Source organism: Ursus americanus, unplaced genomic scaffold (genome assembly GCF_024610735.1).
Source record: "Ursus americanus isolate L20-20 unplaced genomic scaffold, mUrsAme1.1.p SCAF_76, whole genome shotgun sequence".
Classification (NCBI taxonomy): Eukaryota; Metazoa; Chordata; class Mammalia; order Carnivora; family Ursidae; genus Ursus; species Ursus americanus.
In genome coordinates this window covers 1,031,685-1,100,540 of record NW_028273658.1, presented here as the reverse complement: position 1 = coordinate 1,100,540, position 68,856 = coordinate 1,031,685, and positions in this window count along the sequence as shown.

Here is a 68,856-nt window from a genome sequence, read left to right as displayed (position 1 = left end):
TTGTTTCTTACACCTGGGTGTGTGGCATTTTGTTGAGCTGGCTACCCCCACTTGGGATAGGTGTTCCACAGCAAGCACCTATTGTTCGTCGGAAGTCGTTTTTGCCCCAGGGATCTCCGGCCTATGTTCGTTGGGGTTAAACTCCTGCTAGCAAAACCGCCGGGTTGAGGGAAGGGTTCAGACTGTGCCTGGGCCCTGTGGTCTCTTCCAGGTCAGTGTATGGCATTTCCTTCCCCTTGCCCCAGGCACCTGGGAGCATGTCTGCACGTGGAGAAAGACTTTCCCGTGGGAAGCCGGTTTTTGTCCAACGGGTCCCAGTGCTCTGCTCCTCTCTTTTCACTCCTGCTGCCAGATGCCCAGGGAGGATGGGAGGGCTTAGAACATGGCTGGGCACTGTGGTTTCTTACAGAGAAGTGGAGGGCATTTGCTTTACCTTGCCACAACCACTTGGGATAGGGTCTGCACCTCAGGAAAACTGTCTCCGTGGGAAGCCGGCTTTTTGCAAAGGGGTCTCAGGGCCGTGTGCCTCGGCTGACCCTCCGGCTCCCCAAAGCACAGGGACGAGGTGAGGGGCTTAGACCATGCCTGGGCAATGTTGTTTCTTACACCTGGGTGTGTGGCATTTTGTTGAGCTGGCTACCCCCACTTGGGATAGGTGTTCCACAGCAAGCACCTATTGTTCGTCGGAAGCCGTTTTTGCCCCAGGGGTCTCCGGGCTGTGTTCGTTGGGGTTGAACTCCTGCTAGCAAAACCGCCGGGTTGAGGGAAGGGTTCAGACTGTGCCTGGGCCCTGTGGTCTCTTCCAGGTCAGTGTATGGCATTTCCTTCCCCTTGCCCCAGGCACCTGGGAGCATGTCTGCACGTGGAGAAAGACTTTCCCGTGGGAAGCCGGTTTTTGTCCAACGGGTCCCAGTGCTCTGCTCCTCTCTTTTCACTCCTGCTGCCAGAAGCCCAGGGAGGATGGGAGGGCTTAGAACATGGCTGGGCACTGTGGTTTCTTCCAGAGAAGTGGAGGGCATTGGCTTTACCTTGCCACAACCACTTGGGATAGGGTCTGCACCTCAGGAAAACTGTCTCCGTGGGAAGCCGGCTTTTTGCAAAGGGGTCTCAGGGCCGTGTGCCTCGGCTGTCCCTCCGGCTCCCCAAAGCACAGGGACGAGGTGAGGGGCTTAGACCATGCCTGGGCAATGTTGTTTCTTACACCTGGGTGTGTGGCATTTTGTTGAGCTGGCTACCCCCACTTGGGATAGGTGTTCCACAGCAAGCACCTATTGTTCGTCGGAAGCCGTTTTTGCCCCAGGGGTCTCCGGGCTGTGTTCGTTGGGGTTGAACTCCTGCTAGCAAAACCGCCGGGTTGAGGGAAGGGTTCAGACTGTGCCTGGGCCCTGTGGTCTCTTCCAGGTCAGTGTATGGCATTTCCTTCCCCTTGCCACAGGCACCTGGGAGCATGTCTGCACGTGGAGAAAGACTTTCCCGTGGGAAGCCGGGTTTTGTCAAACGGGTCCCAGTGCTCTGCTCCTCTCTTTTCACTCCTGCTGCCAGAAGCCCAGGGAGGATGGGAGGGCTTAGAACATGGCTGGGCACTGGGGTTTCTTCCAGAGAAGTGGAGGGCATTTGCTTTACCTTGCCACAACCACTTGGGATAGGGTCTGCACCTCAGGAAACTGTCTCCGTGGGAAGCCGGCTTTTTGCACAGGGGTCTCAGGGCCGTGTGCCTCGGCTGTCCCTCCGGCTCCCCAAAGCACAGGGACGAGGTGAGGGGCTTAGACCATGCCTGGTCAATGTTGTTTCTTACACCTGGGTGTGTGGCATTTTGTTGAGCTGGCTACCCCCACTTGGGATAGGTGTTCCACAGCAAGCACCTATTGTTCGTCGGAAGCCGTTTTTGCCCCAGGGGTCAACGGGCTGTGTTCGTTGGGGTTGAACTCCTGCTAGCAAAACCGCCGGGTTGAGGGAAGGGTTCAGACTGTGCCTGGGCCCTGTGGTCTCTTCCAGGTCAGTGTATGCAATTTCCTTCCCCTTGCCCCAGGCACCTGGGAGCATGTCTGCAAGTGGAGAAAGACTTTCCAGTGGGAAGCCGGGTTTTGTCCAACGGGTCCCAGTGCTCTGCTCCTCTCTTTTCACTCCTGCTGCCAGAAGCCCAGGGAGGATGGGAGGGCTTAGAACATGGCTGGGCACTGGGGTTTCTTCCAGAGAAGTGGAGGGCATTTGCTTTACCTTGCCACAACCACTTGGGATAGGGTGTGCACCTCAGGAAAACTGTCTCCGTGGGAAGCCGGCTTTTTGCAAAGGGGTCTCAGGGCCGTGTGCCTCGGCTGTCCCTCCGGCTCCCCAAAGCACAGGGACGAGGTGAGGGGCTTAGACCATGCCTGGTCAATGTTGTTTCTTACACCTGGGTGTGTGGCATTTTGTTGAGCTGGCTACCCCCACTTGGGATAGGTGTTCCACAGCAAGCACCTATTGTTCGTCGGAAGCCGTTTTTGCCCCAGGGGTCTCCGGGCTGTGTTCGTTGGGGTTGAACTCCTGCTAGCAAAACCGCCGGGTTGAGGGAAGGGTTCAGATGTGCCTTGGCCATGTGGTCTCTTCCAGGTCAGTGTATGGCATTTCCTTCCCCTTGCCACAGGCACCTGGGAGCATGTCTGCACGTGGAGAAAGACTTTCCCGTGGGAAGCCGGTTTTTTTCAAACGGGTCCCAGTGCTCTGCTCCTCTCTTTTCACTCCTGCTGCCAGAAGCCCAGGGAGGATGGGAGGGCTTAGAACATGGCTGGGCACTGTGGTTTCTTCCAGAGAAGTGGAGGGCATTTGCTTTACCTTGCCACAACCACTTGGGATAGGGTCTGCACCTCAGGAAAACTGTCTCCGTGGGAAGCCGGCTTTTTGCAAAGGGGTCTCAGGACCGTGTGCTTCGGCAGTCCCTCCGGCTCCTCAAAGCACAGTGACGAAGTGAGGGGCTTAGACCGTGCCTGGGCAATGTTGTTTCTTACACCTGGGTGTGTGGCATTTTGTTGAGCTGGCTACCCCCACTTGGGATAGGTGTTCCACAGCAAGCACCTATTGTTCGTCGGAAGTCGTTTTTGCCCCAGGGATCTCCGGCCAAATTCGTTGGGGTTGAACTCCTGCTAGCAAAACCGCCGGGTTGAGGGAAGGGTTCAGACTGTGCCTGGGCCCTGTGGTCTCTTCCAGGTCAGTGTATGGCATTTCCTTCCCCTTGCCCCAGGCACCTGGGAGCATGTCTGCACGTGGAGAAAGACTTTCCCGTGGGAAGCCGGTTTTTGTCCAACGGGTCCCAGTGCTCTGCTCCTCTCTTTTCACTCCTGCTGCCAGATGCCCAGGGAGGATGGGAGGGCTTAGAACATGGCTGGGCACTGTGGTTTCTTACAGAGAAGTGGAGGGCATTTGCTTTACCTTGCCACAACCACTTGGGATAGGGTCTGCACCTCAGGAAAACTGTCTCCGTGGGAAGCCGGCTTTTTGCAAAGGGGTCTCAGGGCCGTGTGCCTCGGCTGACCCTCCGGCTCCCCAAAGCACAGGGACGAGGTGAGGGGCTTAGACCATGCCTGGGCAATGTTGTTTCTTACACCTGGGTGTGTGGCATTTTGTTGAGCTGGCTACCCCCACTTGGGATAGGTGTTCCACAGCAAGCACCTATTGTTCGTCGGAAGCCGTTTTTGCCCCAGGGGTCTCCGGGCTGTGTTCGTTGGGGTTGAACTCCTGCTAGCAAAACCGCCGGGTTGAGGGAAGGGTTCAGACTGTGCCTGGGCCCTGTGGTCTCTTCCAGGTCAGTGTATGGCATTTCCTTCCCCTTGCCCCAGGCACCTGGGAGCATGTCTGCACGTGGAGAAAGACTTTCCCGTGGGAAGCCGGTTTTTGTCCAACGGGTCCCAGTGCTCTGCTCCTCTCTTTTCACTCCTGCTGCCAGATGCCCAGGGAGGATGGGAGGGCTTAGAACATGGCTGGGCACTGTGGTTTCTTCCAGAGAAGTGGAGGGCATTTGCTTTACCTTGCCATAACCACTTGGGATAGGGTCTGCACCTCAGGAAAACTGTCTCCGTGGGAAGCCGGCTTTTTGCAAAGGGGTCTCAGGACCGTGTGCTTCGGCTGTCCCTCCGGCTCCTCAAAGCACAGTGACGAAGTGAGGGGCTTAGACCGTGCCTGGGCAATGTTGTTTCTTACACCTGGGTGTGTGGCATTTTGTTGAGCTGGCTACCCCCACTTGGGATAGGTGTTCCACAGCAAGCACCTATTGTTCGTCGGAAGTCGTTTTTGCCCCAGGGATCTCCGGCCTATGTTCGTTGGGGTTGAACTCCTGCTAGCAAAACCGCCGGGTTGAGGGAAGGGTTCAGACTGTGCCTGGGCCCTGTGGTCTCTTCCAGGTCAGTGTATGGCATTTCCTTCCCCTTGCCCCAGGCACCTGGGAGCATGTCTGCACGTGGAGAAAGACTTTCCCGTGGGAAGCCGGTTTTTGTCCAACGGGTCCCAGTGCTCTGCTCCTCTCTTTTCACTCCTGCTGCCAGATGCCCAGGGAGGATGGGAGGGCTTAGAACATGGCTGGGCACTGTGGTTTCTTACAGAGAAGTGGAGGGCATTTGCTTTACCTTGCCACAACCACTTGGGATAGGGTCTGCACCTCAGGAAAACTGTCTCCGTGGGAAGCCGGCTTTTTGCAAAGGGGTCTCAGGGCCGTGTGCCTCGGGTGTCCCTCCAGCTCCCCAAAGCACAGGGACGAGGTGAGGGGCTTAGACCATGCCTGGGCAATGTTGTTTCTTACACCTGGGTGTGTGGCATTTTGTTGAGCTGGCTACCCCCACTTGGGATAGGTGTTCCACAGCAAGCACCTATTGTTCGTCGGAAGCCGTTTTTGCCCCAGGGGTCTCCGGGCTGTGTTCGTTGGGGTTGAACTCCTGCTAGCAAAACCGCCGGGTTGAGGGAAGGGTTCAGACTGTGCCTGGGCCCTGTGGTCTCTTCCAGGTCAGTGTATGGCATTTCCTTCCCCTTGCCCCAGGCACCTGGGAGCATGTCTGCACGTGGAGAAAGACTTTCCCGTGGGAAGCCGGTTTTTGTCCAACGGGTCCCAGTGCTCTGCTCCTCTCTTTTCACTCCTGCTGCCAGAAGCCCAGGGAGGATGGGAGGGCTTAGAACATGGCTGGGCACTGTGGTTTCTTCCAGAGAAGTGGAGGGCATTTGCTTTACCTTGCCATAACTACTTGGGATAGGGTCTGCACCTCAGGAAAACTGTCTCCGTGGGAAGCCGGCTTTTTGCAAAGGGGTCTCAGGGCCGTGTGCCTCGGCTGTCCCTCCGGCTCCCCAAAGCACAGGGACGAGGTGAGGGGCTTAGACCATGCCTGGTCAATGTTGTTTCTTACACCTGGGTGTGTGGCATTTTGTTGAGCTGGCTACCCCCACTTGGGATAGGTGTTCCACAGCAAGCACCTATTGTTCGTCGGAAGCCTTTTTTGCCCAAGGGGTCTCCGGGCTGTGTTCGTTGGGGTTGAACTCCTGCTAGCAAAACCGCCGGGTTGAGGGAAGGGTTCAGACTGTGCCTGGGCCCTGTGGTCTCTTCCAGGTCAGTGTATGGCATTTCCTTCCCCTTGCCACAGGCACCTGGGAGCATGTCTGCACGTGGAGAAAGACTTTCCCGTGGGAAGCCGGGTTTTGTCAAACGGGTCCCAGTGCTCTGCTCCTCTCTTTTCACTCCTGCTGCCAGAAGCCCAGGGAGGATGGGAGGGCTTAGAACATGGCTGGGCACTGTGGTTTCTTCCAGAGAAGTGGAGGGCATTTGCTTTACCTTGCCACAACCACTTGGGATAGGGTCTGCACCTCAGGAAAACTGTCTCCGTGGGAAGCCGGCTTTTTGCACAGGGGTCTCAGGGCCGTGTGCCTCGGCTGTCCCTCCGGCTCCCCAAAGCACAGGGACGAGGTGAGGGGCTTAGACCATGCCTGGTCAATGTTGTTTCTTACACCTGGGTGTGTGGCATTTTGTTGAGCTGGCTACCCCCACTTGGGATAGGTGTTCCACAGCAAGCACCTATTGTTCGTCGGAAGCCGTTTTTGCCCCAGGGGTCTCCGGGCTGTATTCGTTGGGGTTGAACTCCTGCTAGCAAAACCGCCGGGTTGAGGGAAGGGTTCAGATGTGCCTTGGCCCTGTGGTCTCTTCCAGGTCAGTGTATGGCATTTCCTTCCCCTTGCCACAGGCACCTGGGAGCATGTCTGCACGTGGAGAAAGACTTTCCCGTGGGAAGCCGGGTTTTTTCAAACGGGTCCCAGTGCTCTGCTCCTCTCTTTTCACTCCTGCTGCCAGAAGCCCAGGGAGGATGGGAGGGCTTAGAACATGGCTGGGCACTGTGGTTTCTTCCAGAGAAGTGGAGGGCATTTGCTTTACCTTGCCACAACCACTTGGGATAGGGTCTGCACCTCAGGAAAACTGTCTCCGTGGGAAGCCGGCTTTTTGCAAAGGGGTCTCAGGGCCGTGTGCTTCGGCTGTCCCTCCGGCTCCCCAAAGCACAGTGACGAAGTGAGGGGCTTAGACCGTGCCTGGGCAATGTTGTTTCTTACACCTGGGTGTGTGGCATTTTGTTGAGCTGGCTACCCCCACTTGGGATAGGTGTTCCACAGCAAGCACGTATTGTTCGTCGGAAGTCGTTTTTGCCCCAGGGATCTCCGGCCTATGTTCGTTGGGGTTGAACTCCTGCTAGCAAAACCGCCGGGTTGAGGGAAGGGTTCAGACTGTGCCTGGGCCCTGTGGTCTCTTCCAGGTCAGTGTATGGCATTTCCTTCCCCTTGCCCCAGGCATCTGGGAGCATGTCTGCACGTGGAGAAAGACTTTCCCGTGGGAAGCCGGTTTTTGTCCAACGAGTCCCAGTGCTCTGCTCCTCTCTTTTCACTCCTGCTGCCAGAAGCCCAGGGAGGATGGGAGGGCTTAGAACATGGCTGGGCACTGTGGTTTCTTCCAGAGAAGTGGAGGGCATTTGCTTTACCTTGCCACAACCACTTGGGATAGGGTGTGCACCTCAGGAAAACTGTCTCCGTGGGAAGCCGGCTTTTTGCAAAGGGGTCTCAGGGCCGTGTGCCTCTGCTGTCCCTCTGGCTCCCCAAAGCACAGGGACGAGGTGAGGGGCTTAGACCATGCCTGGGCAATGTTTTTTCTTACACCTGGGTGTGTGGCATTTTGTTGAGCTGGCTACCCCCACTTGGGATAGGTGTTCCACAGCAAGCACCTATTGTTCGTCGGAAGCCGTTTTTGCCCCAGGGGTCTCCGGGCTGTGTTCGTTGGGGTTGAACTCCTGCTAGCAAAACCGCCGGGTTGAGGGAAGGGTTCAGACTGTGCCTGGGCCCTGTGGTCTCTTCCAGGTCAGTGTATGGCATTTTCTTCCCCTTGCCACAGGCACCTGGGAGCATGTCTGCACGTGGAGAAAGACTTTCCCGTCGGAAGCCGGTTTTTTTCAAACGGGTCCCAGTGCTCTGCTCCTCTCTTTTCACTCCTGCTGCCAGAAGCCCAGGGAGGATGGGAGGGCTTAAAACATGGCTGGGCACTGGGGTTTCTTCCAGAGAAGTGGAGGGCATTTGCTTTACCTTGCCACAACCACTTGGGATAGGGTCTGCACCTCAGGAAAACTGTCTCCGTGGGAAGCCGGCTTTTTGCAAAGGGGTCTCAGGGCCGTGTGCTTCGGCTGTCCCTCCGGCTCCCCAAAGCACAGGGACGAAGTGAGGGGCTTAGACCATGCCTGGGCAATGTTGTTTCTTACACCTGGGTGTGTGGCATTTTGTTGAGCTGGCTACCCCCACTTGGGATAGGTGTTCCACAGCAAGCACCTATTGTTCGTCGGAAGCCGTTTTTGCCCCAGGGGTCTCCGGGCTGTGTTCGTTGGGGTTGAACTCCTGCTAGCAAAACCGCCGGGTTGAGGGAAGGGTTCAGACTGTGCCTGGGCCCTGTGGTCTCTTCCAGGTCAGTGTATGGCATTTCCTTCCCCTTGCCCCAGGCACCTGGGAGCATGTCTGCACGTGGAGAAAGACTTTCCCGTGGGAAGCCGGGTTTTGTCCAACGGGTCCCAGTGCTCTGCTCCTCTCTTTTCACTCCTGCTGCCAGAAGCCCAGGGCGGATGGGAGGGCTTAGAACATGGCTGGGCACTGTGGTTTCTTCCAGAGAAGTGGAGGGCATTTGCTTTACCTTGCCACAACCACTTGGGATAGGGTCTGCACCTCAGGAAAACTGTCTCCGTGGGAAGCCGGCTTTTTGCAAAGGGGTCTCAGGGCCGTGTGCCTCGGCTGTCCCGCCGGCTCCCCAAAGCACAGGGACGAGGTGAGGGGCTTAGACCATGCCTGGGCAATGTTGTTTCTTACACCTGGGTGTGTGGCATTTTGTTGAGCTGGCTACCCCCAATTGGGATAGGTGTTCCACAGCAAGCACCTATTGTTCGTCGGAAGCTGTTTTTGCCCCAGGGGTCTCCGGGCTGTGTTCGTTGGGGTTGAACTCCTGCTAGCAAAACCGCCGGGTTGAGGGAAGGGTTCAGACTGTGCCTGGGCCCTGTGGTCTCTTCCAGGTCAGTGTATGCAATTTCCTTCCCCTTGCCCCAGGCACCTGGGAGCATGTCTGCACGTGGAGAAAGACTTTCCCGTGGGAAGCCGGTTTTTGTCCAACGGGTCCCAGTGCTCTGCTCCTCTCTTTTCACTCCTGCTGCCAGAAGCCCAGGGAGGATGGGAGGGCTTAGAACATGGCTGGGCACTGTGGTTTCTTCCAGAGAAGTGGAGGGCATTTGCTTTACCTTGCCACAACCACTTGGGATAGGGTGTGCACCTCAGGAACACTGTCTCCGTGGGAAGCCGGCTTTTTGCAAAGGGGTCTCAGGGCCGTGTGCCTCGGCTGTCCCTCCGGCTCCCCAAAGCACAGGGACGAGGTGAGGGGCTTAGACCATGCCTGGGCAATGTTGTTTCTTACACCTGGGTGTGTGGCATTTTGTTGAGCTGGCTACCCCCAATTGGGATAGGTGTTCCACAGCAAGCACCTATTGTTCGTCGGAAGCCGTTTTTGCCCCAGGGGTCTCCGGGCTATGTTCGTTGGGGTTGAACTCCTGCTAGCAAAACCGCCGGGTTGAGGGAAGGGTTCAGACTGTGCCTGGGCCCTGTGGTCTCTTCCAGGTCAGTGTATGGCATTTCCTTCCCCTTGCCCCAGGCACCTGGGAGCATGTCTGCACGTGGAGAAAGACTTTCCCGTGGGAAGCCGGGTTTTGTCCAACGGGTCCCAGTGCTCTGCTCCTCTCTTTTCACTCCTGCTGCCAGAAGCCCAGGGAGGATGGGAGGGCTTAGAACATGGCTGGGCACTGTGGTTTCTTCCAGAGAAGTGGAGGGCATTTGCTTTACCTTGCCACAACCACTTGGGATAGGTTCTGCACCTCAGGAAAACTGTCTCCGTGGGAAGCCGGCTTTTTGCAAAGGGGTCTCAGGGCCGTGTGCCTCGGCTGCCCCTCCGGCTCCCCAAAGCACAGGGACGAGGTGAGGGGCTTAGACCATGCCTGGGCAATGTTGTTTCTTACACCTGGGTGTGTGGCATTTTGTTGAGCTGGCTACCCCCACTTGGGATAGGTGTTCCACAGCAAGCACCTATTGTTCGTCGCAAGCCGTTTTTGCCCCAGGGGTCTCCGGGCTGTGTTCGTTGGGGTTGAACTCCTGCTAGCAAAACCGCCGGGTTGAGGGAAGGGTTCAGACTGTGCCTGGGCCCTGTGGTCTCTTCCAGGTCAGTGTATGGCATTTCCTTCCCCTTGCCACAGGCACCTGGGAGCATGTCTGCACGTGGAGAAAGACTTTCCCTTGGGAAGCCGGTTTTTGTCAAATGGGTCCCAGTGCTCTGCTCCTCTCTTTTCACTCCTGCTGCCAGAAGCCCAGGGAGGATGGGAGGGCTTAGAACATGCCTGGGCACTGTGGTTTCTTCCAGAGAAGTGGAGGGCATTGGCTTTACCTTGCCACAACCACTTGGGATAGGGTGTGCACTTCAGGAAAACTGTCTCCGTGGGAAGCCGGCTTTTTGCAAAGGGGTCTCAGGGCCGTGTGCCTCGGCTGTCCCTCCGGCTCCCCAAAGCACAGGGACGAGGTGAGGGGCTTAGACCATGCATGGGCAATGTTGTTTCTTACACCTGGGTGTGTGGCATTTTGTTGAGCTGGCTACCCCCACTTGGGATAGGTTTTCCACAGCAAGCACCTATTGTTCGTCAGAAGCCGTTTTTGCCCCAGGGTTCTCCGGGCTGTGTTCGTTGGGGTTGAACTCCTGCTAGCAAAACCCCCGGGTTGAGGGAAGGGTTCAGACTGTGCCTGGGCCCTGTGTTCTCTTCCAGGTCAGTGTATGGCATTTCCTTCCCCTTGCCCCAGGCACCTGGGAGCATGTCTGCACGTGGAGAAAGACTTTCCCGTGGGAAGCCGGGTTTTGTCAAACGGGTCCCAGTGCTCTGCTCCTCTCTTTTCACTCCTGCTGCCAGAAGCCCAGGGAGGATGGGAGGGCTTAGAACATGGCTGGGCACTGTGGTTTCTTCCAGAGAAGTGGAGGGCATTTGCTTTACCTTGCCACAACCACTTGGGATAGGGTCTGCACCTCAGGAACACTGTCTCCGTGGGAAGCCGGCTTTTTGCAAAGGGGTCTCAGGGCCGTGTGCCTCGGCTGTCCCTCCGGCTCCCCAAAGCACAGGGACGAGGTGAGGGGCTTAGACCATGCCTGGGCAATGTTGTTTCTTACACCTGGGTGTGTGGCATTTTGTTGAGCTGGCTACCCCCACTTGGGATAGGTGTTCCACAGCAAGCACCTATTGTTCGTCGGAAGCCGTTTTTGCCCCAGGGGTCTCCGGGCTGTGTTCGTTGGGGTTGAACTCCTGCTAGCAAAACCGCCGGGTTGAGGGAAGGGTTCAGACTGTGCCTGGGCCCTGTGGTCTCTTCCAGGTCAGTGTATGGCATTTCCTTCCCCTTGCCACAGGCACCTGGGAGCATGTCTGCACGTGGAGAAAGACTTTCCCGTGGGAAGCCGGGTTTTGTCAAACGGGTCCCAGTGCTCTGCTCCTCTCTTTTCACTCCTGCTGCCAGAAGCCCAGGGCGGATGGGAGGGCTTAGAACATGGCTGGGCACTGTGGTTTCTTCCAGAGAAGTGGAGGGCATTTGCTTTACCTTGCCACAACCACTTGGGATAGGGTGTGCACCTCAGGAAAACTGTCTCCGTGGGAAGCCGGCTTTTTGCAAAGGGGTCTCAGGGCCGTGTGCCTCGGCTGTCCCTCCGGCTCCCCAAAGCACAGGGACGAGGTGAGGGGCTTAGACCATGCCTGGTCAATGTTGTTTCTTACACCTGGGTGTGTGGCATTTTGTTGAGCTGGCTACCCCCACTTGGGATAGGTGTTCCACAGCAAGCACCTATTGTTCGTCGGAAGCCGTTTTTGCCCCAGGGGTCTCCGGGTGTGTTCGTTGGGGTTGAACTCCTGCTAGCAAAACCGCCGGGTTGAGGGAAGGGTTCAGACTGTGCCTGGGCCCTGTGGTCTCTTCCAGGTCAGTGTATGGCATTTCCTTCCCCTTGCCACAGGCACCTGGGAGCATGTCTGCACGTGGAGAAAGACTTTCCCGTGGGAAGCCGGGTTTTGTCAAACGGGTCCCAGTTCTCTGCTCCTCTCTTTTCACTCCTGCTGCCAGAAGCCCAGGGAGGATGGGAGGGCTTAGAACATGGCTGGGCCCTGTGGTTTCTTCCAGAGAAGTGGAGGGCATTTGCTTTACCTTGCCACAACCACTTGGGATAGGGTCTGCACCTCAGGAAACTGTCTCCGTGGGAAGCCGGCTTTTTGCACAGGGGTCTCAGGGCCGTGTGCCTCGGCTGTCCCTCCGGCTCCCCAAAGTACAGGGACGAGGTGAGGGGCTTAGACCATGCCTGGTCAATGTTGTTTCTTACACCTGGGTGTGTGGCATTTTGTTGAGCTGGCTACCCCCACTTGGGATAGGTGTTCCACAGCAAGCACCTATTGTTCGTCGGAAGCCGTTTTTGCCCCAGGGGTCTCCGGGCTGTGTTCGTTGGGGTTGAACTCCTGCTAGCAAAACCGCCGGGTTGAGGGAAGGGTTCAGATGTGCCTTGGCCATGTGGTCTCTTCCAGGTCAGTGTATGGCATTTCCTTCCCCTTGCCACAGGCACCTGGGAGCATGTCTGCACGTGGAGAAAGACTTTCCCGTGGGAAGCCGGTTTTTTTCAAACGGGTCCCAGTGCTCTGCTCCTCTCTTTTCACTCCTGCTGCCAGAAGCCCAGGGAGGATGGGAGGGCTTAGAACATGGCTGGGCACTGTGGTTTCTTCCAGAGAAGTGGAGGGCATTTGCTTTACCTTGCCACAACCACTTGGGATAGGGTCTGCACCTCAGGAAAACTGTCTCCGTGGGAAGCCGGCTTTTTGCAAAGGGGTCTCAGGACCGTGTGCTTCGGCTGTCCCTCCGGCTCCTCAAAGCACAGTGACGAAGTGAGGGGCTTAGACCGTGCCTGGGCAATGTTGTTTCTTACACCTGGGTGTGTGGCATTTTGTTGAGCTGGCTACCCCCACTTGGGATAGGTGTTCCACAGCAAGCACCTATTGTTCGTCGGAAGCCGTTTTTGCCCCAGGGGTCTCCGGGCTGTGTTCGTTGGGGTTGAACTCCTGCTAGCAAAACCGCCGGGTTGAGGGAAGGGTTCAGACTGTGCCTGGGCCCTGTGGTCTCTTCCAGGTCAGTGTATGGCATTTCCTTCCCCTTGCCCCAGGCACCTGGGAGCATGTCTGCACGTGGAGAAAGACTTTCCCGTGGGAAGCCGGGTTTTGTCAAACGGGTCCCAGTGCTCTGCTCCTCTCTTTTCACTCCTGCTGCCAGAAGCCCAGGGAGGATGGGAGGGCTTAGAACATGGCTGGGCACTGTGGTTTCTTCCAGAGAAGTGGAGGGCATTTGCTTTACCTTGCCACAACCACTTGGGATAGGGTCTTCACCTCAGGAAAACTGTCTCCGTGGGAAGCCGGCTTTTTGCACAGGGGTCTCAGGGCAGTGTGCCTCGGCTGTCCCTCCGGCTCCCCAAAGCACAGGGACGAGGTGAGGGGCTTAGACCATGCCTGGTCAATGTTGTTTCTTACACCTGGGTGTGTGGCATTTTGTTGAGCTGGCTACCCCCACTTGGGATAGGTGTTCCACAGCAAGCACCTATTGTTCGTCGGAAGCCGTTTTTGCCCCAGGGGTCAACGGGCTGTGTTCGTTGGGGTTGAACTCCTGCTAGCAAAACCGCCGGGTTGAGGGAAGGGTTCAGACTGTGCCTGGGCCCTGTGGTCTCTTCCAGGTCAGTGTATGGCATTTCCTTCCCCTTGCCCCAGGCACCTGGGAGCATGTCTGCAAGTGGAGAAAGACTTTCCAGTGGGAAGCCGGGTTTTGTCAAACGGGTCCCAGTGCTCTGCTCCTCTCTTTTCACTCCTGCTGCCAGAAGCCCAGGGAGGATGGGAGGGCTTAGAACATGGCTGGGCACTGTGGTTTCTTCCAGAGAAGTGGAGGGCATTTGCTTTACCTTGCCACAACCACTTGGGATAGGGTCTGCACCTCAGGAAAACTGTCTCCGTGGGAAGCCGGCTTTTTGCAAAGGAGTCTCAGGGCCGTGTGCCTCGGCTGTCCCTCCGGCTCCCCAAAGCACAGGGACGAGGTGAGGGGCTTAGACCATGCCTGGTCAATGTTGTTTCTTACACCTGGGTGTGTGGCATTTTGTTGAGCTGGCTACCCCCACTTGGGATAGGTGTTCCACAGCAAGCACCTATTGTTCGTCGGAAGCCGTTTTTGCCCCAGGGGTCTCCGGGCTGTGTTCGTTGGGGTTGAACTCCTGCTAGCAAAACCGCCGGGTTGAGGGAAGGGTTCAGACTGTGCCTGGGCCCTGTGGTCTCTTCCAGGTCAGTGTATGGCATTTTCTTCCCCTTGCCACAGGCACCTGGGAGCATGTCTGCACGTGGAGAAAGACTTTCCCGTCGGAAGCCGGTTTTTTTCAAACGGGTCCCAGTGCTCTGCTCCTCTCTTTTCACTCCTGCTGCCAGAAGCCCAGGGAGGATGGGAGGGCTTAGAACATGGCTGGGCACTGGGGTTTCTTCCAGAGAAGTGGAGGGCATTTGCTTTACCTTGCCACAACCACTTGGGATAGGGTCTGCACCTCAGGAAAACTGTCTCCGTGGGAAGCCGGCTTTTTGCAAAGGGGTCTCAGGGCCGTGTGCCTCGGCTGTCCCTCCGGCTCCCCAAAGCACAGGGACGAGGTGAGGGGCTTAGACCATGCCTGGGCAATGTTGTTTCTTACACCTGGGTGTGTGGCATTTTGTTGAGCTGGCTACCCCCACTTGGGATAGGTGTTCCACAGCAAGCACCTATTGTTCGTCGGAAGCCGTTTTTGCCCCAGGGGTCTCCGGGCTGTGTTCGTTGGGGTTGAACTCCTGCTAGCAAAACCGCCGGGTTGAGGGAAGGGTTCAGACTGTGCCTGGGCCCTGTGGTCTCTTCCAGGTCAGTGTATGGCATTTCCTTCCCCTTGCCACAGGCACCTGGGAGCATGTCTGCACGTGGAGAAAGACTTTCCCTTGGGAAGCCGGTTTTTGTCAAATGGGTCCCAGTGCTCTGCTCCTCTCTTTTCACTCCTGCTGCCAGAAGCCCAGGGAGGATGGGAGGGCTTAGAACATGCCTGGGCACTGTGGTTTCTTCCAGAGAAGTGGAGGGCATTGGCTTTACCTTGCCACAACCACTTGGGATAGGGTGTGCACCTCAGGAAAACTGTCTCCGTGGGAAGCCGGCTTTTTGCAAAGGGGTCTCAGGGCCGTGTGCCTCGGCTGTCCCTCCGGCTCCCCAAAGCACAGGGACGAGGTGAGGGGCTTAGACCATGCATGGGCAATGTTGTTTCTTACACCTGGGTGTGTGGCATTTTGTTGAGCTGGCTACCCCCACTTGGGATAGGTTTTCCACAGCAAGCACCTATTGTTCGTCGGAAGCCGTTTTTGCCCCAGGGGTCTCCGGGCTGTGTTCGTTGGGGTTGAACTCCTGCTAGCAAAACCCCCGGGTTGAGGGAAGGGTTCAGACTGTGCCTGGGCCCTGTGGTCTCTTCCAGGTCAGTGTATGGCATTTCCTTCCCCTTGCCCCAGGCACCTGGGAGCATGTCTGCACGTGGAGAAAGACTTTCCCGTGGGAAGCCGGGTTTTGTCAAACGGGTCCCAGTGCTCTGCTCCTCTCTTTTCACTCCTGCTGCCAGAAGCCCAGGGAGGATGGGAGGGCTTAGAACATGGCTGGGCACTGTGGTTTATTCCAGAGAAGTGGAGGGCATTGGCTTTACCTTGCCACAACCACTTGGGATAGGGTCTGCACCTCAGGAACACTGTCTCCGTGGGAAGCCGGCTTTTTGCAAAGGGGTCTCAGGGCCGTGTGCCTCGGCTGTCCCTCCGGCTCCCCAAAGCACAGGGACGAGGTGAGGGGCTTAGACCATGCCTGGGCAATGTTGTTTCTTACACCTGGGTGTGTGGCATTTTGTTGAGCTGGCTACCCCCACTTGGGATAGGTGTTCCACAGCAAGCACCTATTGTTCGTCGGAAGCCGTTTTTGCCCCAGGGGTCTCCGGGCTGTGTTCGTTGGGGTTGAACTCCTGCTAGCAAAACCGCCGGGTTGAGGGAAGGGTTCAGACTGTGCCTGGGCCCTGTGGTCTCTTCCAGGTCAGTGTATGGCATTTCCTTCCCCTTGCCACAGGCACCTGGGAGCATGTCTGCACGTGGAGAAAGACTTTCCCGTGGGAAGCCGGGTTTTGTCAAACGGGTCCCAGTGCTCTGCTCCTCTCTTTTCACTCCTGCTGCCAGAAGCCCAGGGAGGATGGGAGGGCTTAGAACATGGCTGGGCCCTGTGGTTTCTTCCAGAGAAGTGGAGGGCATTTGCTTTACCTTGCCACAACCACTTGGGATAGGGTGTGCACCTCAGGAAAACTGTCTCCGTGGGAAGCCGGCTTTTTGCAAAGGGGTCTCTGGGCCGTGTGCCTCGGCTGTCCCTCCGGCTCCCCAAAGCACAGGGACGAGGTGAGGGGCTTAGACCATGCCTGGTTAATGTTGTTTCTTACACCTGGGTGTGTGGCATTTTGTTGAGCTGGCTACCCCCACTTGGGATAGGTGTTCCACAGCAAGCACCTATTGTTCGTCGGAAGCCGTTTTTGCCCCAGGGGTCTCCGGGTGTGTTCGTTGGGGTTGAACTCCTGCTAGCAAAACCGCCGGGTTGAGGGAAGGGTTCAGACTGTGCCTGGGCCCTGTGGTCTCTTCCAGGTCAGTGTATGGCATTTCCTTCCCCTTGCCACAGGCACCTGGGAGCATGTCTGCACGTGGAGAAAGACTTTCCCGTGGGAAGCCGGGTTTTGTCAAACGGGTCCCAGTGCTCTGCTCCTCTCTTTTCACTCCTGCTGCCAGAAGCCCAGGGAGGATGGGAGGGCTTAGAACATGGCTGGGCCCTGTGGTTTCTTCCAGAGAAGTGGAGGGCATTTGCTTTACCTTGCCACAACCACTTGGGATAGGGTCTGCACCTCAGGAAAACTGTCTCCGTGGGAAGCCGGCTTTTTGCAAAGGGGTCTCAGGGCCGTGTGCCTCGGCTGTCCCTCCGGCTCCCCAAAGCACAGGGACGAGGTGAGGGGCTTAGACCATGCCTGGTCAATGTTGTTTCTTACACCTGGGTGTGTGGCATTTTGTTGAGCTGGCTACCCCCACTTGGGATAGGTGTTCCACAGCAAGCACCTATTGTTCGTCGGAAGCCGTTTTTGCCCCAGGGTTCTCCGGGCTGTGTTCGTTGGGGTTGAACTCCTGCTAGCAAAACCGCCGGGTTGAGGGAAGGGTTCAGACTGTGCCTGGGCCCTGTGGTCTCTTCCAGGTCAGTGTATGGCATTTCCTTCCCCTTGCCACAGGCACCTGGGAGCATGTCTGCACGTGGAGAAATACTTTCCCGTGGGAAGCCGGGTTTTGTCAAACGGGTCCCAGTGCTCTGCTCCTCTCTTTTCACTCCTGCTGCCAGAAGCCCAGGGAGGATGGGAGGGCTTAGAACATGGCTGGGCACTGTGGTTTCTTCCAGAGAAGTGGAGGGCATTTGCTTTACCTTGCCACAACCACTTGGGATAGGGTGTGCACCTCAGGAAAACTGTCTCCGTGGGAAGCCGGCTTTTTGCAAAGGGGTCTCAGGGCCGTGTGCTTCGGCTGTCCCTCCGGCTCCCCAAAGCACAGGGACGAGGTGAGGGGCTTAGACCATGCCTGGTCAATGTTGATTCTTACACCTGGGTGTGTGGCATTTTGTTGAGCTGGCTACCCCCACTTGGGATAGGTGTTCCACAGCAAGCACCTATTGATCGTTGGAAGCCGTTTTTGCCCCAGGGGTCTCCGGGCTGTGTTCGTTGGGGTTGAACTCCTGCTAGCAAAACCGCCGGGTTGAGGGAAGGGTTCAGACTGTGCCTGGGCCCTGTGGTCTCTTCCAGGTCAGTGTATGGCATTTCCTTCCCCTTGCCCCAGGCACCTGGGAGCATGTCTGCACGTGGAGAAAGACTTTCCCGTGGGAAGCCGGGTTTTGTCAAACGATCCCAGTGCTCTGCTCCTCTCTTTTCACTCCTGCTGCCAGAAGCCCAGGGCGGATGGGAGGGCTTAGAACATGGCTGGGCACTGTGGTTTCTTCCAGAGAAGTGGAGGGCATTTGCTTTACCTTGCCACAACCATTTGGGATAGGGTGTGCACCTCAGGAAAACTGTCTCCGTGGGATGCCGGCTTTTTGCAAAGGGGTCTCAGGGCCGTGTGCCTCGGCTGTCCCTCCGGCTCCCCAAAGCACAGGGACGAGGTGAGGGGCTTAGACCATGCCTGGGCAATGTTGTTTCTTACACCTGGGTGTGTGGCATTTTGTTGAGCTGGCTACCCCCACTTGGGATAGGTGTTCCACAGCAAGCACCTATTGTTCGTCAGAAGCCGTTTTTGCCCCAGGGGTCTCCCGGCTGTGTTCGTTGGGGTTGAACTCCTGCTAGCAAAACCGCCGGGTTGAGGGAAGGGTTCAGACTGTGCCTGGGCCCTGTGGTCTCTTCCAGGTCAGTGTATGGCATTTCCTTCCCCTTGCCCCAGGCACCTGGGAGCATGTCTGCAAGTGGAGAAAGACTTTCCCGTGGGAAGCCGGTTTTTGTCCAACGGGTCCCAGTGCTCTGCTCCTCTCTTTTCACTCCTGCTGCCAGAAGCCCAGGGAGGATGGGAGGGCTTAGAACATGGCTGGGCACTGTGGTTTCTTACAGAGAAGTGGAGGGCATTTGCTTTACCTTGCCACAACCACTTGGGATAGGGTCTGCACCTCAGGAAAACTGTCTCCGTGGGAAGCCGGCTTTTTGCAAAGGGGTCTCAGGGCCGTGTGCCTCGGCTGTCCCTCCGGCTCCCCAAAGCACAGGGACGAGGTGAGGGGCTTAGACCATGCCTGGGCAATGTTGTTTCTTACACCTGGGTGTGTGGCATTTTGTTGAGCTGACTACCCCCACTTGGGATAGGTGTTCCACAGCAAGCACCTATTGTTCGTCGGAAGCCGTTATTGCCCCAGGGGTCTCCGGGCTGTGTTCGTTGGGGTTGAACTCCTGCTAGCAAAACCGCCGGGTTGAGGGAAGGGTTCAGACTGTGCCTGGGCCCTGTGGTCTCTTCCAGGTCAGTATATGGCATTTCCTTCCCCTTGCCACAGGCACCTGGGAGCATGTCTGCACGTGGAGAAAGACTTTCCCGTGGGAAGCCGGTTTTTGTCGAACGGGTCCCAGTGCTCTGCTCCTCTCTTTTCACTCCTGCTGCCAGAAGCCCAGGGAGGATGGGAGGGCTTAGAACATGGCTGGGCACTGTGGTTTCTTCCAGAGAAGTGGAGGGCATTTGCATTACCTTGCCACAACCACTTGGGATAGGGTGTGCACCTCAGGAAAACTGTCTCCGTGGGAAGCCGGCTTTTTGCAAAGGGGTCTCAGGGCCGTGTGCCTCGGCTGTCCCTCCGGCTCCCCAAAGCACAGGGACGAGGTGAGGGGCTTAGACCATGCCTGGGCAATGTTGTTTCTTACACCTGGGTGTGTGGCATTTTGTTGAGCTGGCTACCCCCACTTGGGATAGGTGTTCCACAGCAAGCACCTATTGTTCGTCGGAAGCCGTTTTTGCCCCAGGGGTCTCCGGGCTGTGTTCGTTGGGGTTGAACTCCTGCTAGCAAAACCGCCGGGTTGAGGGAAGGGTTCAGACTGTGCCTGGGCCCTGTGGTCTCTTCCAGGTCAGTGTATGGCATTTCCTTCCCCTTGCCCCAGGCACCTGGGAGCATGTCTGCACGTGGAGAAAGACTTTCCCGTGGGAAGCCGGTTTTTGTCCAACGGGTCCCAGTGCTCTGCTCCTCTCTTTTCACTCCTGCTGCCAGAAGCCCAGGGAGGATGGGAGGGCTTAGAACATGGCTGGGCACTGTGGTTTCTTCCAGAGAAGTGGAGGGCATTTGCTTTACCTTGCCACAACCACTTGGGATAGGGTCTGCACCTCAGGAAAACTGTCTCCGTGGGAAGCCGGCTTTTTGCAAAGGGGTCTCAGGGCCGTGTGCCTCGGCTGTCCCTCCGGCTCCCCAAAGCACAGGGACGAGGTGAGGGGCTTAGTCCATGCCTGGGCAATGTTGTTTCTTACACCTGGGTGTGTGGCATTTTGTTGAGCTGGCTACCCCCACTTGGGATAGGTGTTCCACAGCAAGCACCTATTGTTCGTCGGAAGCCGTTTTTGCCCCAGGGGTCTCCGGGCTGTGTTCGTTGGGGTTGAACTCCTGCTAGCAAAACCGCCGGGTTGAGGGAAGGGTTCAGACTGTGCCTGGGCCCTGTGGTCTCTTCCAGGTCAGTGTATGGCATTTCCTTCCCCTTGCCACAGGCACCTGGGAGCATGTCTGCACGTGGAGAAAGACTTTCCCGTGGGAAGCCGGGTTTTGTCAAACGGGTCCCAGTGCTCTGCTCCTCTCTTTTCACTCCTGCTGCCAGAAGCCCAGGGAGGATGGGAGGGCTTAGAACATGGCTGGGCCCTGTGGTTTCTTCCAGAGAAGTGGAGGGCATTTGCTTTACCTTGCCACAACCACTTGGGATAGGGTCTGCACCTCAGGAAAACTGTCTCCGTGGGAAGCCGGCTTTTTGCAAAGGGGTCTCAGGGCCGTGTGCCTCGGCTGTCCCTCCGGCTCCCCAAAGCACAGGGACGAGGTGAGGGGCTTAGACCATGCCTGGTCAATGTTGTTTCTTACACCTGGGTGTGTGGCATTTTGTTGAGCTGGCTACCCCCACTTGGGATAGGTGTTCCACAGCAAGCACCTATTGTTCGTCGGAAGCCGTTTTTGCCCCAGGGTTCTCCGGGCTGTGTTCGTTGGGGTTGAACTCCTGCTAGCAAAACCGCCGGGTTGAGGGAAGGGTTCAGACTGTGCCTGGGCCCTGTGGTCTCTTCCAGGTCAGTGTATGGCATTTCCTTCCCCTTGCCACAGGCACCTGGGAGCATGTCTGCACGTGGAGAAATACTTTCCCGTGGGAAGCCGGGTTTTGTCAAACGGGTCCCAGTGCTCTGCTCCTCTCTTTTCACTCCTGCTGCCAGAAGCCCAGGGAGGATGGGAGGGCTTAGAACATGGCTGGGCACTGTGGTTTCTTCCAGAGAAGTGGAGGGCATTTGCTTTACCTTGCCACAACCACTTGGGATAGGGTCTGCACCTCAGGAAAACTGTCTCCGTGGGAAGCCGGCTTTTTGCAAAGGGGTCTCAGGGCCGTGTGCTTCGGCTGTCCCTCCGGCTCCCCAAAGCACAGGGACGAGGTGAGGGGCTTAGACCATGCCTGGTCAATGTTGTTTCTTACACCTGGGTGTGTGGCATTTTGTTGAGCTGGCTACCCCCACTTGGGATAGGTGTTCCACAGCAAGCACCTATTGATCGTTGGAAGCCGTTTTTGCCCCAGGGGTCTCCGGGCTGTGTTCGTTGGGGTTGAACTCCTGCTAGCAAAACCGCCGGGTTGAGGGAAGGGTTCAGACTGTGCCTGGGCCCTGTGGTCTCTTCCACGTCAGTGTATGGCATTTCCTTCCCCTTGCCCCAGGCACCTGGGAGCATGTCTGCACGTGGAGAAAGACTTTCCCGTGGGAAGCCGGGTTTTGTCAAACGATCCCAGTGCTCTGCTCCTCTCTTTTCACTCCTGCTGCCAGAAGCCCAGGGCGGATGGGAGGGCTTAGAACATGGCTGGGCACTGTGGTTTCTTCCAGAGAAGTGGAGGGCATTTGCTTTACCTTGCCACAACCACTTGGGATAGGGTGTGCACCTCAGGAAAACTGTCTCCGTGGGATGCCGGCTTTTTGCAAAGGGGTCTCAGGGCCGTGTGCCTCGGCTGTCCCTCCGGCTCCCCAAAGCACAGGGACGAGGTGAGGGGCTTAGACCATGCCTGGGCAATGTTGTTTCTTACACCTGGGTGTGTGGCATTTTGTTGAGCTGGCTACCCCCACTTGGGATAGGTGTTCCACAGCAAGCACCTATTGTTCGTCAGAAGCCGTTTTTGCCCCAGGGGTCTCCGGGCTGTGTTCGTTGGGGTTGAACTCCTGCTAGCAAAACCGCCGGGTTGAGGGAAGGGTTCAGACTGTGCCTGGGCCCTGTGGTCTCTTCCAGGTCAGTGTATGGCATTTCCTTCCCCTTGCCCCAGGCACCTGGGAGCATGTCTGCAAGTGGAGAAAGACTTTCCCGTGGGAAGCCGGTTTTTGTCCAACGGGTCCCAGTGCTCTGCTCCTCTCTTTTCACTCCTGCTGCCAGAAGCCCAGGGAGGATGGGAGGGCTTAGAACATGGCTGGGCACTGTGGTTTCTTCCAGAGAAGTGGAGGGCATTTGCTTTACCTTGCCACAACCACTTGGGATAGGGTCTGCACCTCAGGAAAACTGTCTCCGTGGGAAGCCGGCTTTTTGCAAAGGGGTCTCAGGGCCGTGTGCCTCGGCTGTCCCTCCGGCTCCCCAAAGCACAGGGACGAGGTGAGGGGCTTAGACCATGCCTGGGCAATGTTGTTTCTTACACCTGGGTGTGTGGCATTTTGTTGAGCTGACTACCCCCACTTGGGATAGGTGTTCCACAGCAAGCACCTATTGTTCGTCGGAAGCCGTTATTGCCCCAGGGGTCTCCGGGCTGTGTTCGTTGGGGTTGAACTCCTGCTAGCAAAACCGCCGGGTTGAGGGAAGGGTTCAGACTGTGCCTGGGCCCTGTGGTCTCTTCCAGGTCAGTGTATGGCATTTCCTTCCCCTTGCCACAGGCACCTGGGAGCATGTCTGCACGTGGAGAAAGACTTTCCCGTGGGAAGCCGGTTTTTGTCGAACGGGTCCCAGTGCTCTGCTCCTCTCTTTTCACTCCTGCTGCCAGAAGCCCAGGGAGGATGGGAGGGCTTAGAACATGGCTGGGCACTGTGGTTTCTTCCAGAGAAGTGGAGGGCATTTGCATTACCTTGCCACAACCACTTGGGATAGGGTGTGCACCTCAGGAAAACTGTCTCCGTGGGAAGCCGGCTTTTTGCAAAGGGGTCTCAGGGCCGTGTGCCTCGGCTGTCCCTCCGGCTCCCCAAAGCACAGGGACGAGGTGAGGGGCTTAGACCATGCCTGGGCAATGTTGTTTCTTACACCTGGGTGTGTGGCATTTTGTTGAGCTGGCTACCCCCACTTGGGATAGGTGTTCCACAGCAAGCACCTATTGTTCGTCGGAAGCCGTTTTTGCCCCAGGGGTCTCCGGGCTGTGTTCGTTGGGGTTGAACTCCTGCTAGCAAAACCGCCGGGTTGAGGGAAGGGTTCAGACTGTGCCTGGGCCCTGTGGTCTCTTCCAGGTCAGTGTATGGCATTTCCTTCCCCTTGCCCCAGGCACCTGGGAGCATGTCTGCACGTGGAGAAAGACTTTCCCGTGGGAAGCCGGTTTTTGTCCAACGGGTCCCAGTGCTCTGCTCCTCTCTTTTCACTCCTGCTGCCAGAAGCCCAGGGAGGATGGGAGGGCTTAGAACATGGCTGGGCACTGTGGTTTCTTCCAGAGAAGTGGAGGGCATTTGCTTTACCTTGCCACAACCACTTGGGATAGGGTCTGCACCTCAGGAAAACTGTCTCCGTGGGAAGCCGGCTTTTTGCAAAGGGGTCTCAGGGCCGTGTGCCTCGGCTGTCGCTCCGGCTCCCCAAAGCACAGGGACGAGGTGAGGGGCTTAGACCATGCCTGGTCAATGTTGTTTCTTACACCTGGGTGTGTGGCATTTTGTTGAGCTGGCTACCCCCACTTGGGATAGGTGTTCCACAGCAAGCACCTATTGTTCGTCGGAAGCCGTTTTTGCCCCAGGGGTCTCCGGGCTGTGTTCGTTGGGGTTGAACTCCTGCTAGCAAAACCGCCGGGTTGAGGGAAGGGTTCAGATGTGCCTTGGCCATGTGGTCTCTTCCAGGTCAGTGTATGGCATTTCCTTCCCCTTGCCACAGGCACCTGGGAGCATGTCTGCACGTGGAGAAAGACTTTCCCGTGGGAAGCCGGTTTTTTTCAAACGGGTCCCAGTGCTCTGCTCCTCTCTTTTCACTCCTGCTGCCAGAAGCCCAGGGAGGATGGGAGGGCTTAGAACATGGCTGGGCACTGTGGTTTCTTCCAGAGAAGTGGAGGGCATTGGCTTTACCTTGCCACAACCACTTGGGATAGGGTCTGCACCTCAGGAAAACTGTCTCCGTGGGAAGCCGGCTTTTTGCAAAGGGGTCTCAGGACCGTGTGCTTCGGCTGTCCCTCCGGCTCCTCAAAGCACAGTGACGAAGTGAGGGGCTTAGACCGTGCCTGGGCAATGTTGTTTCTTACACCTGGGTGTGTGGCATTTTGTTGAGCTGGCTACCCCCACTTGGGATAGGTGTTCCACAGCAAGCACCTATTGTTCGTCGGAAGTCGTTTTTGCCCCAGGGATCTCCGGCCTATGTTCGTTGGGGTTGAACTCCTGCTAGCAAAACCGCCGGGTTGAGGGAAGGGTTCAGACTGTGCCTGGGCCCTGTGGTCTCTTCCAGGTCAGTGTATGGCATTTCCTTCCCCTTGCCCCAGGCACCTGGGAGCATGTCTGCACGTGGAGAAAGACTTTCCCGTGGGAAGCCGGTTTTTGTCCAACGGGTCCCAGTGCTCTGCTCCTCTCTTTTCACTCCTGCTGCCAGATGCCCAGGGAGGATGGAGGGCTTAGAACATGGCTGGGCACTGTGGTTTCTTACAGAGAAGTGGAGGGCATTTGCTTTACCTTGCCACAACCACTTGGGATAGGGTCTGCACCTCAGGAAAACTGTCTCCGTGGGAAGCCGGCTTTTTGCAAAGGGGTCTCAGGGCCGTGTGCCTCGGCTGACCCTCCGGCTCCCCAAAGCACAGGGACGAGGTGAGGGGCTTAGACCATGCCTGGGCAATGTTGTTTCTTACACCTGGGTGTGTGGCATTTTGTTGAGCTGGCTACCCCCACTTGGGATAGGTGTTCCACAGCAAGCACCTATTGTTCGTCGGAAGCCGTTTTTGCCCCAGGGGTCTCCGGGCTGTGTTCGTTGGGGTTGAACTCCTGCTAGCAAAACCGCCGGGTTGAGGGAAGGGTTCAGACTGTGCCTGGGCCCTGTGGTCTCTTCCAGGTCAGTGTATGGCATTTCCTTCCCCTTGCCCCAGGCACCTGGGAGCATGTCTGCACGTGGAGAAAGACTTTCCCGTGGGAAGCCGGTTTTTGTCCAACGGGTCCCAGTGCTCTGCTCCTCTCTTTTCACTCCTGCTGCCAGAAGCCCAGGGAGGATGGGAGGGCTTAGAACATGGCTGGGCACTGTGGTTTCTTCCAGAGAAGTGGAGGGCATTTGCTTTACCTTGCCACAACCACTTGGGATAGGGTCTGCACCTCAGGAAAACTGTCTCCGTGGGAAGCCGGCTTTTTGCAAAGGGGTCTCAGGGCCGTGTGCCTCGGCTGTCCCTCCGGCTCCCCAAAGCACAGGGACGAGGTGAGGGGCTTAGACCATGCCTGGTCAATGTTGTTTCTTACACCTGGGTGTGTGGCATTTTGTTGAGCTGGCTACCCCCACTTGGGATAGGTGTTCCACAGCAAGCACCTATTGTTCGTCGGAAGCCGTTTTTGCCCCAGGGGTCTCCGGGCTGTGTTCGTTGGGGTTGAACTCCTGCTAGCAAAACCGCCGGGTTGAGGGAAGGGTTCAGACTGTGCCTGGGCCCTGTGGTCTCTTCCAGGTCAGTGTATGGCATTTCCTTCCCCTTGCCACAGGCACCTGGGAGCATGTCTGCACGTGGAGAAAGACTTTCCCGTGGGAAGCCGGGTTTTGTCAAACGGGTCCCAGTGCTCTGCTCCTCTCTTTTCACTCCTGCTGCCAGAAGCCCAGGGAGGATGGGAGGGCTTAGAACATGGCTGGGCACTGTGGTTTCTTCCAGAGAAGTGGAGGGCATTTGCTTTACCTTGCCACAACCACTTGGGATAGGGTCTTCACCTCAGGAAAACTGTCTCCGTGGGAAGCCGGCTTTTTGCACAGGGGTCTCAGGGCCGTGTGCCTCGGCTGTCCCTCCGGCTCCCCAAAGCACAGGGACGAGGTGAGGGGCTTAGACCATGCCTGGTCAATGTTGTTTCTTACACCTGGGTGTGTGGCATTTTGTTGAGCTGGCTACCCCCACTTGGGATAGGTGTTCCACAGCAAGCACCTATTGTTCGTCGGAAGCCGTTTTTGCCCCAGGGGTCAACGGGCTGTGTTCGTTGGGGTTGAACTCCTGCTAGCAAAACCGCCGGGTTGAGGGAAGGGTTCAGACTGTGCCTGGGCCCTGTGGTCTCTTCCAGGTCAGTGTATGGCATTTCCTTCCCCTTGCCCCAGGCACCTGGGAGCATGTCTGCAAGTGGAGAAAGACTTTCCAGTGGGAAGCCGGGTTTTGTCAAACGGGTCCCAGTGCTCTGCTCCTCTCTTTTCACTCCTGCTGCCAGAAGCCCAGGGAGGATGGGAGGGCTTAGAACATGGCTGGGCACTGTGGTTTCTTCCAGAGAAGTGGAGGGCATTTGCTTTACCTTGCCACAACCACTTGGGATAGGGTCTGCACCTCAGGAAAACTGTCTCCGTGGGAAGCCGGCTTTTTGCAAAGGAGTCTCAGGGCCGTGTGCCTCGGCTGTCCCTCCGGCTCCCCAAAGCACAGGGACGAGGTGAGGGGCTTAGACCATGCCTGGTCAATGTTGTTTCTTACACCTGGGTGTGTGGCATTTTGTTGAGCTGGCTACCCCCACTTGGGATAGGTGTTCCACAGCAAGCACCTATTGTTCGTCGGAAGCCGTTTTTGCCCCAGGGGTCTCCGGGCTGTGTTCGTTGGGGTTGAACTCCTGCTAGCAAAACCGCCGGGTTGAGGGAAGGGTTCAGACTGTGCCTGGGCCCTGTGGTCTCTTCCAGGTCAGTGTATGGCATTTTCTTCCCCTTGCCACAGGCACCTGGGAGCATGTCTGCACGTGGAGAAAGACTTTCCCGTCGGAAGCCGGTTTTTTTCAAACGGGTCCCAGTGCTCTGCTCCTCTCTTTTCACTCCTGCTGCCAGAAGCCCAGGGAGGATGGGAGGGCTTAGAACATGGCTGGGCACTGGGGTTTCTTCCAGAGAAGTGGAGGGCATTTGCTTTACCTTGCCACAACCACTTGGGATAGGGTCTGCACCTCAGGAAAACTGTCTCCGTGGGAAGCCGGCTTTTTGCAAAGGGGTCTCAGGGCCGTGTGCCTCGGCTGTCCCTCCGGCTCCCCAAAGCACAGGGACGAGGTGAGGGGCTTAGACCATGCCTGGGCAATGTTGTTTCTTACACCTGGGTGTGTGGCATTTTGTTGAGCTGGCTACCCCCACTTGGGATAGGTGTTCCACAGCAAGCACCTATTGTTCGTCGGAAGCCGTTTTTGCCCCAGGGGTCTCCGGGCTGTGTTCGTTGGGGTTGAACTCCTGCTAGCAAAACCGCCGGGTTGAGGGAAGGGTTCAGACTGTGCCTGGGCCCTGTGGTCTCTTCCAGGTCAGTGTATGGCATTTCCTTCCCCTTGCCACAGGCACCTGGGAGCATGTCTGCACGTGGAGAAATACTTTCCCGTGGGAAGCCGGGTTTTGTCAAACGGGTCCCAGTGCTCTGCTCCTCTCTTTTCACTCCTGCTGCCAGAAGCCCAGGGAGGATGGGAGGGCTTAGAACATGGCTGGGCACTGTGGTTTCTTCCAGAGAAGTGGAGGGCATTTGCTTTACCTTGCCACAACCACTTGGGATAGGGTCTGCACCTCAGGAAAACTGTCTCCGTGGGAAGCCGGCTTTTTGCAAAGGGGTCTCAGGGCCGTGTGCCTCGGCTGTCCCTCCGGCTCCCCAAAGCACAGGGACGAGGTGAGGGGCTTAGACCATGCCTGGTCAATGTTGTTTCTTACACCTGGGTGTGTGGCATTTTGTTGAGCTGGCTACCCCCACTTGGGATAGGTGTTCCACAGCAAGCACCTATTGTTCGTCGGAAGCCGTTTTTGCCCCAGGGGTCAACGGGCTGTGTTCGTTGGGGTTGAACTCCTGCTAGCAAAACCGCCGGGTTGAGGGAAGGGTTCAGACTGTGCCTGGGCCCTGTGGTCTCTTCCAGGTCAGTGTATGGCATTTTCTTCCCCTTGCCACAGGCACCTGGGAGCATGTCTGCACGTGGAGAAAGACTTTCCCGTCGGAAGCCGGTTTTTTTCAAACGGGTCCCAGTGCTCTGCTCCTCTCTTTTCACTCCTGCTGCCAGAAGCCCAGGGAGGATGGGAGGGCTTAGAACATGGCTGGGCACTGGGGTTTCTTCCAGAGAAGTGGAGGGCATTTGCTTTACCTTGCCACAACCACTTGGGATAGGGTCTGCACCTCAGGAAAACTGTCTCCGTGGGAAGCCGGCTTTTTGCAAAGGGGTCTCAGGGCCGTGTGCTTCGGCTGTCCCTCCGGCTCCCCAAAGCACAGGGACGAAGTGAGGGGCTTAGACCATGCCTGGGCAATGTTGTTTCTTACACCTGGGTGTGTGGCATTTTGTTGAGCTGGCTACCCCCACTTGGGATAGGTGTTCCACAGCAAGCACCTATTGTTCGTCGGAAGCCGTTTTTGCCCCAGGGGTCTCCGGGCTGTGTTCGTTGGGGTTGAACTCCTGCTAGCAAAACCGCCGGGTTGAGGGAAGGGTTCAGACTGTGCCTGGGCCCTGTGGTCTCTTCCAGGTCAGTGTATGGCATTTCCTTCCCCTTGCCCCAGGCACCTGGGAGCATGTCTGCACGTGGAGAAAGACTTTCCCGTGGGAAGCCGGTTTTTGTCCAACGGGTCCCAGTGCTCTGCTCCTCTCTTTTCACTCCTGCTGCCAGAAGCCCAGGGAGGATGGGAGGGCTTAGAACATGGCTGGGCACTGTGGTTTCTTCCAGAGAAGTGGAGGGCATTTGCTTTACCTTGCCACAATCACTTGGGATAGGGTGTGCACCTCAGGAAAACTGTCTCCGTGGGAAGCCGGCTTTTTGCAAAGGGGTCTCAGGGCCGTGTGCCTCGGCTGTCCCTCTGGCTCCCCAAAGCACAGGGACGAGGTGAGGGGCTTAGACCATGCCTGGGCAATGTTGTTTCTTACACCTGGGTGTGTGGCATTTTGTTGAGCTGGCTACCCCCACTTGGGATAGGTGTTCCACAGCAAGCACCTATTGTTCGTCGGAAGCCGTTTTTGCCCCAGGGGTCTCCGGGCTGTGTTCGTTGGGGTTGAACTCCTGCTAGCAAAACCGCCGGGTTGAGGGAAGGGTTCAGACTGTGCCTGGGCCCTGTGGTCTCTTCCAGGTCAGTGTATGGCATTTCCTTCCCCTTGCCCCAGGCACCTGGGAGCATGTCTGCACGTGGAGAAAGACTTTCCAGTGGGAAGCCGGGTTTTGTCCAACTGTCCCAGTGCTCTGCTCCTCTCTTTTCACTCCTGCTGCCAGAAGCCCAGGGAGGATGGGAGGGCTTAGAACATGGCTGGGCACTGTGGTTTCTTCCAGAGAAGTGGAGGGCATTTGCTTTACCTTGCCACAACCACTTGGGATAGGGTCTGCACCTCAGGAAAACTGTCTCCGTGGGAAGCCGGCTTTTTGCAAAGGGGTCTCAGGGCCGTGTGCCTCGGCTGTCCCTCCGGCTCCCCAAAGCACAGGGACGAGGTGAGGGGCTTAGACCATGCCTGGGCAATGTTGTTTCTTACACCTGGGTGTGTGGCATTTTGTTGAGCTGGCTACCCCCACTTGGGATAGGTGTTCCACAGCAAGCACCTATTGTTCGTCGGAAGCCGTTTTTGCCCCAGGGGTCTCCGGGCTGTGTTCGTTGGGGTTGAACTCCTGCTAGCAAAACCGCCGGGTTGAGGGAAGGGTTCAGACTGTGCCTGGGCCCTGTGGTCTCTTCCAGGTCAGTGTATGTCATTTCCTTCCCCTTGCCACAGGCACCTGGGAGCATGTCTGCACGTGGAGAAAGACTTTCCCGTGGGAAGGCGGGTTTTATCAAACGGGTCCCAGTGCTCTGCTCCTCTCTTTTCACTCCTGCTGCCAGAAGCCCAGGGAGGATGGGAGGGCTTAGAACATGGCTGGGCACTGTGGTTTCTTCCAGAGAAGTGGAGGGCATTGGCTTTACCTTGCCACAACCACTTGGGATAGGGTCTGCACCTCAGGAAAACTGTCTCCGTGGGAAGCCGGCTTTTTGCAAAGGGGTCTCAGGGCCGTGTGCCTCGGCTGTCCCTCCGGCTCCCCAAAGCACAGGGACGAGGTGAGGGGCTTAGACCATGCCTGGGCAATGTTGTTTCTTACACCTGGGTGTGTGGCATTTTGTTGAGCTGGCTACCCCCACTTGGGATAGGTGTTCCACAGCAAGCACCTATTGTTCGTCGGAAGCCGTTTTTGCCCCAGGGGTCTCCGGGCTGTGTTCGTTTGGGGTTGAACTCCTGCTAGCAAAACCGCCGGGTTGAGGGAAGGGTTCAGACTGTGCCTGGGCCCTGTGGTCTCTTCCAGGTCAGTGTATGTCATTTCCTTCCCCTTGCCACAGGCACCTGGGAGCATGTCTGCACGTGGAGAAAGACTTTCCCGTGGGAAGCCGGGTTTTGTCAAACGGGTCCCAGTGCTCTGCTCCTCTCTTTTCACTCCTGCTGCCAGAAGCCCAGGGAGGATGGGAGGGATTAGAACATGGCTGGGCACTGTGGTTTCTTCCAGAGAAGTGGAGGGCATTTGCTTTACCTTGCCACAACCACTTGGGATAGGGTCTGCACCTCAGGAAAACTGTCTCCGTGGGAAGCCGGCTTTTTGCAAAGGGGTCTCAGGGCCGTGTGCCTCGGCTGTCCCTCCGGCTCCCCAAAGCACAGGGACGAGGTGAGGGGCTTAGACCATGCCTGGGCAATGTTGTTTCTTACACCTGGTGTGTGGCATTTTGTTGAGCTGGCTACCCCCACTTGGGATAGGTGTTCCACAGCAAGCACCTATTGTTCGTCGGAAGCCGTTTTTGCCCCAGGGGTCTCCGGGCTGTGTTCGTTGGGGTTGAACTCCTGCTAGCAAAACCGCCGGGTTGAGGGAAGGGTTCAGACTGTGCCTGGGCCCTGTGGTCTCTTCCAGGTCAGTGTATGGCATTTCCTTCCCCTTGCTACAGGCACCTGGGAGCATGTCTGCACGTGGAGAAAGACTTTCCCGTGGGAAGCCGGGTTTTGTCAAACGGGTCCCAGTGCTCTGCTCCTCTCTTTTCACTCCTGCTGCCAGAAGCCCAGGGAGGATGGGAGGGCTTAGAACATGGCTGGGCCCTGTGGTTTCTTCCAGAGAAGTGGAGGGCATTTGCTTTACCTTGCCACAACCACTTGGGATAGGGTGTGCACCTCAGGAAAACTGTCTCCGTGGGAAGCCGGCTTTTTGCAAAGGGGTCTCAGGGCCGTGGGCCTCGGCTGTCCCTCCGGCTCCCCAAAGCACAGGGACGAGGTGAGGGGCTTAGACCATGCCTGGGCAATGTTGTTTCTTACACCTGGGTGTGTGGCATTTTGTTGAGCTGGCTACCCCCACTTGGGATAGGTGTTCCACAGCAAGCACCTATTGTTCGTCGGAAACCATTTTTGCCCCAGGGGTCTCCGGGCTGTGTTCGTTGGGGTTGAACTCCTGCTAGCAAAACCGCCGGGTTGAGGGAAGGGTTCAGACTGTGCCTGGGCCCTGTGGTCTCTTCCAGGTCAGTGTATGGCATTTCCTTCCCCTTGCCACAGGCACCTGGGAGCATGTCTGCACGTGGAGCAAGACTTTCCTGTGGGAGGCCGGTTTTTGTCAAACGGGTCCCAGTGCTCTGCTCCTCTCTTTTCACTCCTGCTGCCAGAAGCCCAGGGAGGATGGGAGGGCTTAGAACATGGCTGGGCACTGTGGTTTCTTCCAGAGAAGTGGAGGGCATTTGCTTTACCTTGCCACAACCACTTGGGATAGGGTCTGCACCTCAGGAAAACTGTCTCTGTGGGAAGCCGGCTTTTTGCAAAGGGTCTCAGGGCCGTGTGCCTCGGCTGTCCCTCCGGCTCCCCAAAGCACAGGGACGAGGTGAGGGGCTTAGACCATGCCTGGGCAATGTTGTTTCTTACACCTGGGTGTGTGGCATTTTGTTGAGCTGGCTACCCCCACTTGGGATAGGTGTTCCACAGCAAGCACCTATTGTTCGTCGGAAGCCGTTTTTGCCCCAGGGGTCTCCGGGCTGTGTTCGTTGGGGTTGAACTCCTGCTAGCAAAACCGCCGGGTTGAGGGAAGGGTTCAGACTGTGCCTGGGCCCTGTGGTCTCTTCCAGGTCAGTGTATGGCATTTCCTTCCCTTTGCCACAGGCACCTGGGAGCATGTCTGCACGTGGAGAAATACTTTCCCGTGGGAAGCCGGGTTTTGTCAAACGGGTCCCAGTGCTCTGCTCCTCTCTTTTCACTCCTGCTGCCAGAAGCCCAGGGAGGATGGGAGGGCTTAGAACATGGCTGGGCACTGTGGTTTCTTCCAGAGAAGTGGAGGGCATTTGCTTTACCTTGCCACAACCACTTGGGATAGGGTCTGCACCTCAGGAAAACTGTCTCCGTGGGAAGCCGGCTTTTTGCAAAGGGGTCTCAGGGTCGTGTGCTTCGGCTGTCCCTCCGGCTCCCCAAAGCACAGGGACGAGGTGAGGGGCTTAGACCATGCCTGGGTAATGTTGTTTCTTACACCTGGGTGTGTGGCATTTTGTTGAGCTGGCTACCCCCACTTGGGATAGGTGTTCCACAGCAAGCACCTATTGATCGTTGGAAGCCGTTTTTGCCCCAGGGGTCTCCGGGCTGTGTTCCTTGGGGTTGAACTCCTGTTAGCAAAACCGCCGGGTTGAGGGAAGGGTTCAGACTGTGCCTGGGCCCTGTGGTCTCTTCCAGGTCAGTGTATGGCATTTCCTTCCCCTTGCCACAGGCACCTGGGAGCATGTCTGCACGTGGAGAAATACTTTCCCGTGGGAAGCCGGGTTTTGTCAAACGGGTCCCAGTGCTCTGCTCCTCTCTTTTCACTCCTGCTGCCAGAAGCCCAGGGAGGATGGGAGGGCTTAGAACATGGCTGGGCACTGTGGTTTCTTCCAGAGAAGTGGAGGGCATTTGCTCTACCTTGCCACAACCACTTGGGATAGGGTCTGCACCTCAGGAAAACTGTCTCCGTGGGAAGCCGGCTTTTTGCAAAGGGGTCTCAGGGCCGTGTGCCTCGGCTGTCCCTCCGGCTCCCCAAAGCACAGGGACGAGGTGAGGGGCTTAGACCATGCCTGGGCAATGTTGTTTCTTACACCTGGGTGTGTGGCATTTTGTTGAGCTGGCTACCCCCACTTGGGATAGGTGTTCCACAGCAAGCACCTATTGTTCGTCGGAAGCCGTTTGTGCCCCAGGGGTCTCCGGGCTGTGTTCGTTGGGGTTGAACTCCTGCTAGCAAAACCGCCGGGTTGAGGGAAGGGTTCAGACTGTGCCTGGGCCCTGTGGTCTCTTCCAGGTCAGTGTATGGCATTTCCTTCCCCTTGCCACAGGCACCTGGGAGCATGTCTGCACGTGGAGAAAGACTTTCCCGTGGGAAGGCGGGTTTTATCAAACGGGTCCCAGTGCTCTGCTCCTCTCTTTTCACTCCTGCTGCCAGAAGCCCAGGGAGGATGGGAGGGCTTAGAACATTGCTGGGCACTGTGGTTTCTTCCAGAGAAGTGGAGGGCATTTGCTTTACCTTGCCACAACCACTTGGGATAGGGTCTGCACCTCAGGAAAACTGTCTCCGTGGGAAGCCGGCTTTTTGCAAAGGGGTCTCAGGGCCGTGTGCCTCGGCTGTCCCTCCGGCTCCCCAAAGCACAGGGACGAGGTGAGGGGCTTAGACCATGCCTGGGCAATGTTGTTTCTTACACCTGGGTGTGTGGCATTTTGTTGAGCTGGCTACCCCCACTTGGGATAGGTGTTCCACAGCAAGCACCTATTGTTCGTCGGAAGCCGTTTTTGCCCCAGGGGTCTCCGGGCTGTGTTCGTTGGGGTTGAACTCCTGCTAGCAAAACCGCCGGGTTGAGGGAAGGGTTCAGACTGTGCCTGGGCCCTGTGGTCTCTTCCAGGTCAGTGTATGGCATTTCCTTCCCCTTGCCACAGGCACCTGGGAGCATGTCTGCACGTGGAGAAAGACTTTCCCGTGGGAAGCCGGGTTTTGTCAAACGGGTCCCAGTGCTCTGCTCCTCTCTTTTCACTCCTGCTGCCAGAAGCCCAGGGAGGATGGGAGGGCTTAGAACATGGCTGGGCCCTGTGGTTTCTTCCAGAGAAGTGGAGGGCATTGGCTTTACCTTGCCACAACCACTTGGGATAGGGTCTGCACCTCAGGAAAACTGTCTCCGTGGGAAGCCGGCTTTTTGCAAAGGGTCTCAGGGCCGTGTGCCTCGGCTGTCCCTCCGGCTCCCCAAAGCACAGGGACGAGGTGAGGGGCTTAGACCATGCCTGGTCAATGTTGTTTCTTACACCTGGGTGTGTGGCATTTTGTTGAGCTGGCTACCCCCACTTGGGATAGGTGTTCCACAGCAAGCACCTATTGTTCGTCGGAAGCCGTTTTTGCCCCAGGGGTCTCCGGGCTGTGTTCGTTGGGGTTGAACTCCTGCTAGCAAAACCGCCGGGTTGAGGGAAGGGTTTCAGACTGTGCCTGGGCCCTGTGGTCTCTTCCAGGTCAGTGTATGGCATTTCCTTCCCCTTGCCCCAGGCACCTGGGAGCATGTCTGCACGTGGAGAAAGACTTTCCCGTGGGAAGCCGGTTTTTGTCTAACGGGTCCCAGTGCACTGCTCCTCTCTTTTCACTCCTGCTGCCAGAAGCCCAGGGAGGATGGGAGGGCTTAGAACATGGCTGGGCACTGTGGTTTCTTCCAGAGAAGTGGAGGGCATTTGCTTTACCTTGCCACAACCACTTGGGATAGGGTCTGCACTTCAGGAAAACTGTCTCCGTGGGAAGCCGGCTTTTTGCAAAGGGGTCTCAGGGCCGTGTGCCTTGGCTATCCCTCCGGCTCCCCAAAGCACAGGGACGAGGTGAGGGGCTTAGACCATGCCTGGGCAATGTTGTTTCTTACACCTGGGTGTGTGGCATTTTGTTGAGCTGGCTACCCCCACTTGGGATAGGTGTTCCACAGCAAGCACCTATTGTTCGTCGGAAGCCGTTTTTGCCCCAGGGGTCTCCGGGCTGTGTTCGTTGGGGTTGAACTCCTGCTAGCAAAACCGCCGGGTTGAGGGAAGGGTTCAGACTGTGCCTGGGCCCTGTGGTCTCTTCCAGGTCAGTGTATGGCATTTCCTTCCCCTTGCCCCAGGCACCTGGGAGCATGTCTGCACGTGGAGAAAGACTTTCCCGTGGGAAGCCGGGTTTTGTCAAACGGGTCCCAGTGCTCTGCTCCTCTCTTTTCACTCCTGCTGCCAGAAGCCCAGGGCGGATGGGAGGGCTTAGAACATGGCTGGGCACTGTGGTTTCTTCCAGAGAAGTGGAGGGCATTTGCTTTACCTTGCCACAACCACTTGGGATAGGGTGTGCACCTCAGGAAAACTGTCTCCGTGGGATGCCGGCTTTTTGCAAAGGGGTCTCAGGGCCGTGTGCCTCGGCTGTCCCTCCGGCTCCCCAAAGCATAGGGACGAGGTGAGGGGCTTAGACCATGCCTGGGCAATGTTGTTTCTTACACCTGGGTGTGTGGCATTTTGTTGAGCTGGCTACCCCCACTTGGGATAGGTGTTCCACAGCAAGCACCTATTGTTCGTCAGAAGCCGTTTTTGCCCCAGGGGTCTCCGGGCTGTGTTCGTTGGGGTTGAACTCCTGCTAGCAAAACCGCCGGGTTGAGGGAAGGGTTCAGACTGTGCCTGGGCCCTGTGGTCTCTTCCAGGTCAGTGTATGGCATTTCCTTCCCCTTGCCCCAGGCACCTGGGAGCATGTCTGCAAGTGGAGAAAGACTTTCCCGTGGGAAGCCGATTTTTGTCCAACGGGTCCCAGTGCTCTGCTCCTCTCTTTTCACTCCTGCTGCCAGAAGCCCAGGGAGGATGGGAGGGCTTAGAACATGGCTGGGCACTGTGGTTTCTTCCAGAGAAGTGGAGGGCATTTGCTTTACCTTGCCACAACCACTTGGGATAGGGTCTGCACCTCAGGAAAACTGTCTCCGTGGGAAGCCGGCTTTTTGCAAAGGGGTCTCAGGGCCGTGTGCCTCGGCTGTCCCTCCGGCTCCCCAAAGCACAGGGACGAGGTGAGGGGCTTAGACCATGCCTGGGCAATGTTGTTTCTTACACCTGGGTGTGTGGCATTTTGTTGAGCTGGCTACCCCCACTTGGGATAGGTGTTCCACAGCAAGCACCTATTGTTCGTCGGAAGCCGTTTTTGCCCCAGGGGTCTCCGGGCTGTGTTCGTTGGGGTTGAACTCCTGCTAGCAAAACCGCCGGGTTGAGGGAAGGGTTCAGACTGTGCCTGGGCCCTGTGGTCTCTTCCAGGTCAGTGTATGGCATTTCCTTCCCCTTGCCACAGGCACCTGGGAGCATGTCTGCACGTGGAGAAAGACTTTCCCGTGGGAAGCCGGTTTTTGTCGAACGGGTCCCAGTGCTCTGCTCCTCTCTTTTCACTCCTGCTGCCAGAAGCCCAGGGAGGATGGGAGGGCTTAGAACATGGCTGGGCACTGTGGTTTCTTCCACAGAAGTGGAGGGCATTTGCTTTACCTTGCCACAACCACTTGGGATAGGGTGTGCACCTCAGGAAAACTGTCTCCGTGGGAAGCCGGCTTTTTGCAAAGGGGTCTCAGGGCCGTGGGCCTCGGCTGTCCCTCCGGCTCCCCAAAGCACAGGGACGAGGTGAGGGGCTTAGACCATGCCTGGGCAATGTTGTTTCTTACACCTGGGTGTGTGGCATTTTGTTGAGCTGGCTACCCCCACTTGGGATAGGTGTTCCACAGCAAGCACCTATTGTTCGTCGGAAGCCGTTTTTGCCCCAGGGGTCTCCGGGCTGTGTTCGTTGGGGTTGAACTCCTGCTAGCAAAACCGCCGGGTTGAGGGAAGGGTTCAGACTGTGCCTGGGCCCTGTGGTCTCTTCCAGGTCAGTGTATGGCATTTCCTTCCCCTTGCCCCAGGCACCTGGGAGCATGTCTGCACGTGGAGAAAGACTTTCCCGTGGGAAGCCGGGTTTTGTCCAACGGGTCCCAGTGCTCTGCTCCTCTCTTTTCACTCCTGCTGCCAGAAGCCCAGGGAGGATGGGAGGGCTTAGAACATGGCTGGGCACTGTGGTTTCTTCCAGAGAAGTGGAGGGCATTTGCTTTACCTTGCCACAACCACTTGGGATAGGGTCTGCACCTCAGGAAAACTGTCTCCGTGGGAAGCCGGCTTTTTGAAAAGGGGTCTCAGGGCCGTGTGCCTCGGCTGTCCCTCCGGCTCCCCAAAGCACAGGGACGAGGTGAGGGGCTTAGACCATGCCTGGTCAATGTTGTTTCTTACACCTGGGTGTGTGGCATTTTGTTGAGCTGGCTACCCCCACTTGGGATAGGTGTTCCACAGCAAGCACCTATTGTTCGTCGGAAGCCGTTTTTGCCCCAGGGGTCTCCGGGCTGTGTTCGTTGGGGTTGAACTCTTGCTAGCAAAACCGCCGGGTTGAGGGAAGGGTTCAGACTGTGCCTGGGCCCTGTGGTCTCTTCCAGGTCAGTGTATGGCATTTCCTTCCCCTTGCCCCAGGCACCTGGGAGCATGTCTGCAAGTGGAGAAAGACTTTCCCGTGGGAAGCCGGGTTTTGTCAAACGGGTCCCAGTGCTCTGCTCCTCTCTTTTCACTCCTGCTGCCAGAAGCCCAGGGAGGATGGGAGGGCTTAGAACATGGCTGGGCACTGTGGTTTCTTCCAGAGAAGTGGAGGGCATTTGCTTTACCTTGCCACAACCACTTGGGATAGGGTGTGCACCTCAGGAAAACTGTCTCCGTGGGAAGCCGGCTTTTTGCAAAGGGGTCTCAGGGCCGTGGGCCTCGGCTGTCCCTCCGGCTCCCCAAAGCACAGGGACGAGGTGAGGGGCTTAGACCATGCCTGGGCAATGTTGTTTCTTACACCTGGGTGTATGGCATTTTGTTGAGCTGGCTACCCCCACTTGGGATAGGTGTTCCACAGCAAGCACCTATTGATCGTCGGAAGCCGTTTTTGCCCCAGGGGTCTCCGGGCTGTGTTCGTTGGGGTTGAACTCCTGCTAGCAAAACCGCCAGGTTGAGGGAAGGGTTCAGACTGGGACTGGGCCCTGTGGTCTCTTCCAGGTCAGTGTATGGCATTTCCTTCCCCTTGCCACAGGCACCTGGGAGCATGTCTGCACGTGGAGAAAGACTTTCCGTGGGAAGCCGGGTTTTGTCAAACGGGTCCCAGTGCTCTGCTCCTCTCTTTCACTCCTGCTGCCAGAAGCCCAGGGAGGATGGGAGGGCTTAGAACATGGCTGGGCACTGGGGTTTCTTCCAGAGAAGTGGAGGGCATTTGCTTTACCTTGCCACAACCACTTGGGATAGGGTGTGCACCTCAGGAAACTGTCTCCGTGCGAAGCCGGCTTTTTGCAAAGGGTTCTCAGGGCCGTGTGCCTCCGCTGTCCCTCCGGCTCCCCAAAGCACAGGGACGAGGTGAGGGGCTTAGACCATGCCTGGGCAATGTTGTTTCTTACACCTGGGTGTGTGGCATTTTGTTGAGCTGGCTACCCCCACTTGGGATAGGTGTTCCACAGCAAGAACCTATTGTTCGTCGGAAGCCGTTTTTGCCCCAGGGGTCTCCGGGCTGTGTTCGTTGGGGTTGAACTCCTGCTAGCAAAACCGCCGGGTTGAGGGAAGGGTTCAGACTGTGCCTGGGCCCTGTGGTCTCTTCCAGGTCAGTGTATGGCATTTCCTTCCCCTTGCCCCAGGCACCTGGGAGCATGTCTGCACGTGGAGAAAGACTTTCCCGTGGGAAGCCGGTTTTTGTCCAACGGGTCCCAGTGCTCTGCTCCTCTCTTTTCACTCCTGCTGCCAGAAGCCCAGGGAGGATGGGAGGGCTTAGAACATGGCTGGGCACTGTGGTTTCTTCCAGAGAAGTGGAGGGCATTGGCTTTACCTTGCCACAACCACTTGGGATAGGGTCTGCACCTCAGGAAAACTGTCTCCGTGGGAAGCCGGCTTTTTGCAAAGGGGTCTCAGGGCCGTGTGCCTCGGCTGTCCCTCCGGCTCCCCAAAGCACAGGGACGAGGTGAGGGGCTTAGACCATGCCTGGGCAATGTTGTTTCTTACACCTGGGTGTGTGGCATTTTGTTGAGCTGGCTACCCCCACTTGGGATAGGTGTTCCACAGCAAGCACCTATTGTTCGTCGGAAGCCGTTTTTGCCCCAGGGGTCTCCGGGCTGTGTTCGTTGGGGTTGAACTCCTGCTAGCAAAACCGCCGGGTTGAGGGAAGGGTTCAGACTGTGCCTGGGCCCTGTGGTCTCTTCCAGGTCAGTGTATGGCATTTCCTTCCCCTTGCCACAGGCACCTGGGAGCATGTCTGCACGTGGAGAAAGACTTTCCCGTGGGAAGCCGGGTTTTGTCAAACGGGTCCCAGTGCTCTGCTCCTCTCTTTTCACTCCTGCTGCCAGAAGCCCAGGGAGGATGGGAAGGCTTAGAACATGGCTGGGCACTGGGGTTCCTTCCAGAGAAGTGGAGGGCATTTGCTTTACCTTGCCACAACCACTTGGGATAGGGTCTGCACCTCAGGAAACTGTCTCCGTGGGAAGCCGGCTTTTTGCACAGGGGTCTCAGGGCCGTGTGCCTCGGCTGTCCCTCCGGCTCCCCAAAGCACAGGGACGAGGTGAGGGGCTTAGACCATGCCTGGTCAATGTTGTTTCTTACACCTGGGTGTGTGGCATTTTGTTGAGCTGGCTACCCCCACTTGGGATAGGTGTTCCACAGCAAGCACCTATTGTTCGTCGGAAGCCGTTTTTGCCCCAGGGGTCAACGGGCTGTGTTCGTTGGGGTTGAACTCCTGCTAGCAAAACCGCCGGGTTGAGGGAAGGGTTCAGACTGTGCCTGGGCCCTGTGGTCTCTTCCAGGTCAGTGTATGCAATTTCCTTCCCCTTGCCCCAGGCACCTGGGAGCATGTCTGCAAGTGGAGAAAGACTTTCCAGTGGGAAGCCGGGTTTTGTCCAACGGGTCCCAGTGCTCTGCTCCTCTCTTTTCACTCCTGCTGCCAGAAGCCCAGGGAGGATGGGAGGGCTTAGAACATGGCTGGGCACTGGGGTTTCTTCCAGAGAAGTGGAGGGCATTTGCTTTACCTTGCCACAACCACTTGGGATAGGGTCTGCACCTCAGGAAAACTGTCTCCGTGGGAAGCCGGCTTTTTGCAAAGGGGTCTCAGGGCCGTGTGCCTCGGCTGTCCCTCCGGCTCCCCAAAGCACAGGGACGAGGTGAGGGGCTTAGACCATGCCTGGTCAATGTTGTTTCTTACACCTGGGTGTGTGGCATTTTGTTGAGCTGGCTACCCCCACTTGGGATAGGTGTTCCACAGCAAGCACCTATTGTTCGTCGGAAGCCGTTTTTGCCCCAGGGGTCTCCGGGCTGTGTTCGTTGGGGTTGAACTCCTGCTAGCAAAACCGCCGGGTTGAGGGAAGGGTTCAGATGTGCCTTGGCCATGTGGTCTCTTCCAGGTCAGTGTATGGCATTTCCTTCCCCTTGCCACAGGCACCTGGGAGCATGTCTGCACGTGGAGAAAGACTTTCCCGTGGGAAGCCGGTTTTTTTCAAACGGGTCCCAGTGCTCTGCTCCTCTCTTTTCACTCCTGCTGCCAGAAGCCCAGGGAGGATGGGAGGGCTTAGAACATGGCTGGGCACTGTGGTTTCTTCCAGAGAAGTGGAGGGCATTTGCTTTACCTTGCCACAACCACTTGGGATAGGGTCTGCACCTCAGGAAAACTGTCTTCGTGGGAAGCCGGCTTTTTGCAAAGGGGTCTCAGGACCGTGTGCTTCGGCTGTCCCTCCGGCTCCTCAAAGCACAGTGACGAAGTGAGGGTCTTAGACCGTGCCTGGGCAATGTTGTTTCTTACACCTGGGTGTGTGGCATTTTGTTGAGCTGGCTACCCCCACTTGGGATAGGTGTTCCACAGCAAGCACCTATTGTTCGTCGGAAGTCGTTTTTGCCCCAGGGATCTCCGGCCTATGTTCGTTGGGGTTGAACTCCTGCTAGCAAAACCGCCGGGTTGAGGGAAGGGTTCAGACTGTGCCTGGGCCCTGTGGTCTCTTCCAGGTCAGTGTATGGCATTTCCTTCCCCTTGCCCCAGGCACCTGGGAGCATGTCTGCACGTGGAGAAAGACTTTCCCGTGGGAAGCCGGTTTTTGTCCAACGGGTCCCAGTGCTCTGCTCCTCTCTTTTCACTCCTGCTGCCAGATGCCCAGGGAGGATGGGAGGGCTTAGAACATGGCTGGGCACTGTGGTTTCTTACAGAGAAGTGGAGGGCATTTGCTTTACCTTGCCACAACCACTTGGGATAGGGTCTGCACCTCAGGAAAACTGTCTCCGTGGGAAGCCGGCTTTTTGCAAAGGGGTCTCAGGGCCGTGTGCCTCGGCTGACCCTCCGGCTCCCCAAAGCACAGGGACGAGGTGAGGGGCTTAGACCATGCCTGGGCAATGTTGTTTCTTACACCTGGGTGTGTGGCATTTTGTTGAGCTGGCTACCCCCACTTGGGATAGGTGTTCCACAGCAAGCACCTATTGTTCGTCGGAAGCCGTTTTTGCCCCAGGGGTCTCCGGGCTGTGTTCGTTGGGGTTGAACTCCTGCTAGCAAAACCGCCGGGTTGAGGGAAGGGTTCAGACTGTGCCTGGGCCCTGTGGTCTCTTCCAGGTCAGTGTATGGCATTTCCTTCCCCTTGCCCCAGGCACCTGGGAGCATGTCTGCACGTGGAGAAAGACTTTCCCGTGGGAAGCCGGTTTTTGTCCAACGGGTCCCAGTGCTCTGCTCCTCTCTTTTCACTCCTGCTGCCAGAAGCCCAGGGAGGATGGGAGGGCTTAGAACATGGCTGGGCACTGTGGTTTCTTCCAGAGAAGTGGAGGGCATTTGCTTTACCTTGCCACAACCACTTGGGATAGGGTCTGCACCTCAGGAAAACTGTCTCCGTGGGAAGCCGGCTTTTTGCAAAGGGGTCTCAGGGCCGTGTGCCTCGGCTGTCCCTCCGGCTCCCCAAAGCACAGGGACGAGGTGAGGGGCTTAGACCATGCCTGGTCAATGTTGTTTCTTACACCTGGGTGTGTGGCATTTTGTTGAGCTGGCTACCCCCACTTGGGATAGGTGTTCCACAGCAAGCACCTATTGTTCGTCGGAAGCCGTTTTTGCCCCAGGGGTCTCCGGGCTGTGTTCGTTGGGGTTGAACTCCTGCTAGCAAAACCGCCGGGTTGAGGGAAGGGTTCAGACTGTGCCTGGGCCCTGTGGTCTCTTCCAGGTCAGTGTATGGCATTTCCTTCCCCTTGCCACAGGCACCTGGGAGCATGTCTGCACGTGGAGAAAGACTTTCCCGTGGGAAGCCGGGTTTTGTCAAACGGGTCCCAGTGCTCTGCTCCTCTCTTTTCACTCCTGCTGCCAGAAGCCCAGGGAGGATGGGAGGGCTTAGAACATGGCTGGGCACTGTGGTTTCTTCCAGAGAAGTGGAGGGCATTTGCTTTACCTTGCCACAACCACTTGGGATAGGGTCTGCACCTCAGGAAAACTGTCTCCGTGGGAAGCCGGCTTTTTGCAAAGGGGTCTCAGGGCCGTGTGCCTCGGCTGTCCCTCCGGCTCCCCAAAGCACAGGGACGAGGTGAGGGGCTTAGACCATGCCTGGTCAATGTTGTTTCTTACACCTGGGTGTGTGGCATTTTGTTGAGCTGGCTACCCCCACTTGGGATAGGTGTTCCACAGCAAGCACCTATTGTTCGTCGGAAGCCGTTTTTGCCCCAGGGGTCTCCGGGCTGTGTTCGTTGGGGTTGAACTCCTGCTAGCAAAACCGCCGGGTTGAGGGAAGGGTTCAGACTGTGCCTGGGCCCTGTGGTCTCTTCCAGGTCAGTGTATGGCATTTCCTTCCCCTTGCCCCAGGCACCTGGGAGCATGTCTGCAAGTGGAGAAAGACTTTCCCGTGGGAAGCCGGGTTTTGTCAAACGGGTCCCAGTGCTCTGCTCCTCTCTTTTCACTCCTGCTGCCAGAAGCCCAGGGAGGATGGGAGGGCTTAGAACATGGCTGGGCACTGTGGTTTCTTCCAGAGAAGTGGAGGGCATTTGCTTTACCTTGCCACAACCACTTGGGATAGGGTGTGCACCTCAGGAAAACTGTCTCCGTGGGAAGCCGGCTTTTTGCAAAGGGGTCTCAGGGCCGTGTGCCTCGGCTGTCCCTCCGGCTCCCCAAAGCACAGGGACGAGGTGAGGGGCTTCGACCATGCCTGGGCAATGTTGTTTCTTACACCTGGGTGTATGGCATTTTGTTGAGCTGGCTACCCCCACTTGGGATAGGTGTTCCACAGCAAGAACCTATTGTTCGTCGGAAGCCGTTTTTGCCCCAGGGGTCTCCGGGCTGTGTTCGTTGGGCTTGAACTCCTGCTAGCAAAACCGCCGGGTTGAGGGAAGGGTTCAGACTGTGCCTGGGCCCTGTGGTCTCTTCCAGGTCAGTGTATGGCATTTCCTTCCCCTTGCCCCAGGCACCTGGGAGCATGTCTGCACGTGGAGAAAGACTTTCCCGTGGGAAGCCGGTTTTTGTCCAACGGGTCCCAGTGCTCTGCTCCTCTCTTTTCACTCCTGCTGCCAGAAGCCCAGGGAGGATGGGAGGGCTTAGAACTTGGCTGGGCACTGTGGTTTCTTCCAGAGAAGTGGAGGGCATTTGCTTTACCTTGCCACAACCACTTGGGATAGGGTCTGCACCTCAGGAAAACTGTCTCCGTGGGAAGCCGGCTTTTTGCAAAGGGGTCTCAGGACCGTGTGCTTCGGCTGTCCCTCCGGCTCCTCAAAGCACAGTGACGAAGTGAGGGTCTTAGACCGTGCCTGGGCAATGTTGTTTCTTACACCTGGGTGTGTGGCATTTTGTTGAGCTGGCTACCCCCACTTGGGATAGGTGTTCCACAGCAAGCACCTATTGTTCGTCGGAAGTCGTTTTTGCCCCAGGGATCTCCGGCCTATGTTCGTTGGGGTTGAACTCCTGCTAGCAAAACCGCCGGGTTGAGGGAAGGGTTCAGACTGTGCCTGGGCCCTGTGGTCTCTTCCAGGTCAGTGTATGGCATTTCCTTCCCCTTGCCCCAGGCACCTGGGAGCATGTCTGCACGTGGAGAAAGACTTTCCCGTGGGAAGCCGGTTTTTGTCCAACGGGTCCCAGTGCTCTGCTCCTCTCTTTTCACTCCTGCTGCCAGAAGCCCAGGGAGGATGGGAGGGCTTAGAACATGGCTGGGCACTGTGGTTTCTTCCAGAGAAGTGGAGGGCATTTGCTTTACCTTGCCACAACCACTTGGGATAGGGTCTGCACCTCAGGAAAACTGTCTCCGTGGGAAGCCGGCTTTTTGCAAAGGGGTCTCAGGGCCGTGTGCCTCGGCTGTCCCTCCGGCTCCCCAAAGCACAGGGACGAGGTGAGGGGCTTAGACCATGCCTGGTCAATGTTGTTTCTTACACCTGGGTGTGTGGCATTTTGTTGAGCTGGCTACCCCCACTTGGGATAGGTGTTCCACAGCAAGCACCTATTGTTCGTCGGAAGCCGTTTTTGCCCCAGGGGTCTCCGGGCTGTGTTCGTTGGGGTTGAACTCCTGCTAGCAAAACCGCCGGGTTGAGGGAAGGGTTCAGACTGTGCCTGGGCCCTGTGGTCTCTTCCAGGTCAGTGTATGGCATTTCCTTCCCCTTGCCACAGGCACCTGGGAGCATGTCTGCACGTGGAGAAAGACTTTCCCGTGGGAAGCCGGGTTTTGTCAAACGGGTCCCAGTGCTCTGCTCCTCTCTTTTCACTCCTGCTGCCAGAAGCCCAGGGAGGATGGGAGGGCTTAGAACATGGCTGGGCACTGTGGTTTCTTCCAGAGAAGTGGAGGGCATTTGCTTTACCTTGCCACAACCACTTGGGATAGGGTCTGCACCTCAGGAAAACTGTCTCCGTGGGAAGCCGGCTTTTTGCAAAGGGGTCTCAGGGCCGTGTGCCTCGGCTGTCCCTCCGGCTCCCCAAAGCACAGGGACGAGGTGAGGGGCTTAGACCATGCCTGGTCAATGTTGTTTCTTACACCTGGGTGTGTGGCATTTTGTTGAGCTGGCTACCCCCACTTGGGATAGGTGTTCCACAGCAAGCACCTATTGTTCGTCGGAAGCCGTTTTTGCCCCAGGGGTCTCCGGGCTGTGTTCGTTGGGCTTGAACTCCTGCTAGCAAAACCGCCGGGTTGAGGGAAGGGTTCAGACTGTGCCTGGGCCCTGTGGTCTCTTCCAGGTCAGTGTATGGCATTTCCTTCCCCTTGCCCCAGGCACCTGGGAGCATGTCTGCACGTGGAGAAAGACTTTCCCGTGGGAAGCCGGTTTTTGTCCAACGGGTCCCAGTGCTCTGCTCCTCTCTTTCACTCCTGCTGCCAGAAGCCCAGGGAGGATGGGAGGGCTTAGAACATGGCTGGGCACTGGGGTTTCTTCCAGAGAAGTGGAGGGCATTTGCTTTACCTTGCCACAACCACTTGGGATAGGGTGTGCACCTCAGGAAACTGTCTCCGTGGGAAGCCGGCTTTTTGCAAAGGGTTCTCAGGGCCGTGTGCCTCCGCTGTCCCTCCGGCTCCCCAAAGCACAGGGACGAGGTGAGGGGCTTAGACCATGCCTGGGCAATGTTGTTTCTTACACCTGGGTGTGTGGCATTTTGTTGAGCTGGCTACCCCCACTTGGGATAGGTGTTCCACAGCAAGCACCTATTGTTCGTCGGAAGCCGTTTTTGCCCCAGGGGTCTCCGGGCTGTGTTCGTTGGGGTTGAACTCCTGCTAGCAAAACCGCCGGGTTGAGGGAAGGGTTCAGACTGTGCCTGGGCCCTGTGGTCTCTTCCAGGTCAGTGTATGGCATTTCCTTCCCCTTGCCACAGGCACCTGGGAGCATGTCTGCACGTGGAGAAAGACTTTCCCGTGGGAAGCCGGGTTTTGTCAAACGGGTCCCAGTGCTCTGCTCCTCTCTTTTCACTCCTGCTGCCAGAAGCCCAGGGAGGATGGGAGGGCTTAGAACATGGCTGGGCCCTGTGGTTTCTTCCAGAGAAGTGGAGGGCATTGGCTTTACCTTGCCACAACCACTTGGGATAGGGTCTGCACCTCAGGAAAACTGTCTCCGTGGGAAGCCGGCTTTTTGCAAAGGGTCTCAGGGCCGTGTGCCTCGGCTGTCCCTCCGGCTCCCCAAAGCACAGGGACGAGGTGAGGGGCTTAGACCATGCCTGGTCAATGTTGTTTCTTACACCTGGGTGTGTGGCATTTTGTTGAGCTGGCTACCCCCACTTGGGATAGGTGTTCCACAGCAAGCACCTATTGTTCGTCGGAAGCCGTTTTTGCCCCAGGGGTCTCCGGGCTGTGTTCGTTGGGGTTGAACTCCTGCTAGCAAAACCGCCGGGTTGAGGGAAGGGTTCAGACTGTGCCTGGGCCCTGTGGTCTCTTCCAGGTCAGTGTATGGCATTTCCTTCCCCTTGCCCCAGGCACCTGGGAGCATGTCTGCACGTGGAGAAAGACTTTCCCGTGGGAAGCCGGTTTTTGTCTAACGGGTCCCAGTGCACTGCTCCTCTCTTTTCACTCCTGCTGCCAGAAGCCCAGGGAGGATGGGAGGGCTTAGAACATGGCTGGGCACTGTGGTTTCTTCCAGAGAAGTGGAGGGCATTTGCTTTACCTTGCCACAACCACTTGGGATAGGGTCTGCACTTCAGGAAAACTGTCTCCGTGGGAAGCCGGCTTTTTGCAAAGGGGTCTCAGGGCCGTGTGCCTTGGCTATCTCTCCGGCTCCCCAAAGCACAGGGACGAGGTGAGGGGCTTAGACCATGCCTGGGCAATGTTGTTTCTTACACCTGGGTGTGTGGCATTTTGTTGAGCTGGCTACCCCCACTTGGGATAGGTGTTCCACAGCAAGCACCTATTGTTCGTCGGAAGCCGTTTTTGCCCCAGGGGTCTCCGGGCTGTGTTCGTTGGGGTTGAACTCCTGCTAGCAAAACCGCCGGGTTGAGGGAAGGGTTCAGACTGTGCCTGGGCCCTGTGGTCTCTTCCAGGTCAGTGTATGGCATTTCCTTCCCCTTGCCCCAGGCACCTGGGAGCATGTCTGCACGTGGAGAAAGACTTTCCCGTGGGAAGCCGGGTTTTGTCAAACGGGTCCCAGTGCTCTGGTCCTCTCTTTTCACTCCTGCTGCCAGAAGCCCAGGGCGGATGGGAGGGCTTAGAACATGGCTGGGCACTGTGGTTTCTTCCAGAGAAGTGGAGGGCATTTGCTTTACCTTGCCACAACCACTTGGGATAGGGTGTGCACCTCAGGAAAACTGTCTCCGTGGGATGCCGGCTTTTTGCAAAGGGGTCTCAGGGCCGTGTGCCTCGGCTGTCCCTCCGGCTCCCCAAAGCATAGGGACGAGGTGAGGGGCTTAGACCATGCCTGAGCAATGTTGTTTCTTACACCTGGGTGTGTGGCATTTTGTTGAGCTGGCTACCCCCACTTGGGATAGGTGTTCCACAGCAAGCACCTATTGTTCGTCAGAAGCCGTTTTTGCCCCAGGGGTCTCCGGGCTGTGTTCGTTGGGGTTGAACTCCTGCTAGCAAAACCGCCGGGTTGAGGGAAGGGTTCAGACTGTGCCTGGGCCCTGTGGTCTCTTCCAGGTCAGTGTATGGCATTTCCTTCCCCTTGCCCCAGGCACCTGGGAGCATGTCTGCAAGTGGAGAAAGACTTTCCCGTGGGAAGCCGATTTTTGTCCAACGGGTCCCAGTGCTCTGCTCCTCTCTTTTCACTCCTGCTGCCAGAAGCCCAGGGAGGATGGGAGGGCTTAGAACATGGCTGGGCACTGTGGTTTCTTCCAGAGAAGTGGAGGGCATTTGCTTTACCTTGCCACAACCACTTGGGATAGGGTCTGCACCTCAGGAAAACTGTCTCCGTGGGAAGCCGGCTTTTTGCAAAGGGGTCTCAGGGCCGTGTGCCTCGGCTGTCCCTCCGGCTCCCCAAAGCACAGGGACGAGGTGAGGGGCTTAGACCATGCCTGGGCAATGTTGTTTCTTACACCTGGGTGTGTGGCATTTTGTTGAGCTGGCTACCCCCACTTGGGATAGGTGTTCCACAGCAAGCACCTATTGTTCGTCGGAAGCCGTTTTTGCCCCAGGGGTCTCCGGGCTGTGTTCGTTGGGGTTGAACTCCTGCTAGCAAAACCGCCGGGTTGAGGGAAGGGTTCAGACTGTGCCTGGGCCCTGTGGTCTCTTCCAGGTCAGTGTATGGCATTTCCTTCCCCTTGCCACAGGCACCTGGGAGCATGTCTGCACGTGGAGAAAGACTTTCCCGTGGGAAGCCGGTTTTTGTCGAACGGGTCCCAGTGCTCTGCTCCTCTCTTTTCACTCCTGCTGCCAGAAGCCCAGGGAGGATGGGAGGGCTTAGAACATGGCTGGGCACTGTGGTTTCTTCCACAGAAGTGGAGGGCATTTGCTTTACCTTGCCACAACCACTTGGGATAGGGTGTGCACCTCAGGAAAACTGTCTCCGTGGGAAGCCGGCTTTTTGCAAAGGGGTCTCAGGGCCGTGGGCCTCGGCTGTCCCTCCGGCTCCCCAAAGCACAGGGACGAGGTGAGGGGCTTAGACCATGCCTGGGCAATGTTGTTTCTTACACCTGGGTGTGTGGCATTTTGTTGAGCTGGCTACCCCCACTTGGGATAGGTGTTCCACAGCAAGCACCTATTGTTCGTCGGAAGCCGTTATTGCCCCAGGGGTCTCCGGGCTGTGTTCGTTGGGGTTGAACTCCTGCTAGCAAAACCGCCGGGTTGAGGGAAGGGTTCAGACTGTGCCTGGGCCCTGTGGTCTCTTCCAGGTCAGTGTATGGCATTTCCTTCCCCTTGCCCCAGGCACCTGGGAGCATGTCTGCACGTGGAGAAAGACTTTCCCGTGGGAAGCCGGGTTTTGTCCAACGGGTCCCAGTGCTCTGCTCCTCTCTTTTCACTCCTGCTGCCAGAAGCCCAGGGAGGATGGGAGGGCTTAGAACATGGCTGGGCACTGTGGTTTCTTCCAGAGAAGTGGAGGGCATTTGCTTTACCTTGCCACAACCACTTGGGATAGGGTCTGCACCTCAGGAAAACTGTCTCCGTGGGAAGCCGGCTTTTTGAAAAGGGGTCTCAGGGCCGTGTGCCTCGGCTGTCCCTCCGGCTCCCCAAAGCACAGGGACGAGGTGAGGGGCTTAGACCATGCCTGGTCAATGTTGTTTCTTACACCTGGGTGTGTGGCATTTTGTTGAGCTGGCTACCCCCACTTGGGATAGGTGTTCCACAGCAAGCACCTATTGTTCGTCGGAAGCCGTTTTTGCCCCAGGGGTCTCCGGGCTGTGTTCGTTGGGGTTGAACTCCTGCTAGCAAAACCGCCGGGTTGAGGGAAGGGTTCAGACTGTGCCTGGGCCCTGTGGTCTCTTCCAGGTCAGTGTATGGCATTTCCTTCCCCTTGCCCCAGGCACCTGGGAGCATGTCTGCAAGTGGAGAAAGACTTTCCCGTGGGAAGCCGGGTTTTGTCAAACGGGTCCCAGTGCTCTGCTCCTCTCTTTTCACTCCTGCTGCCAGAAGCCCAGGGAGGATGGGAGGGCTTAGAACATGGCTGGGCACTGTGGTTTCTTCCAGAGAAGTGGAGGGCATTTGCTTTACCTTGCCACAACCACTTGGGATAGGGTGTGCACCTCAGGAAAACAGTCTCCGTGGGAAGCCGGCTTTTTGCAAAGGGGTCTCAGGGCCGTGTGCCTCGGCTGTCCCTCCGGCTCCCCAAAGCACAGGGACGAGGTGAGGGGCTTAGACCATGCCTGGGCAATGTTGTTTCTTACACCTGGGTGTATGGCATTTTGTTGAGCTGGCTACCCCCACTTGGGATAGGTGTTCCACAGCAAGCACCTATTGATCGTCGGAAGCCGTTTTTGCCCCAGGTGTCTCCGGGCTGTGTTCGTTGGGGTTGAACTCCTGCTAGCAAAACCGCCAGGTTGAGGGAAGGGTTCAGACTGGGACTGGGCCCTGTGGTCTCTTCCAGGTCAGTGTATGGCATTTCCTTCCCCTTGCCACAGGCACCTGGGAGCATGTCTGCACGTGGAGAAAGACTTTCCCGTGGGAAGCCGGGTTTTGTCAAACGGGTCCCAGTGCTCTGCTCCTCTCTTTCACTCCTGCTGCCAGAAGCCCAGGGAGGATGGGAGGGCTTAGAACATGGCTGGGCACTGGGGTTTCTTCCAGAGAAGTGGAGGGCATTTGCTTTACCTTGCCACAACCACTTGGGATAGGGTGTGCACCTCAGGAAACTGTCTCCGTGCGAAGCCGGCTTTTTGCAAAGGGTTCTCAGGGCCGTGTGCCTCCGCTGTCCCTCCGGCTCCCCAAAGCACAGGGACGAGGTGAGGGGCTTAGACCATGCCTGGGCAATGTTGTTTCTTACACCTGGGTGTGTGGCATTTTGTTGAGCTGGCTACCCCCACTTGGGATAGGTGTTCCACAGCAAGAACCTATTGTTCGTCGGAAGCCGTTTTTGCCCCAGGGGTCTCCGGGCTGTGTTCGTTGGGGTTGAACTCCTGCTAGCAAAACCGCCGGGTTGAGGGAAGGGTTCAGACTGTGCCTGGGCCCTGTGGTCTCTTCCAGGTCAGTGTATGGCATTTCCTTCCCCTTGCCCCAGGCACCTGGGAGCATGTCTGCACGTGGAGAAAGACTTTCCCGTGGGAAGCCGGTTTTTGTCCAACGGGTCCCAGTGCTCTGCTCCTCTCTTTTCACTCCTGCTGCCAGAAGCCCAGGGAGGATGGGAGGGCTTAGAACATGGCTGGGCACTGTGGTTTCTTCCAGAGAAGTGGAGGGCATTGGCTTTACCTTGCCACAACCACTTGGGATAGGGTCTGCACCTCAGGAAAACTGTCTCCGTGGGAAGCCGGCTTTTTGCAAAGGGGTCTCAGGGCCGTGTGCCTCGGCTGTCCCTCCGGCTCCCCAAAGCACAGGGACGAGGTGAGGGGCTTAGACCATGCCTGGGCAATGTTGTTTCTTACACCTGGGTGTGTGGCATTTTGTTGAGCTGGCTACCCCCACTTGGGATAGGTGTTCCACAGCAAGCACCTATTGTTCGTCGGAAGCCGTTTTTGCCCCAAGGGTCTCCGGGCTGTGTTCGTTGGGGTTGAACTCCTGCTAGCAAAACCGCCGGGTTTGGGGAAGGGTTCAGACTGTGCCTGGGCCCTGTGGTCTCTTCCAGGTCAGTGTATGGCATTTCCTTCCCCTTGCCACAGGCACCTGGGAGCATGTCTGCACGTGGAGAAAGACTTTCCCGTGGGAAGCCGGTTTTTGTCGAACGGGTCCCAGTGCTCTGCTCCTCTCTTTTCACTCCTGCTGCCAGAAGCCCAGGGAGGATGGGAGGGCTTAGAACATGGCTGGGCACTGTGGTTTCTTCCACAGAAGTGGAGGGCATTTGCTTTACCTTGCCACAACCACTTGGGATAGGGTGTGCACCTCAGGAAAACTGTCTCCGTGGGAAGCCGGCTTTTTGCAAAGGGGTCTCAGGGCCGTGGGCCTCGGCTGTCCCTCCGGCTCCCCAAAGCACAGGGACGAGGTGAGGGGCTTAGACCATGCCTGGGCAATGTTGTTTCTTACACCTGGGTGTGTGGCATTTTGTTGAGCTGGCTACCCCCACTTGGGATAGGTGTTCCACAGCAAGCACCTATTGTTCGTCGGAAGCCGTTTTTGCCCCAGGGGTCTCCGGGCTGTGTTCGTTGGGGTTGAACTCCTGCTAGCAAAACCGCCGGGTTGAGGGAAGGGTTCAGACTGTGCCTGGGCCCTGTGGTCTCTTCCAGGTCAGTGTATGGCATTTCCTTCCCCTTGCCCCAGGCACCTGGGAGCATGTCTGCACGTGGAGAAAGACTTTCCCGTGGGAAGCCGGGTTTTGTCCAACGGGTCCCAGTGCTCTGCTCCTCTCTTTTCACTCCTGCTGCCAGAAGCCCAGGGAGGATGGGAGGGCTTAGAACATGGCTGGGCACTGTGGTTTCTTCCAGAGAAGTGGAGGGCATTTGCTTTACCTTGCCACAACCACTTGGGATAGGGTCTGCACCTCAGGAAAACTGTCTCCGTGGGAAGCCGGCTTTTTGAAAAGGGGTCTCAGGGCCGTGTGCCTCGGCTGTCCCTCCGGCTCCCCAAAGCACAGGGACGAGGTGAGGGGCTTAGACCATGCCTGGTCAATGTTGTTTCTTACACCTGGGTGTGTGGCATTTTGTTGAGCTGGCTACCCCCACTTGGGATAGGTGTTCCACAGCAAGCACCTATTGTTCGTCGGAAGCCGTTTTTGCCCCAGGGGTCTCCGGGCTGTGTTCGTTGGGGTTGAACTCCTGCTAGCAAAACCGCCGGGTTGAGGGAAGGGTTCAGACTGTGCCTGGGCCCTGTGGTCTCTTCCAGGTCAGTGTATGGCATTTCCTTCCCCTTGCCCCAGGCACCTGGGAGCATGTCTGCAAGTGGAGAAAGACTTTCCCGTGGGAAGCCGGGTTTTGTCAAACGGGTCCCAGTGCTCTGCTCCTCTCTTTTCACTCCTGCTGCCAGAAGCCCAGGGAGGATGGGAGGGCTTAGAACATGGCTGGGCACTGGGGTTTCTTCCAGAGAAGTGGAGGGCATTTGCTTTACCTTGCCACAACCACTTGGGATAGGGTGTGCACCTCAGGAAAACTGTCTCCGTGGGAAGCCGGCTTTTTGCAAAGGGGTCTCAGGGCCGTGTGCCTCGGCTGTCCCTCCGGCTCCCCAAAGCACAGGGACGAGGTGAGGGGCTTAGACCATGCCTGGGCAATGTTGTTTCTTACACCTGGGTGTATGGCATTTTGTTGAGCTGGCTACCCCCACTTGGGATAGGTGTTCCACAGCAAGCACCTATTGATCGTTGGAAGCCGTTTTTGCCCCAGGGGTCTCCGGGCTGTGTTCGTTGGGGTTGAACTCCTGCTAGCAAAACCGCCAGGTTGAGGGAAGGGTTCAGACTGGGACTGGGCCCTGTGGTCTCTTCCAGGTCAGTGTATGGCATTTCCTTCCCCTTGCCACAGGCACCTGGGAGCATGTCTGCACGTGGAGAAAGACTTTCCCGTGGGAAGCCGGGTTTTGTCAAACGGGTCCCAGTGCTCTGCTCCTCTCTTTCACTCCTGCTGCCAGAAGCCCAGGGAGGATGGGAGGGCTTAGAACATGGCTGGGCACTGGGGTTTCTTCCAGAGAAGTGGAGGGCATTTGCTTTACCTTGCCACAACCACTTGGGATAGGGTGTGCACCTCAGGAAACTGTCTCCGTGCGAAGCCGGCTTTTTGCAAAGGGTTCTCAGGGCCGTGTGCCTCCGCTGTCCCTCCGGCTCCCCAAAGCACAGGGACGCGGTGAGGGGCTTAGACCATGCCTGGGCAATGTTGTTTCTTACACCTGGGTGTGTGGCATTTTGTTGAGCTGGCTACCCCCACTTGGGATAGGTGTTCCACAGCAAGAACCTATTGTTCGTCGGAAGCCGTTTTTGCCCCAGGGGTCTCCGGGCTGTGTTCGTTGGGGTTGAACTCCTGCTAGCAAAACCGCCGGGTTGAGGGAAGGGTTCAGACTGTGCCTGGGCCCTGTGGTCTCTTCCAGGTCAGTGTATGGCATTTCCTTCCCCTTGCCCCAGGCACCTGGGAGCATGTCTGCACGTGGAGAAAGACTTTCCCGTGGGAAGCCGGTTTTTGTCCAACGGGTCCCAGTGCTCTGCTCCTCTCTTTTCACTCCTGCTGCCAGAAGCCCAGGGAGGATGGGAGGGCTTAGAACATGGCTGGGCACTGTGGTTTCTTCCAGAGAAGTGGAGGGCATTGGCTTTACCTTGCCACAACCACTTGGGATAGGGTCTGCACCTCAGGAAAACTGTCTCCGTGGGAAGCCGGCTTTTTGCAAAGGGGTCTCAGGGCCGTGTGCCTCGGCTGACCCTCCGGCTCCCCAAAGCACAGGGACGAGGTGAGGGGCTTAGACCATGCCTGGGCAATGTTGTTTCTTACACCTGGGTGTGTGGCATTTTGTTGAGCTGGCTACCCCCACTTGGGATAGGTGTTCCACAGCAAGCACCTATTGTTCGTCGGAAGCCGTTTTTGCCCCAGGGGTCTCCGGGCTGTGTTCGTTGGGGTTGAACTCCTGCTAGCAAAACCGCCGGGTTGAGGGAAGGGTTCAGACTGTGCCTGGGCCCTGTGGTCTCTTCCAGGTCAGTGTATGGCATTTCCTTCCCCTTGCCACAGGCACCTGGGAGCATGTCTGCACGTGGAGAAAGACTTTCCCGTGGGAAGCCGGGTTTTGTCAAACGGGTCCCAGTGCTCTGCTCCTCTCTTTTCACTCCTGCTGCCAGAAGCCCAGGGAGGATGGGAAGGCTTAGAACATGGCTGGGCACTGGGGTTCCTTCCAGAGAAGTGGAGGGCATTGGCTTTACCTTGCCACAACCACTTGGGATAGGGTCTGCACCTCAGGAAACTGTCTCCGTGGGAAGCCGGCTTTTTGCACAGGGGTCTCAGGGCCGTGTGCCTCGGCTGTCCCTCCGGCTCCCCAAAGCACAGGGACGAGGTGAGGGGCTTAGACCATGCCTGGTCAATGTTGTTTCTTACACCTGGGTGTGTGGCATTTTGTTGAGCTGGCTACCCCCACTTGGGATAGGTGTTCCACAGCAAGCACCTATTGTTCGTCGGAAGCCGTTTTTGCCCCAGGGGTCTCCGGGCTGTGTTCGTTGGGGTTGAACTCCTGCTAGCAAAACCGCCGGGTTGAGGGAAGGGTTCAGACTGTGCCTGGGCCCTGTGGTCTCTTCCAGGTCAGTGTATGGCATTTCCTTCCCCTTGCCCCAGGCACCTGGGAGCATGTCTGCACGTGGAGAAAGACTTTCCCGTGGGAAGCCGGGTTTTGTCCAACGGGTCCCAGTGCTCTGCTCCTCTCTTTCACTCCTGCTGCCAGAAGCCCAGGGAGGATGGGAGGGCTTAGAACATGGCTGGGCACTGTGGTTTCTTCCAGAGAAGTGGAGGGCATTTGCTTTACCTTGCCACAACCACTTGGGATAGGGTGTGCACCTCAGGAAACTGTCTCCGTGCGAAGCCGGCTTTTTGCAAAGGGTTCTCAGGGCCGTGTGCCTCCGCTGTCCCTCCGGCTCCCCAAAGCACAGGGACGAGGTGAGGGGCTTAGACCATGCCTGGGCAATGTTGTTTCTTACACCTGGGTGTGTGGCATTTTGTTGAGCTGGCTACCCCCACTTGGGATAGGTGTTCCACAGCAAGAACCTATTGTTCGTCGGAAGCCGTTTTTGCCCCAGGGGTCTCCGGGCTGTGTTCGTTGGGGTTGAACTCCTGCTAGCAAAACCGCCGGGTTGAGGGAAGGGTTCAGACTGTGCCTGGGCCCTGTGGTCTCTTCCAGGTCAGTGTATGGCATTTCCTTCCCCTTGCCCCAGGCACCTGGGAGCATGTCTGCACGTGGAGAAAGACTTTCCCGTGGGAAGCCGGTTTTTGTCCAACGGGTCCCAGTGCTCTGCTCCTCTCTTTTCACTCCTGCTGCCAGAAGCCCAGGGAGGATGGGAGGGCTTAGAACATGGCTGGGCACTGTGGTTTCTTCCAGAGAAGTGGAGGGCATTGGCTTTACCTTGCCACAACCACTTGGGATAGGGTCTGCACCTCAGGAAAACTGTCTCCGTGGGAAGCCGGCTTTTTGCAAAGGGGTCTCAGGGCCGTGTGCCTCGGCTGTCCCTCCGGCTCCCCAAAGCACAGGGACGAGGTGAGGGGCTTAGACCATGCCTGGGCAATGTTGTTTCTTACACCTGGGTGTGTGGCATTTTGTTGAGCTGGCTACCCCCACTTGGGATAGGTGTTCCACAGCAAGCACCTATTGTTCGTCGGAAGCCGTTTTTGCCCCAGGGGTCTCCGGGCTGTGTTCGTTGGGGTTGAACTCCTGCTAGCAAAACCGCCGGGTTTGGGGAAGGGTTCAGACTGTGCCTGGGCCCTGTGGTCTCTTCCAGGTCAGTGTATGGCATTTCCTTCCCCTTGCCCCAGGCACCTGGGAGCATGTCTGCACGTGGAGAAAGACTTTCCCGTGGGAAGCCGGGTTTTGTCCAACGGGTCCCAGTGCTCTGCTCCTCTCTTTTCACTCCTGCTGCCAGAAGCCCAGGGAGGATGGGAGGGCTTAGAACATGGCTGGGCACTGTGGTTTCTTCCAGAGAAGTGGAGGGCATTTGCTTTACCTTGCCACAACCACTTGGGATAGGGTCTGCACCTCAGGAAAACTGTCTCCGTGGGAAGCCGGCTTTTTGAAAAGGGGTCTCAGGGCCGTGTGCCTCGGCTGTCCCTCCGGCTCCCCAAAGCACAGGGACGAGGTGAGGGGCTTAGACCATGCCTGGTCAATGTTGTTTCTTACACCTGGGTGTGTGGCATTTTGTTGAGCTGGCTACCCCCACTTGGGATAGGTGTTCCACAGCAAGCACCTATTGTTCGTCGGAAGCCGTTTTTGCCCCAGGGGTCTCCGGGCTGTGTTCGTTGGGGTTGAACTCCTGCTAGCAAAACCGCCGGGTTGAGGGAAGGGTTCAGACTGTGCCTGGGCCCTGTGGTCTCTTCCAGGTCAGTGTATGGCATTTCCTTCCCCTTGCCCCAGGCACCTGGGAGCATGTCTGCAAGTGGAGAAAGACTTTCCCGTGGGAAGCCGGGTTTTGTCAAACGGGTCCCAGTGCTCTGCTCCTCTCTTTTCACTCCTGCTGCCAGAAGCCCAGGGAGGATGGGAGGGCTTAGAACATGGCTGGGCACTGTGGTTTCTTCCAGAGAAGTGGAGGGCATTTGCTTTACCTTGCCACAACCACTTGGGATAGGGTGTGCACCTCAGGAAAACTGTCTCCGTGGGAAGCCGGCTTTTTGCAAAGGGGTCTCAGGGCCGTGTGCCTCGGCTGTCCCTCCGGCTCCCCAAAGCACAGGGACGAGGTGAGGGGCTTAGACCATGCCTGGGCAATGTTGTTTCTTACACCTGGGTGTATGGCATTTTGTTGAGCTGGCTACCCCCACTTGGGATAGGTGTTCCACAGCAAGCACCTATTGATCGTCGGAAGCCGTTTTTGCCCCAGGGGTCTCCGGGCTGTGTTCGTTGGGGTTGAACTCCTGCTAGCAAAACCGCCAGGTTGAGGGAAGGGTTCAGACTGGGACTGGGCCCTGTGGTCTCTTCCAGGTCAGTGTATGGCATTTCCTTCCCCTTGCCACAGGCACCTGGGAGCATGTCTGCACGTGGAGAAAGACTTTCCCGTGGGAAGCCGGGTTTTGTCAAACGGGTCCCAGTGCTCTGCTCCTCTCTTTCACTCCTGCTGCCAGAAGCCCAGGGAGGATGGGAGGGCTTAGAACATGGCTGGGCACTGGGGTTTCTTCCAGAGAAGTGGAGGGCATTTGCTTTACCTTGCCACAACCACTTGGGATAGGGTGTGCACCTCAGGAAACTGTCTCCGTGCGAAGCCGGCTTTTTGCAAAGGGTTCTCAGGGCCGTGTGCCTCCGCTGTCCCTCCGGCTCCCCAAAGCACAGGGACGAGGTGAGGGGCTTAGACCATGCCTGGGCAATGTTGTTTCTTACACCTGGGTGTGTGGCATTTTGTTGAGCTGGCTACCCCCACTTGGGATAGGTGTTCCACAGCAAGAACCTATTGTTCGTCGGAAGCCGTTTTTGCCCCAGGGGTCTCCGGGCTGTGTTCGTTGGGGTTGAACTCCTGCTAGCAAAACCGCCGGGTTGAGGGAAGGGTTCAGACTGTGCCTGGGCCCTGTGGTCTCTTCCAGGTCAGTGTATGGCATTTCCTTCCCCTTGCCCCAGGCACCTGGGAGCATGTCTGCACGTGGAGAAAGACTTTCCCGTGGGAAGCCGGGTTTTGTCCAACGGGTCCCAGTGCTCTGCTCCTCTCTTTTCACTCCTGCTGCCAGAAGCCCAGGGAGGATGGGAGGGCTTAGAACATGGCTGGGCACTGGGGTTTCTTCCAGAGAAGTGGAGGGCATTTGCTTTACCTTGCCACAACCACTTGGGATAGGGTCTGCACCTCAGGAAAACTGTCTCCGTGGGAAGCCGGCTTTTTGCAAAGGGGTCTCAGGGCCGTGTGCCTCGGCTGTCCCTCCGGCTCCCCAAAGCACAGGGACGAGGTGAGGGGCTTAGACCATGCCTGGTCAATGTTGTTTCTTACACCTGGGTGTGTGGCATTTTGTTGAGCTGGCTACCCCCACTTGGGATAGGTGTTCCACAGCAAGCACCTATTGTTCGTCGGAAGCCGTTTTTGCCCCAGGGGTCTCCGGGCTGTGTTCGTTGGGGTTGAACTCCTGCTAGCAAAACCGCCGGGTTGAGGGAAGGGTTCAGATGTGCCTTGGCCATGTGGTCTCTTCCAGGTCAGTGTATGGCATTTCCTTCCCCTTGCCACAGGCACCTGGGAGCATGTCTGCACGTGGAGAAAGACTTTCCCGTGGGAAGCCGGTTTTTTTCAAACGGGTCCCAGTGCTCTGCTCCTCTCTTTTCACTCCTGCTGCCAGAAGCCCAGGGAGGATGGGAGGGCTTAGAACATGGCTGGGCACTGTGGTTTCTTCCAGAGAAGTGGAGGGCATTTGCTTTACCTTGCCACAACCACTTGGGATAGGGTCTGCACCTCAGGAAAACTGTCTCCGTGGGAAGCCTGCTTTTTGCAAAGGGGTCTCAGGACCGTGTGCTTCGGCTGTCCCTCCGGCTCCTCAAAGCACAGTGACGAAGTGAGGGTCTTAGACCGTGCCTGGGCAATGTTGTTTCTTACACCTGGGTGTGTGGCATTTTGTTGAGCTGGCTACCCCCACTTGGGATAGGTGTTCCACAGCAAGCACCTATTGTTCGTCGGAAGTCGTTTTTGCCCCAGGGATCTCCGGCCTATGTTCGTTGGGGTTGAACTCCTGCTAGCAAAACCGCCGGGTTGAGGGAAGGGTTCAGACTGTGCCTGGGCCCTGTGGTCTCTTCCAGGTCAGTGTATGGCATTTCCTTCCCCTTGCCCCAGGCACCTGGGAGCATGTCTGCACGTGGAGAAAGACTTTCCCGTGGGAAGCCGGTTTTTGTCCAACGGGTCCCAGTGCTCTGCTCCTCTCTTTTCACTCCTGCTGCCAGATGCCCAGGGAGGATGGGAGGGCTTAGAACATGGCTGGGCACTGTGGTTTCTTACAGAGAAGTGGAGGGCATTTGCTTTACCTTGCCACAACCACTTGGGATAGGGTCTGCACCTCAGGAAAACTGTCTCCGTGGGAAGCCGGCTTTTTGCAAAGGGGTCTCAGGGCCGTGTGCCTCGGCTGACCCTCCGGCTCCCCAAAGCACAGGGACGAGGTGAGGGGCTTAGACCATGCCTGGGCAATGTTGTTTCTTACACCTGGGTGTGTGGCATTTTGTTGAGCTGGCTACCCCCACTTGGGATAGGTGTTCCACAGCAAGCACCTATTGTTCGTCGGAAGCCGTTTTTGCCCCAGGGGTCTCCGGGCTGTGTTCGTTGGGGTTGAACTCCTGCTAGCAAAACCGCCGGGTTGAGGGAAGGGTTCAGACTGTGCCTGGGCCCTGTGGTCTCTTCCAGGTCAGTGTATGGCATTTCCTTCCCCTTGCCCCAGGCACCTGGGAGCATGTCTGCACGTGGAGAAAGACTTTCCCGTGGGAAGCCGGTTTTTGTCCAACGGGTCCCAGTGCTCTGCTCCTCTCTTTTCACTCCTGCTGCCAGAAGCCCAGGGAGGATGGGAGGGCTTAGAACATGGCTGGGCACTGTGGTTTCTTCCAGAGAAGTGGAGGGCATTTGCTTTACCTTGCCACAACCACTTGGGATAGGGTCTGCACCTCAGGAAAACTGTCTCCGTGGGAAGCCGGCTTTTTGCAAAGGGGTCTCAGGGCCGTGTGCCTCGGCTGTCCCTCCGGCTCCCCAAAGCACAGGGACGAGGTGAGGGGCTTAGACCATGCCTGGTCAATGTTGTTTCTTACACCTGGGTGTGTGGCATTTTGTTGAGCTGGCTACCCCCACTTGGGATAGGTGTTCCACAGCAAGCACCTATTGTTCGTCGGAAGCCGTTTTTGCCCCAGGGGTCTCCGGGCTGTGTTCGTTGGGGTTGAACTCCTGCTAGCAAAACCGCCGGGTTGAGGGAAGGGTTCAGACTGTGCCTGGGCCCTGTGGTCTCTTCCAGGTCAGTGTATGGCATTTCCTTCCCCTTGCCACAGGCACCTGGGAGCATGTCTGCACGTGGAGAAAGACTTTCCCGTGGGAAGCCGGGTTTTGTCCAACGGGTCCCAGTGCTCTGCTCCTCTCTTTCACTCCTGCTGCCAGAAGCCCAGGGAGGATGGGAGGGCTTAGAACATGGCTGGGCACTGTGGTTTCTTCCAGAGAAGTGGAGGGCATTTGCTTTACCTTGCCACAACCACTTGGGATAGGGTGTGCACCTCAGGAAACTGTCTCCGTGCGAAGCCGGCTTTTTGCAAAGGGTTCTCAGGGCCGTGTGCCTCCGCTGTCCCTCCGGCTCCCCAAAGCACAGGGACGAGGTGAGGGGCTTAGACCATGCCTGGGCAATGTTGTTTCTTACACCTGGGTGTGTGGCATTTTGTTGAGCTGGCTACCCCCACTTGGGATAGGTGTTCCACAGCAAGAACCTATTGTTCGTCGGAAGCCGTTTTTGCCCCAGGGGTCTCCGGGCTGTGTTCGTTGGGGTTGAACTCCTGCTAGCAAAACCGCCGGGTTGAGGGAAGGGTTCAGACTGTGCCTGGGCCCTGTGGTCTCTTCCAGGTCAGTGTATGGCATTTCCTTCCCCTTGCCCCAGGCACCTGGGAGCATGTCTGCACGTGGAGAAAGACTTTCCCGTGGGAAGCCGGTTTTTGTCCAACGGGTCCCAGTGCTCTGCTCCTCTCTTTTCACTCCTGCTGCCAGAAGCCCAGGGAGGATGGGAGGGCTTAGAACATGGCTGGGCACTGTGGTTTCTTCCAGAGAAGTGGAGGGCATTGGCTTTACCTTGCCACAACCACTTGGGATAGGGTCTGCACCTCAGGAAAACTGTCTCCGTGGGAAGCCGGCTTTTTGCAAAGGGGTCTCAGGGCCGTGTGCCTCGGCTGTCCCTCCGGCTCCCCAAAGCACAGGGACGAGGTGAGGGGCTTAGACCATGCCTGGGCAATGTTGTTTCTTACACCTGGGTGTGTGGCATTTTGTTGAGCTGGCTACCCCCACTTGGGATAGGTGTTCCACAGCAAGCACCTATTGTTCGTCGGAAGCCGTTTTTGCCCCAGGGGTCTCCGGGCTGTGTTCGTTGGGGTTGAACTCCTGCTAGCAAAACCGCCGGGTTTGGGGAAGGGTTCAGACTGTGCCTGGGCCCTGTGGTCTCTTCCAGGTCAGTGTATGGCATTTCCTTCCCCTTGCCCCAGGCACCTGGGAGCATGTCTGCACGTGGAGAAAGACTTTCCCGTGGGAAGCCGGGTTTTGTCCAACGGGTCCCAGTGCTCTGCTCCTCTCTTTTCACTCCTGCTGCCAGAAGCCCAGGGAGGATGGGAGGGCTTAGAACATGGCTGGGCACTGTGGTTTCTTCCAGAGAAGTGGAGGGCATTTGCTTTACCTTGCCACAACCACTTGGGATAGGGTCTGCACCTCAGGAAAACTGTCTCCGTGGGAAGCCGGCTTTTTGAAAAGGGGTCTCAGGGCCGTGTGCCTCGGCTGTCCCTCCGGCTCCCCAAAGCACAGGGACGAGGTGAGGGGCTTAGACCATGCCTGGTCAATGTTGTTTCTTACACCTGGGTGTGTGGCATTTTGTTGAGCTGGCTACCCCCACTTGGGATAGGTGTTCCACAGCAAGCACCTATTGTTCGTCGGAAGCCGTTTTTGCCCCAGGGGTCTCCGGGCTGTGTTCGTTGGGGTTGAACTCCTGCTAGCAAAACCGCCGGGTTGAGGGAAGGGTTCAGACTGTGCCTGGGCCCTGTGGTCTCTTCCAGGTCAGTGTATGGCATTTCCTTCCCCTTGCCCCAGGCACCTGGGAGCATGTCTGCAAGTGGAGAAAGACTTTCCCGTGGGAAGCCGGGTTTTGTCAAACGGGTCCCAGTGCTCTGCTCCTCTCTTTTCACTCCTGCTGCCAGAAGCCCAGGGAGGATGGGAGGGCTTAGAACATGGCTGGGCACTGTGGTTTCTTCCAGAGAAGTGGAGGGCATTTGCTTTACCTTGCCACAACCACTTGGGATAGGGTGTGCACCTCAGGAAAACTGTCTCCGTGGGAAGCCGGCTTTTTGCAAAGGGGTCTCAGGGCCGTGTGCCTCGGCTGTCCCTCCGGCTCCCCAAAGCACAGGGACGAGGTGAGGGGCTTAGACCATGCCTGGGCAATGTTGTTTCTTACACCTGGGTGTATGGCATTTTGTTGAGCTGGCTACCCCCACTTGGGATAGGTGTTCCACAGCAAGCACCTATTGATCGTCGGAAGCCGTTTTTGCCCCAGGGGTCTCCGGGCTGTGTTCGTTGGGGTTGAACTCCTGCTAGCAAAACCGCCAGGTTGAGGGAAGGGTTCAGACTGGGACTGGGCCCTGTGGTCTCTTCCAGGTCAGTGTATGGCATTTCCTTCCCCTTGCCACAGGCACCTGGGAGCATGTCTGCACGTGGAGAAAGACTTTCCCGTGGGAAGCCGGGTTTTGTCAAACGGGTCCCAGTGCTCTGCTCCTCTCTTTCACTCCTGCTGCCAGAAGCCCAGGGAGGATGGGAGGGCTTAGAACATGGCTGGGCACTGGGGTTTCTTCCAGAGAAGTGGAGGGCATTTGCTTTACCTTGCCACAACCACTTGGGATAGGGTGTGCACCTCAGGAAACTGTCTCCGTGCGAAGCCGGCTTTTTGCAAAGGGTTCTCAGGGCCGTGTGCCTCCGCTGTCCCTCCGGCTCCCCAAAGCACAGGGACGAGGTGAGGGGCTTAGACCATGCCTGGGCAATGTTGTTTCTTACACCTGGGTGTGTGGCATTTTGTTGAGCTGGCTACCCCCACTTGGGATAGGTGTTCCACAGCAAGAACCTATTGTTCGTCGGAAGCCGTTTTTGCCCCAGGGGTCTCCGGGCTGTGTTCGTTGGGGTTGAACTCCTGCTAGCAAAACCGCCGGGTTGAGGGAAGGGTTCAGACTGTGCCTGGGCCCTGTGGTCTCTTCCAGGTCAGTGTATGGCATTTCCTTCCCCTTGCCCCAGGCACCTGGGAGCATGTCTGCACGTGGAGAAAGACTTTCCCGTGGGAAGCCGGGTTTTGTCCAACGGGTCCCAGTGCTCTGCTCCTCTCTTTTCACTCCTGCTGCCAGAAGCCCAGGGAGGATGGGAGGGCTTAGAACATGGCTGGGCACTGGGGTTTCTTCCAGAGAAGTGGAGGGCATTTGCTTTACCTTGCCACAACCACTTGGGATAGGGTCTGCACCTCAGGAAAACTGTCTCCGTGGGAAGCCGGCTTTTTGCAAAGGGGTCTCAGGGCCGTGTGCCTCGGCTGTCCCTCCGGCTCCCCAAAGCACAGGGACGAGGTGAGGGGCTTAGACCATGCCTGGTCAATGTTGTTTCTTACACCTGGGTGTGTGGCATTTTGTTGAGCTGGCTACCCCCACTTGGGATAGGTGTTCCACAGCAAGCACCTATTGTTCGTCGGAAGCCGTTTTTGCCCCAGGGGTCTCCGGGCTGTGTTCGTTGGGGTTGAACTCCTGCTAGCAAAACCGCCGGGTTGAGGGAAGGGTTCAGATGTGCCTTGGCCATGTGGTCTCTTCCAGGTCAGTGTATGGCATTTCCTTCCCCTTGCCACAGGCACCTGGGAGCATGTCTGCACGTGGAGAAAGACTTTCCCGTGGGAAGCCGGTTTTTTTCAAACGGGTCCCAGTGCTCTGCTCCTCTCTTTTCACTCCTGCTGCCAGAAGCCCAGGGAGGATGGGAGGGCTTAGAACATGGCTGGGCACTGTGGTTTCTTCCAGAGAAGTGGAGGGCATTTGCTTTACCTTGCCACAACCACTTGGGATAGGGTCTGCACCTCAGGAAAACTGTCTCCGTGGGAAGCCTGCTTTTTGCAAAGGGGTCTCAGGACCGTGTGCTTCGGCTGTCCCTCCGGCTCCTCAAAGCACAGTGACGAAGTGAGGGTCTTAGACCGTGCCTGGGCAATGTTGTTTCTTACACCTGGGTGTGTGGCATTTTGTTGAGCTGGCTACCCCCACTTGGGATAGGTGTTCCACAGCAAGCACCTATTGTTCGTCGGAAGTCGTTTTTGCCCCAGGGATCTCCGGCCTATGTTCGTTGGGGTTGAACTCCTGCTAGCAAAACCGCCGGGTTGAGGGAAGGGTTCAGACTGTGCCTGGGCCCTGTGGTCTCTTCCAGGTCAGTGTATGGCATTTCCTTCCCCTTGCCCCAGGCACCTGGGAGCATGTCTGCACGTGGAGAAAGACTTTCCCGTGGGAAGCCGGTTTTTGTCCAACGGGTCCCAGTGCTCTGCTCCTCTCTTTTCACTCCTGCTGCCAGATGCCCAGGGAGGATGGGAGGGCTTAGAACATGGCTGGGCACTGTGGTTTCTTACAGAGAAGTGGAGGGCATTTGCTTTACCTTGCCACAACCACTTGGGATAGGGTCTGCACCTCAGGAAAACTGTCTCCGTGGGAAGCCGGCTTTTTGCAAAGGGGTCTCAGGGCCGTGTGCCTCGGCTGACCCTCCGGCTCCCCAAAGCACAGGGACGAGGTGAGGGGCTTAGACCATGCCTGGGCAATGTTGTTTCTTACACCTGGGTGTGTGGCATTTTGTTGAGCTGGCTACCCCCACTTGGGATAGGTGTTCCACAGCAAGCACCTATTGTTCGTCGGAAGCCGTTTTTGCCCCAGGGGTCTCCGGGCTGTGTTCGTTGGGGTTGAACTCCTGCTAGCAAAACCGCCGGGTTGAGGGAAGGGTTCAGACTGTGCCTGGGCCCTGTGGTCTCTTCCAGGTCAGTGTATGGCATTTCCTTCCCCTTGCCCCAGGCACCTGGGAGCATGTCTGCACGTGGAGAAAGACTTTCCCGTGGGAAGCCGGTTTTTGTCCAACGGGTCCCAGTGCTCTGCTCCTCTCTTTTCACTCCTGCTGCCAGAAGCCCAGGGAGGATGGGAGGGCTTAGAACATGGCTGGGCACTGTGGTTTCTTCCAGAGAAGTGGAGGGCATTTGCTTTACCTTGCCACAACCACTTGGGATAGGGTCTGCACCTCAGGAAAACTGTCTCCGTGGGAAGCCGGCTTTTTGCAAAGGGGTCTCAGGGCCGTGTGCCTCGGCTGACCCTCCGGCTCCCCAAAGCACAGGGACGAGGTGAGGGGCTTAGACCATGCCTGGTCAATGTTGTTTCTTACACCTGGGTGTGTGGCATTTTGTTGAGCTGGCTACCCCCACTTGGGATAGGTGTTCCACAGCAAGCACCTATTGTTCGTCGGAAGCCGTTTTTGCCCCAGGGGTCTCCGGGCTGTGTTCGTTGGGGTTGAACTCCTGCTAGCAAAACCGCCGGGTTGAGGGAAGGGTTCAGACTGTGCCTGGGCCCTGTGGTCTCTTCCAGGTCAGTGTATGGCATTTCCTTCCCCTTGCCACAGGCACCTGGGAGCATGTCTGCACGTGGAGAAAGACTTTCCCGTGGGAAGCCGGGTTTTGTCAAACGGGTCCCAGTGCTCTGCTCCTCTCTTTTCACTCCTGCTGCCAGAAGCCCAGGGAGGATGGGAGGGCTTAGAACATGGCTGGGCACTGTGGTTTCTTCCAGAGAAGTGGAGGGCATTTGCTTTACCTTGCCACAACCACTTGGGATAGGGTCTGCACCTCAGGAAAACTGTCTCCGTGGGAAGCCGGCTTTTTGCAAAGGGGTCTCAGGGCCGTGTGCCTCGGCTGTCCCTCCGGCTCCCCAAAGCACAGGGACGAGGTGAGGGGCTTAGACCATGCCTGGTCAATGTTGTTTCTTACACCTGGGTGTGTGGCATTTTGTTGAGCTGGCTACCCCCACTTGGGATAGGTGTTCCACAGCAAGCACCTATTGTTCGTCGGAAGCCGTTTTTGCCCCAGGGGTCTCCGGGCTGTGTTCGTTGGGGTTGAACTCCTGCTAGCAAAACCGCCGGGTTGAGGGAAGGGTTCAGACTGTGCCTGGGCCCTGTGGTCTCTTCCAGGTCAGTGTATGGCATTTCCTTCCCCTTGCCCCAGGCACCTGGGAGCATGTCTGCACGTGGAGAAAGACTTTCCCGTGGGAAGCCGGGTTTTGTCAAACGGGTCCCAGTGCTCTGCTCCTCTCTTTTCACTCCTGCTGCCAGAAGCCCAGGGAGGATGGGAGGGCTTAGAACATGGCTGGGCACTGTGGTTTCTTCCAGAGAAGTGGAGGGCATTTGCTTTACCTTGCCACAACCACTTGGGATAGGGTGTGCACCTCAGGAAAACTGTCTCCGCGGGAAGCCGGCTTTTTGCAAAGGGGTCTCAGGGCCGTGTGCCTCGGCTGTCCCTCCGGCTCCCCAAAGCACAGGGACGAGGTGAGGGGCTTAGACCATGCCTGGGCAATATTGTTTCTTACACCTGGGTGTATGGTATTTTGTTGAGCTGGCTACCCCCACTTGGGATAGGTGTTCCACAGCAAGAACCTATTGTTCGTCGGAAGCCGTTTTTGCCCCAGGGGTCTCCGGGCTGTGTTCGTTGGGCTTGAACTCCTGCTAGCAAAACCGCCGGGTTGAGGGAAGGGTTCAGACTGTGCCTGGGCCCTGTGGTCTCTTCCAGGTCAGTGTATGGCATTTCCTTCCCCTTGCCCCAGGCACCTGGGAGCATGTCTGCACGTGGAGAAAGACTTTCCCGTGGGAAGCCGGTTTTTGTCCAACGGGTCCCAGTGCTCTGCTCCTCTCTTTTCACTCCTGCTGCCAGAAGCCCAGGGAGGATGGGAGGGCTTAGAACTTGGCTGGGCACTGTGGTTTCTTCCAGAGAAGTGGAGGGCATTTGCTTTACCTTGCCACAACCACTTGGGATAGGGTCTGCACCTCAGGAAAACTGTCTCCGTGGGAAGCCGGCTTTTTGCAAAGGGGTCTCAGGACCGTGTGCTTCGGCTGTCCCTCCGGCTCCTCAAAGCACAGTGACGAAGTGAGGGTCTTAGACCGTGCCTGGGCAATGTTGTTTCTTACACCTGGGTGTGTGGCATTTTGTTGAGCTGGCTACCCCCACTTGGGATAGGTGTTCCACAGCAAGCACCTATTGTTCGTCGGAAGTCGTTTTTGCCCCAGGGATCTCCGGCCTATGTTCGTTGGGGTTGAACTCCTGCTAGCAAAACCGCCGGGTTGAGGGAAGGGTTCAGACTGTGCCTGGGCCCTGTGGTCTCTTCCAGGTCAGTGTATGGCATTTCCTTCCCCTTGCCCCAGGCACCTGGGAGCATGTCTGCACGTGGAGAAAGACTTTCCCGTGGGAAGCCGGTTTTTGTCCAACGGGTCCCAGTGCTCTGCTCCTCTCTTTTCACTCCTGCTGCCAGAAGCCCAGGGAGGATGGGAGGGCTTAGAACATGGCTGGGCACTGTGGTTTCTTCCAGAGAAGTGGAGGGCATTTGCTTTACCTTGCCACAACCACTTGGGATAGGGTCTGCACCTCAGGAAAACTGTCTCCGTGGGAAGCCGGCTTTTTGCAAAGGGGTCTCAGGGCCGTGTGCCTCGGCTGTCCCTCCGGCTCCCCAAAGCACAGGGACGAGGTGAGGGGCTTAGACCATGCCTGGTCAATGTTGTTTCTTACACCTGGGTGTGTGGCATTTTGTTGAGCTGGCTACCCCCACTTGGGATAGGTGTTCCACAGCAAGCACCTATTGTTCGTCGGAAGCCGTTTTTGCCCCAGGGGTCTCCGGGCTGTGTTCGTTGGGGTTGAACTCCTGCTAGCAAAACCGCCGGGTTGAGGGAAGGGTTCAGACTGTGCCTGGGCCCTGTGGTCTCTTCCAGGTCAGTGTATGGCATTTCCTTCCCCTTGCCCCAGGCACCTGGGAGCATGTCTGCACGTGGAGAAAGACTTTCCCGTGGGAAGCCGGTTTTTGTCCAACGGGTCCCAGTGCTCTGCTCCTCTCTTTTCACTCCTGCTGCCAGAAGCCCAGGGAGGATGGGAGGGCTTAGAACATGGCTGGGCACTGTGGTTTCTTCCAGAGAAGTGGAGGGCATTGGCTTTACCTTGCCACAACCACTTGGGATAGGGTCTGCACCTCAGGAAAACTGTCTCCGTGGGAAGCCATCTTTTTGCAAAGGGGTCTCAGGGCCGTGTGCCTCGGCTGTCCCTCCGGCTCCCCAAAGCACAGGGACGAGGTGAGGGGCTTAGACCATGCCTGGGCAATGTTGTTTCTTACACCTGGGTGTGTGGCATTTTGTTGAGCTGGCTACCCCCACTTGGGATAGGTGTTCCACAGCAAGCACCTATTGTTCGTCGGAAGCCGTTTTTGCCCCAGGGGTCAACGGGCTGTGTTCGTTGGGGTTGAACTCCTGCTAGCAAAACCGCCGGGTTGAGGGAAGGGTTCAGACTGTGCCTGGGCCCTGTGGTCTCTTCCAGGTCAGTGTATGGCATTTCCTTCCCCTTGCCACAGGCACCTGGGAGCATGTCTGCACGTGGAGAAAGACTTTCCCGTGGGAAGCCGGGTTTTGTCAAACGGGTCCCAGTGCTCTGCTCCTCTCTTTTCACTCCTGCTGCCAGAAGCCCAGGGAGGATGGGAGGGCTTAGAACATGGCTGGGCACTGGGGTTTCTTCCAGAGAAGTGGAGGGCATTTGCTTTACCTTGCCACAACCACTTGGGATAGGGTCTGCACCTCAGGAAACTGTCTCCGTGGGAAGCCGGCTTTTTGCACAGGGGTCTCAGGGCCGTGTGCCTCGGCTATCCCTCCGGCTCCCCAAAGCACAGGGACGAGGTGAGGGGCTTAGTCCATGCCTGGTCAATGTTGTTTCTTACACCTGGGTGTGTGGCATTTTGTTTAGCTGGCTACCCCCACTTGGGATAGGTGTTCCACAGCAAGCACCTATTGTTCGTCGGAAGCCGTTTTTGCCCCAGGGGTCAACGGGCTGTGTTCGTTGGGGTTGAACTCCTGCTAGCAAAACCGCCGGGTTGAGGGAAGGGTTCAGACTGTGCCTGGGCCCTGTGGTCTCTTCCAGGTCAGTGTATGCAATTTCCTTCCCCTTGCCCCAGGCACCTGGGAGCATGTCTGCAAGTGGAGAAAGACTTTCCCGTGGGAAGCCGGGTTTTGTCCAACGGGTCCCAGTGCTCTGCTCCTCTCTTTTCACTCCTGCTGCCAGAAGCCCAGGGAGGATGGGAGGGCTTAGAACATGGCTGGGCACTGGGGTTTCTTCCAGAGAAGTGGAGGGCATTTGCTTTACCTTGCCACAACCACTTGGGATAGGGTCTGCACCTCA